The 72,089-nt window shown below is 31.9% G+C and overlaps 3 protein-coding genes across 9 annotated transcripts in view; all 3 read left to right on the top strand.

Annotated features, from left to right (window-relative positions):
- Window positions 1-27,256, top strand: part of Galphaq (G protein alpha q subunit) — a 40,910-nt gene extending 13,654 nt beyond the window's left edge. The window contains exons 2-9 of one of the 6 annotated variants that reach the window (XM_018512474.1): window positions 15,290-15,474; window positions 16,488-16,642; window positions 17,393-17,521; window positions 18,420-18,548; window positions 20,560-20,689; window positions 20,779-20,932; window positions 22,383-22,490; window positions 24,431-27,256. In XM_018512474.1, coding sequence (XP_018367976.1) covers window positions 15,290-15,474; window positions 16,488-16,642; window positions 17,393-17,521; window positions 18,420-18,548; window positions 20,560-20,689; window positions 20,779-20,932; window positions 22,383-22,490; window positions 24,431-24,513 — 1,073 coding nt within the window. In that variant the 3' untranslated portion in view covers window positions 24,514-27,256. Of the gene's footprint in view, window positions 1-15,289; window positions 15,475-16,487; window positions 16,643-17,392; window positions 17,522-18,419; window positions 18,549-20,559; window positions 20,690-20,778; window positions 20,933-21,259; window positions 21,368-22,382; window positions 22,491-23,013; window positions 23,488-24,430 lie in introns of those variants that run through there. The other 5 variants (XM_018512475.1, XM_018512469.1, XM_018512471.1 and 2 more) reach the window with 5 other exon arrangements.
- Window positions 27,257-31,622: 4,366 nt separating this feature from the next.
- On the top strand, window positions 31,623-65,433 carry LOC108764334 (uridine phosphorylase 1). Of its 2 annotated transcripts, none has more exons than XM_018512511.1 (6): window positions 31,623-31,804; window positions 57,785-57,908; window positions 60,683-60,844; window positions 62,070-62,255; window positions 62,872-63,204; window positions 63,576-65,433. In XM_018512511.1, exons 1-6 carry the CDS (start codon window positions 31,770-31,772, stop codon window positions 63,759-63,761), a joined length of 1,026 nt encoding a protein of 341 aa, XP_018368013.1. In that variant the 5' UTR covers window positions 31,623-31,769; the 3' UTR covers window positions 63,762-65,433. The 2 variants fall into 2 exon arrangements, with proteins under 2 accessions (XP_018368013.1, XP_018368012.1); XM_018512510.1 differs by lacking the exon at window positions 31,623-31,804 and adding an exon at window positions 51,356-51,680.
- Window positions 48,426-51,241, top strand: LOC108764335 (uncharacterized). Its single transcript, XM_018512512.1, has 2 exons — window positions 48,426-48,732; window positions 51,163-51,241. Exons 1-2 carry the CDS (start codon window positions 48,469-48,471, stop codon window positions 51,229-51,231), a joined length of 333 nt encoding a protein of 110 aa, XP_018368014.1. The 5' UTR covers window positions 48,426-48,468; the 3' UTR covers window positions 51,232-51,241.
- Window positions 65,434-72,089: the final 6,656 nt, after the last annotated feature.

Raw genomic sequence — 72,089 nt, 5'->3', positions numbered from 1 at the left:
CTTCTTTGTCCAATTTTATTTAATATAAAATACAGTGACTTTATCGCGTCACCTTTTAATCATAAAATGAAGAATCTAAGAGTTCATGTTAGGCCGCAGTCATATATTATATGTACTAGTACTGGTATATATAAAAGTTATATTTTTATCCATTTTTATTCACGGCTTACACATCGCTATTGCACCCCACGACTCATGTAAGAATACTTATGACACTTTGAACTATCGAAGTATCGATATTTTACCTTCGATATTAGCCAACGCACATTAGCCGTATCTATACCTTTTTGGACACGTGCGTTTCGTAGGAAGTTCTCTCTCTCTCTCTCTCTCTCTCTCTCTCTCTCTCTCTCTCTCTCTCTCTCTCTTCCGTTTCTCACTTTTTCTACTCGTTTCAAGATTCCGGCACTGGTTCTATAAATAATCGCCACATATAATGTTACGCTCCGAATAAAAGCCGCCAAATTATTCCACGTGTACGTGGCGAACAATCGCCACGCTAACGATCAACAAATATACGCGAGTTTCCTCTCCTATTCGTGGTGGGCGATAAACACAGATAAGCCGATAAAAAGCCCCGTGAGTTCCTCGGGCCGTGAGCGGGTTTAAAAATAGAGCTCATTGAATCGGTGAAACACCGTCGCTGATTGCGCAATCACGCGATCACTGAAAACACGCGGTCGTTAATCGCGCATTAATCGCTTTTATACAGACGGGATCGCGTAAACATCGAAATGCGTCGAAATACGTGCGTGACTCTGCGCAGAGTATAACTCCACGACTCGTCGGTGCTTCAACCATGTATACGTTATATCCGAAAATATTGGAAAATATATATGTAAGAAAAAAGTTATACAGGTCATCCCAAAATTGACAAGAAAACAGAGAGAGTACACGGTATTATTTCTTTTATTAATATCAGCGTCACTCTTTACTTATCTAACGAAGATATGAGGCTATTACTTTTCAGTATATTAATTTTTACATTTTCAGTATAATAATTTTAATTTTGTTAAGGTAAACCTTCTTATCGCATAAATAAAGAATAATATATTTATTTATTTATATTTATTTTATTTATAAAAAATTTTTTTAAATATCTTGTCGCTCAAAGAGAGCATACTATGTATTAGTACCTTTACATTTTTAAGATGATTAATGAAAGCACACTTCCGATTTTGTACAAGATATTCGGGCTCCCATTTTTCAGTTTTGAAACACCCTGTATAATTTCAGAAAAATTTGCTGACAATTGGTAATATTTTACGTTATTTCTCACAAGCATAAAAACAAAAAAATACAGTTTAACATGAAAGAGAGAAAGAAAATAAAATTGCTTTTTATATAGAAATATTTTCTGCACAACGAAAATAAATCTTATTTATGGATAAAAATTCCATAAATGTACAATGCGCGCTATAATATCAAATACGACAGACGTAAACAACTAGCAACAATTTTTAACATAAAAGAAAGCGTTGGACTGTGATTTATTATGTTTTTTTTGTGTACAGTTTTCCTGTTTATATCACGCACGTTTATCGCCGTCATTATTACAAATTTATGGAAACAATTAGCATGGCAATAATTTAATTTATCTATTCATCATAATTTATTTACATTAAATCCTTATGCGATAAATTAACAAAATACTTCTCTTTCTCCTTGCTTAAAATGACCGCTATTGTCATCTTCGGAAGTATCGACCTTTTCTTTGAACACTTTGCGTAACTTCTTTAAATGCGGAAGGGTTATATAATAATAAATCTACTATTTTTTTTAAAGAAAATTGTACGTATTACAAATAGTAAACGACTACAGAAAGTATTAAACAGTATCGATCATATAATTCCGGTTCCACTATTGAAATTAATTTTAGCAGCGGAAATGTGATTTCAATTACCGTTTTCATCTGCGTGACAATCCTGCAGTATCAATGCGTATTTGTGAAACTTTGTGCGAGTCGTTTAGCCAAAAACTTATTAAACATTTTATAAAAAGGATTTTGCTCCAATTGTTTTAAGAATATCTCACGAAAATATATATACAGGTCATCCCAAAATTGACAAGAAAATAGTAGTAGTACACAGCATCATTTCTTTTATTAATATCAGTCATTTTTTATGTCTATCGAAAATATAAGGCTATTATTTTTCAGTATATTAATTTTCATTCTATTAATTTTATATTATAAATCATGTTACAGAAATCGTATACGGGAATTGTGCGTGTTACAAAAGCACGCAACTACAGAAAGTATTAAACGGCATCGATAATATTCCAGTTCCACCAATGAAATTACTTTTAGTGTAACAGCGGAAATGTGATTTGAATTATTGTTTTCATCTGCGCACACGATGTAATTCAGTATCAATGTGTATTTGTGAAACTTTATACGAGTCGTTCAGCTAAAAATTTATTCAACATTTCACCCCAATTGTTTTGAAGATATGTCATAAAAAATAAGATCTATTATATAGGACTTTTCATAGAAATAGAAAATCAAGTATATTTCTTTTCCTTTATTAAATATCTAATATTGGTTAATATAAACAATAATGTTAATCGAAGTGAGATAATGCTCAAACGTCACGCTTCAGAAGTCAACTTCGAGCACCACACTAGAGTGTAACATATAGGCACTGTAACAGGTTTCAATCGCAAATCAATTCTCTTCAGATATCTCTTGTCATTGAAGAACAGGTCGAAGGGATTCCTTGGAAGTTTCGATATTTTCGATATCAAAAAAGATATGAAAAAATTAAAAATCATTGTTTAAAAATAATTAGCGAAGAATGTCATGAGATTTTCACTGCATTTTCTAGAGGCTCGTGACGCATTATACTCCAACGTGACGTTCCAGGGTTAATTGTAATTTACCCTTCTTACGCAAGGGAAGGAAAGGGTATATCGGGCTCGAGTTGCAGAAAAACTGGTCATTTTATCGATACCTCACCTTTACTTCGAACGCAACATTTTATTTCTCGGGAGCGTCCCTCTTTAATAACTAAAATTGCTTCCCTACGTCAGCGGTGTTATATAGCCATTTATTTTTAATCGGTGCTCATTCAGTCGCGCCTGAACAATGTACCTAACGGCGTTGGCATTCAGTACGGGAAATAATGTCACGATTGTGCGCCAAAGGCCTCGCCGACAAGACTTTTACAGCCGCGCAACTTTTCATGTGCATTGTGTGCGTGCACCGACGACAGACGATATGATGTACTCCTGAGAGAGAAAGAGAGAGGGAGGGGAAGGGCACGAATGCACTGGCGATTTATAAACAATTATTTCTATGGGAAGATATACCGAATTGATCTCTCAATACCAGTGCATTCGCCTCACTGGATTGTCGCGCATGTAAAACAACATATACGGGAACGGATCGTGAATAATTCAAATTGGAATTAATTTTTTAAAGTGTCTGACATCCAGTGTTTTATCCGAAAGAAAAGATTGTTCGGGGGAAGTAAAAGTAAAGTTTGTAAAGCTACTTCTGTTATAAATATTTCCACGTGAAAGACAATTTTATTTGTTTCTTTTACCATAATTTTTATCTTCCTGTTTTTACAACCCTTATAACTTAATTGGTTTACCATTTATTTTCTTTTACATTATAATTTCAAAGAAAAGAGGGACAGACACTAGTTAACAGGAAGTAGCTGAATGGAAATTGTAATAGAAATACAAAAGGATTAAATTGTAATTATCGTAGATTGTCTTTGAGCATTGAGAAATTAAAAGATTCAACATATATATATGTTTATAAGGGTTTAGTTGGTTAATTATTATTCGAAGAGGGATAGTGCGACATCAAAAGACCGTAATTCGATAGCGGCGTTTAATTAAAGTAAAAAATGTGTCAACGCGCGTTTCTAACTACAGGAAACGCCGTTGAACGAGTGTCACTTATCGCGCGATCAGATAATAACTACGGATAATTAATAGCAGTAGTCGTGCGAGAAACAGACATACTCGCAAACAGGGTGTTGCACAATAATGGGACATTCGTAACTGAATTACGTGTTTTCGTAATCATTTTTGGACGAGAAGCCCGAGTGCACGTCAGATTCAATTTTGCAAATTCAATGACACGTATATATGCAGAGAGCGTTCCGAATTACATTTCTGTAACTTTTTCGTATCGATCTTTTGACCACCGGAGAATCAATCTTCTTGTAAAATCATCGTAAAATGAAAGGTTTTAACCTAACTACGCGAAATAGAACTTAAAAGAATATAACATTTTTAAAAAGTATTATTAATACTACTTTGAACCTTATAGTTTTAGAACGTATGTAGACTCTAAAGATATTACAATAGGTTCTAATAACCTAATAAATTGAGCTCCTACATTTTGAGCCTGTAAATGGCAGTTATCGAAAAATTTCCTATCTTTTAGGTTCAAAAGAAGTTTTCTAAATAGAAGCTGTGGATTAAGTAATATATTAAAAGAGGTCCTATTTGATTGTTTAAGAATTAAAACACATTTATAAGGTTTAATTGAGATTGAAAGAGATTCAATGTAGGACTAAAATTTCGATTCAATTGAACGCTGTGTTATTCATATATTGTTATGTAAGTTTATTTTTATTATTTTTCAATTAACTTCCACTATACGTACTGATATCAATTATCGTACGTTGTTATTAGTGTATAATTTACATTTTATAAAGTGTGTATAATTATTGGCGTATAATTGATGTATTTTGTCGTACTGTGATGTAATGTTATTTGCTATTCGTATATGCGTGTATGTGCATGTGTGTATACGCACGTAACGAAAATATTTTGCTTGGACAATATATATTTCTCACTGCTTCTGTTCACGCTAAATCAAGGGCTTTTGAATATTTTATTACGCACGATCCTCGCAAACGGAATAAACTTACGGAGCTCCGTTTAGAGGATACCTCGCGTGATCTGTGTGCTTCGTTAAATTACGTGATTTGTTCTCAAGTCGAAGCTTAACACTTCAGCTATGAAGCTTTGCTATAATCTTGATTATATGCGTCACGCTTTAATTTACATTTTTTTTCTTATATATACATATATATAATATCTATTAACTGATATAATATTCAATTGTGTATATTACATTCGAAATTTTAAATACTCTTAAAGTCAGTAGTTGAGTAGTAGCAGCGCTGAGATATCTTGTTCATCATTATTTTTATATCTATTCACTACATTCCATGCATACATATAGACACAGCACAACGTTCAAATAACACATGAGCAAGAAGTGAGAAATTCAATTACGATAATCACACACGCGTGTATTGTCATTCCGCGGAAAACCGCGTGTAGACAAACCGCATCCGCACGTGTCGCGATATATAATGCGGTCGTTAACAAATTCTCGCGATTGAGTTAAATCATCAAATACTGAAATATTAACGGAAGTTATTGCTTATTGGTAGTTTCGGAAAAAGACCATACGCCGTCTCTTTCAAACGCATTCACTCATCACTATTTTTAATTCTGTCATAGATAATAAATACATTATAATTGATAGTATAGTCGATAATGGATTGTACAGAGAAGACTCAACGAAAAAGTTTAAAGTGAACAAATAACATTTATGAAATTTAGAATCAAGTTTTTCTCAGCAAAATCGACGAATATTACAATAGAATCTGAATATCTTAAAATATTTGAAAATGTTTCGAAAGAATATCGTCTATAGTAATTATCGATTGCTATTCCATTTTAGATTCTATCGTAAATGGTTTGTCGATAATGGATTGTCTACAGAATATCCAAGAAAAAAATGTAAAGTGAACAAGTATCATTGTATATTGGAAAATTAATCTTTTTTTTTTTTTTAGCAAAATCCATGAATATTAGAATCTAAAAATGTAGACGAAATGTCATCCAAAACTATAATTATTCCTTAGATTTTTATTTATCTCATTTTCACACAATCCATTTTTTCGGATGATATCCGAAAGAATTGGAGGAAATTATTCGCGAATCAAAATATTAAATCTAATCCAATTGTTATACTAAATCCGACTGTATACTAAATCTTCTCAGAGTATCCGAAAAATGTATTAGCATTGTAATTTGTGAGCTGTTAAACCGCGGCAGTTGAGCTCTATAATCTGTAACATTGTCAATTCTATTATCAAAGTATATTTTGTACCATATCGATGACGTTTGCTTGCGTCAAACGGATCGAGAAGTTTATAATCTTCGATAAACGCGTTCAGATTTTTCAATTTTTTTTTTCAGTACAACGCTTTATAAAATTGTTAGGTGTAATCCTTTAATTGATTGTAGCACATTTACAATATCGGATATTCGTTGATGCAACACAGAATGTCGTTGTTAAGCGAAGTTAATGAAGTCCGGGCTATTGTAGCACGTGTAACGTTTTACATGAATTGCGTAAATACTTATAACGATTTGCATATTTCACATTTGCGAACGGGCTAATTCAATCGGCCGCTCGCCGATATTGGGGACCGCGAATGTATTTGCAAGTTCGATCGATACATTTAAAATATCAATGCCTGACCAACACGACGTCAAAATTGCTTGCCTCTTATATGGTACGTTGGTCATTTGTTGCTCGAAGTATACAACATGAGAAACAACATTTCATGTTATTGAATTTGTTCTGGTTAATTTATTGATGCATATTTATCATTTTTTTTATTGTGCAACAAATTTTGTGGAAGAACAGCACGCTTTGTTTTTACACGTAATGTAAAGAAATTATTTCGAAATGACATTTCGTGCGAGTTAATTGTGCGGTAAATAAATAAAATAAATAATTTTTCGGGCCGAGTAAAAATGAATCATATGATATGATAATAGCAAAGGAAACTTCTACATTGTTTTAATATTAAATTTTAGATTATACCGACTCGTAATCGTGGAAGCCTCGCCGCTTTACATGAGGAAAACACGAAGGAGGATATCTCTTGTTGGTTAAGGAAATTCGTATGAAACGCGATTTTCGGAGAACCATTCTCGCTGCATTTCGGGTTATTTCCGGAGGAAGATTTCATAAGTCCTATATATCCACACGACATTGTCATGACTATCGCATGGCAGCTAAATTAAAGACATTGATATTTACATTTTCCTCGACATATATTTAATTTATTTTTTAAATAATCTTTCTGTCATTTTTTAATTATATTTTCTACTTTTTAATATACGATAATTACGTGTCGATAATTACAAATGTGCAGACCAGGATTATGCGTTTACGCGTAAAATATCAATAGACTATATAGACGTAAACTATATGTATAAAATGTCATCTATGTAAACTATAATCTATAGGAAGTTCATATTTTGTTAGGTTACAAATTAGAAATAGTGGAAATAATATATAATTCTGCACATGTAAATACTTACAACTGATAACAGGCAATAGATATAATGTATTCTTTTTAGCTGAATTTCTTGCACCGTCCATCTTTTTCCTTTTTCTCTCCAATATAGAGAAAAAAAAGAAAAGATAAACTTTACAAAAAGATTAATTGAAAAGAACAAGTCATATATTAATATTTTTTTATATTAACAATTATAAATTTTACTTATTTTTTTGTTTTTTTTTTAATTTTCAACATGAAAACATTTCGTATAAATATCACGTAAATAATATATAAAAAAACCCGTGTAGACATAATCTTGAAATTTACGGCATAATCTTGCAGACCTAAGTCACATATATTCTGTTTTGAAAAATCAAAATGTTTTTATATATAAAAAAGGTTCTGTATAATAAATGTATACATTGTAAGCTTAATTTGTCTATATGTTTATGTGATTAATTATTTTCATAATTATTTTTATATATTGAAGTAATAAAATATACTAAGAAATCGTACATGTATAATAGAAAGAAGATATTTGAAAATTAAAAAAATACAGCATTGTAACGTATATACGTATATGTATAGAAATGTATGTTGGAATGCAACCAGTAGATTCTCTTCACGTTTCTCGTACGGCTCTCATGAAATTTTTAGTGGTCTCGCGTGTGCAGAATTATTTCCACAAGCCATTCAGACGTTTCCTGTCTTCGGGTACGAACATAACGTGCGATTCGGTATGAGTGCCGCCTAAAGGTGCCGGCAAAGGGTGGCGCGCAAATATCGGGGCGCGGTGGTGCTGCGGCCTGGGAGACGAAAGAGCTCTGCTCTGCCTGCTCTCTCGTTCTAGCCAGCGTGCACTATCTGTCTTCCTCTCTCTCCCTCTCACCCTATCTCTCCACGTCGGCATCTATCGACCCACCCCCGGCGACGGCGGAGCTTCCACCGCCCCGGAAAGCTTCCGCGCTTGGCGCGTACACGTCCGTCGATTCGGGCTTTTCCCTTCGCCCGCCGACGGTATACGTCGAAGAAGAAGGGTGTCGATCGTCGTCATGCCTCCTCGCAGGGCGGAGCGATGCTTCGTCCTTTTATGCGAGGGGCTGTCGAAGCATCCGCCGGAAGAACAACTTAACTAGAATTAAAATAATTGAATAGTCGCCTTACGACGAATTAATCGAATAAATTCGAATACAGGATTTTCAGTTGAGAATGTTCGAGTTAATTTGAATAAGTATTATCAGCATTCGGATCGCTCCTAAATATCGAATTGTATACTGTAGCTTCTAATTGCCTTAAGATTTTATCAGTTTAAAATTAGAAATTGTTAGTGCAACAGAAAAAAATGTGCGAAAGAGGACAATGTTCTTAAACATTAAAGGTTTAACCTGTTTTGAGAAATTAAAATGTTTCATGTATGAAAAAGATTCTTTGTAATTTGGTAAAATAGTAAGAGTGAATATTTACGTAAAAATGTATATGTTATAAATTTAATTTTCCTATATTCATGTGATTAATTTTTCATCATTATTGTTATACTGAAGTAATAAAATGTATACTGAGAAAAAATATACTGAATTTTAATAAATATTTATATATATATATATAATTATAATAAATAAATAAAATATATAATAATAAATATTTACTTAATAAGAATAAATGACAGCTAAATCAAATTAATGATTCTTGTACCAAATAAACACTTATACCTTTATATCTAGTAAATATTTAGTTGGCACTATTCAAGTAAATGATTTATTTAAATTTAGTGTATTAAAAAAGAAACGATAGATGCATAGTGTAAATAAGCGCAATGTTAATCTATCAGCAGTTTGAGAAATGTAATTTTATTTATTCATAAAATGAAGTTTAAAAAATTGATAGTTCCGATAACGATTTAATTCCGACTTAATCCTGTACAATTTGAATCGATAAATCTTTTAAAGTCATATCGCAAGAACATTTGATTATTTGAGCGTCTAAATATACTACCCGGAATACGGGACTGATTTACATAGATTTACATAGATATATATTTACCAGATTTAGCTCTCCAGCAGCCATAGTGTTTCACGCATGGTACAGTTATAAAGAGAATTTGTCTTATTTTATAACGTGCGATACAACTGTGCGTTATATTGTACACAGTTTTCATATTTCAATATAATTATTTTGAAAGAAAAAAAATTATGGGTGCGTTGCGGAATTAATCTCAATTGAGTTGCTTACTCATCTCCACATATTTCTGATCAGTCATGTCCTTGATGATCGTACAAGATGTCTCTCGAATACATACTAGTCGAACTTGTCGAGCGGGGAAGAATACTTTGGTATACCGCAATCATTCCTATAGCAACCTGTTTTCAGAAACGTGCGGCAGCGAGGATATGAGAAGAGGCGTTTTTTTTTTTTTTAAATTAATCATTCAATTTAAATATCATATTCTTCTTGATTCTCGCATTTGTAGATTTATTTTAACACGTATCGTAATTTGCAATTCGAATCGTTGTTTTTTAATTTTTTTCTACGTCTATTTTTATATCATTCCTCAAAGCTCTGTTATATCGGAGAAACTTTCTGGAAGATTACAATTTTAGATTTTATATAAAAATTTGCAATATTTTTATATTAAATACTATTTCTGTTCGAATTTAAAAAGAATTGTTTTAAAGTTAAAATCAGTGTTGGCTGAAATTCCGCGGTTTTCATCACATCAAACGATTTTCGAAAGCACGAAGGTCAAAAAAGCGAATTCGCAATGCATCTGTACTGCCAGCCGATCGGAGTTTCGATAAGCGAAGTCAGCATACTCTTCCACGGAAAATAATTTTATAGTGAGGTTAAGTTTCTCCTCTCTCTTCTCTTTCCCAGTTGAACGAGAGTTCTAGCTTTAGTTACGTCGTTGAAGGAATACCGGAAGAGAGCTTAGGTTGTGCTTTACGCCCACCATCGGTTCTCGTTCATTCATTAACCCGCTTCCTTTTCCTCGCTTTTCCTCTTGGCGTTCAAGAGTCAATTTTGATCGGGATCTCCTGAAATCGCTGCCAATGCCATCCGATGTCTCCACACAATCAGAGAATGTTGTCGCGAGCTAATATTAACCCGTTAATACTCGCGCCGCAAGCACACGTTGCGTGAAACTAAAATAGCATTTATACAGAACGATCGTGAAATCCGATTTCGTTATTATAAATAAACGTCGCAGCATTAACGTAAATCGGTAAAAAATAAAAAATTAAGTTTGTTAATGAAAAAAATTAATTATTCTAACAATTTGATATTTATTTGAATCTTTTTTTCTTTAAATTAAAGAGTAAAATAAAAAAAACAATAGAAAAAAGTTTACAAAATTAATTATTTTCTTAATTTACTTGTATATATCTTTAATATGAAAATACTATAAAAAGTATATAACATAACAGTAAATATATATAAATAAAAAAAAGTAACTAGAAATATAAATAACAAAAATATAGATAAGAAATATAATTTTGTGTATGTGTTACACGATTATTATTAAAAGTAGAAAACTTAAGAAGATAAAGAAAGTTTGCCACTTTCTGGTCAATTTTCTGAGAAAGCGACCGACAGGGAATTATCTAGTTTAATTAACTGTGCACATCTTAATTAACTGTACTGTGATTAATATAATAACTGAGCATGGCTCGCGAGAAAATTAGCGCGCGATGCAGTCACCGGGGTGTAATCATCGTTGACATTGATCGGCGATAGAGCCGTAACTCTACGAAGATATAGACTTCAAAGACAATCTTAAGCACCTAAGCAAACGCACGACAAACGCACTTCCCGTATCATATAATCGCGCTGTTGTTGCACGTGTGAGTTTCGTCATCGCACAATAACTAGCAAGGATTTAAATGAGTTAGCTGAAAAATGCATAATTTTATTGGACCATCAAAATAATTAAATAGGACACTCAAACTGATTATTAGAATGTCAAAACTTTTTGTAACATTGCTCGTCATGCTTCACATTTATACGTAATTAATTTGATTTCAACAAAATTATTTTCAAATCTATATTTATATAGCTAAATTTTCAAATACTTTAGCAAAATTGTTCTTTCCGTGCATCTAACCAGATTCTTCTTAAGAGATTGATATTCCCTGATAGATCTTGAGAAGACCCGACAAATCTAATCAGACTTTAATATAATTTCTAATTTAATATTAGGCTGCCCCGAACTGAAAATTGATAACGTTTCTACAATATATAAGAAATTGAGACTTTTTTATATTCACTGTTATTAAAAGATAACACAAAATAATTTTACGTGGAATAATTGTGAAATTATTATTACGAGATAATACAGAATTATCTAAAATAGTAATTTTACAATTATTATCTTACGTAATGTGTAATTGTCACTTAACATTCAAAGATTCTTTTTCATAAAAATTCACTTTCAAAACAATATACATCCTGAATTTTATGCGATAAGTTAATGATTCTGATATCGTCCGATATCTAGAAAGATAATTGATAAGCAAAGGAAAAATCTCACGGATCTCAATTAATGACTTTCCAATTTTTTAACGCAAAGTTTGTTTTCTTTCATCGTGACGCAAAGAATTGCTCCTAATCATAGACAAAATATATCTATGCTGCCAATCGAGTGCAGAAGGACAGAGGGGATTGATTGAGATGCGTTTTTTCAATTGATAACACACGGCCATCTTCATCGATAAAAGGCGTATCGCGTATGCCCGGTGGCCTTTTTGCATCCTCATTAAGGCGGAGAAAGGCGTGCTTGTGGGCGCGCGAAGCGTCTTTTCTTGGCGACGCGCATAAAAAGCTCTTTTCTCTGCACCCAGTGTATCCCTCGCGTGCATGAAGATCGATTCAGGTTGCGCGCCCAACATTATTACGCAGCCGGAAAGTGTAGCAAACACTCATTCCCTTATCTGACGGAATTGGGAGTGGTTCCTCGAAGTATACCGATACCCGGAACGCGACGCTTCTCGCTTTTTGATCATTTAATTTTAACGATAGATTTTTCGACGAAGCTGAAAACATTTTCAGGGAAGCTATCGATCGAAACTGGTAAATATTTTACACTAAATGTATCGATAATGAAAGAGTTACAGAAATTTGTGATTAAAAGTTTTAGCATCTCGGAGAAAAACGATGAGTATATGGTTCATAATTTATAAGGTCCATTTTAGATACGATTTTTGGAATTTATTGGCTTTCATCTCGTTCTCTTTTATTAAATTCCTTCGATTCTAAAAAACCTCATCCAATTTTTAATGAACAGTTGAGTGTTTTTCACGGAATATATTTTATCATAACAATTTCTACAATTCCTACAATGCAAGTAAAGTTTGAAATTTTAACAAATCCACATTTATGACATTTCTCTCTTTCTATCGATATAAATTTTCTATGTATTTTACAATACTATCCAAAAAGAGTTAAATGCTCCAGTTCGAACTTTACTCATTTCTCAATTTATCTGTCAATTAGGATATTTTATGAGATAATTTATATATACTATATTATATTATACCTATCAGGATATATTTTATGTTATATATTATATATTACTCCATATATACGCATCACGTGTATTGTTCAAAGCAGTTAAAAGGTCATATTGCACTGTTAAATCCATAATGTCAAATTATATCCAATTTAAGTTATTTTTAGTCATTTCATTTCTATAGGTCGCTATTGCTCCTACGCACTATATCATTAATTTGACTAAAACAATAGAGTTAAACAATTTAACTCAAGAAACTGCATTGACTCAAATTTGATTTATTATTTACTATATACATTAATATGGATGATGTTTATTTTGAAACTAACCACAGAAATAGATTTGCATTTTGACATACATATATAGAAGTTAAAAATAAGAAAATGTTATTTAAAATTCAAGAAATTAGGTTGCCATTGCTCCTTTGATATCTAATAGTATATGCCTAATAAATGCCTTATCGTTTATATTATGTTATATTTAAAAGTTATTAAGCGATTAAGTTTCTCCGCCAGTGTTCTATATTTCTGATGATTCATCTTGGAAGCCCGCAATCGTGATTTTTCTCCAAGCTTCAATTTGGAGGAAGAAAACGAAAGATCTCGAATGACACTCCTAATGCAATGCGATATTATTATTACCCCGCCGTTTGGGAGTGATATTCGTAAGTCCCCCCCCCCGCCCCCCCCCCCCCCGCCAGCAACAGCATCAGCGCCAGCACCACCGCCGCCCGGTGCCGCCGTCGCCGCCGCCTGCGCCGCCGCCGCGCCGGCAGCAACCCCTCTCCCTCCACTTGCATCTAGCCGGCATAATCACCCCGCCGTTTCCCAGAAGCGGGCAATCTTCCCGCGACTCGCGAGACGCAAAGTCATAAATGTGTCGAGCTAGAAGCTGATATCAGAATTTGTATATATATTATATGTAGAGAAGAAGGTGCAGATATTATGGCGTCCCATTTACGTTTTATACAATAACTTGATTAATAATAAATATTTAAATTCGCCAAAGCGTGTTGTTCAATCGATTCTAGAACTCAAAAAGTTACGAAACATTTATTTAGATACTTAACATACTGTTTGTAAAAATAGGGATGGTAATGTAGCCTTCCACAAATATAGATTTAAAAAATTAGTTTTGTTTAAAAAATAATATTTGTGTTACAAACAAGAAAGTAAAATATTGCAGAATTGTATGCAAATGTATATGTATATATGTACACATACTTCTTCCGCATAGAATTGTTCAGTACTAAAAATCTATAATATATATATGTAATATAAACTATAGGTTATAACAGTAGAGCTACAATCGATTTATGGAATAATTTGATATGAAAATCTCGAAAAAGAGATCAACAATCAACATGTACAGGAGGCCACATTAGCAAAATGCCATGCTATTGTTTAACTTATTCGCATGTATACAAGTAAAATGTTAAATAACAAACAACACACTCAAGTATACATATATTCGTATAATAGTACGCTTAAATTTAAGAAGAATGGAAAAGTAGGTAATTAAATGTACCTTAATCTATATTAGCCGTAATATCATCTTTTCTTTTATATAGTGGAACTTTTTAAATTTTATATGCGTGTACGCATACATGTTGTTAATTTGCAATATTTTGTTGTGTTATGCCGATTAAATGAAAATAATTAAGCCAGCGGTGCTTGTTTTTCTGCTGGATTGCTTGATTAGATAGTGCAGTCAGCATTGTCAGCACCGCAGCCAATACACTGGCAAAATTCTAATTCAATTAGCAATCCAGTAAGAAAACAAGCAAGCATTATGTGCCGTTGGTTTTAATCTTAATAATGAACAGTATATTGTATTGTTAGATATCAAAGAAATTATGGTAATACAATCTTTTGAGTTAACACATTTTATTATTTTTAACACATTTTATTGTAATATTTTTAACTTACATTTGAATCAAAATGTAAATCAATTCATTTTGTGGCTAACTTTCAAAGTAAATAACGTCCACATTAATGTATGTACTTAGTAAATAATGAACTAAATTCAAGTCAAATTTAATACATTTGCTTGAATTAAATTGTTTAACTCCATTGTTTTATTTAAATTAATGTCATATTGCGTAGGAGCAGTGGCGACCCATAGAAGTAATTAAAAATAACTCAAATTGAGTATAATTTGACGTAATAAGTTTAACAATGTGTCTCTCTATATTTTGGTATCATCTGTCTTCTTTATTATAATAATTTGAAAACGGCACTGACCGAAAAGTTATATACTATATCTAAATAATTTGTTAATTATTTACTATAATTTAATCGCTAGAAATTTTGCGCTTCGTTATCTTATATAAAAGTTTTAAATACGTCCGGTCGGAAATCTCGGCATAGTATCTCGCTCCCCAAAAGAGAAAAACCGTTACTTATTTATTTATTTTAACAGCGAGCTAATGAAGACCGAAACTTTGTCACAGGAACCGGCGAGTCGGGCAAGTCCACCTTCATTAAGCAGATGAGGATTATCCATGGCTCCGGCTACTCGGACGAGGATAAGAGGGGATTTATCAAACTTGTGTACCAAAACATTTTTATGGCGATGCAGTCCATGATCCGGGCGATGGACCTCCTGAAGATCCAGTATGGCGATTCCTCGAATATAGTGCGTATCATTCACAATTTTATCGATTGCTCATAATTAATAGGTCTATGCAAAGAAAATCTTTGAATTTTACAGCAGCAATAAATAAATATCGCAAATTGCATCACACGTATATTTTAACAAAATGAAAAAATTACAAAAAATATATATTAAAGTTTTTTCTGTTATATTTAAAATAATACAAAAGTTTGACGATTTAGAATATAATATCTGGTTAAAATATTATTTCAGTTAAAAGTAGACGTGTTTCAAGATAAAATGAGAAAATTTTCATTTAAACTATAAAATTGTATTGTTAAATATAGATATTGACTTTATTGAACTATTTCATATGTATATAACGTTCATTTTTGTACAGAAAATATAAATTTCTACGGCATTTTCGAAATTGGAGTGACACTAGATGTAAATTTACAGTTTTATTGCAGTGTCTTTATTGAGAAAAATGTTCTCGTTGTTTACCAACAAGAAGTACAAAAAAATGAATTCTGATTCTATCAATCAGAATTTTAGTTATCGTAATTGAATTTCTAATTATATCGTGTGCTTAGAATGTTTAATAAATTTAATTACAAGTATCTGATTTGTACCTTTCTGATTGAATCTCTAATCGAATCAGAATTTTTTCCAATTAGTGTGATATAATTTTTTTCCAGAGCTGGTAAAAATATTACACTTCACATTATAATTTTTGCTTTCTTTAATTAATGTACTGATCCTATCACGTGTTATTTAATTTAACGCGGTTCCGAGATATATATCTGATGTACACATCAGATATACCAAATGCTTTAAATCTGCTATTGCGATCGTATGCAGGTCAGACTTCGCGTTAAAAGGTTAATTAAAGCGTTAACTGTGCTGCACATGAGAAGGTTAACGATAATTTCATATCGCATACTTGATATCGGACATGTTGATATGTCAAACCGGAAACTCATAAATTGTACGTTGTAATTTCGCTTTATCATTTCCCTATAGGTTCATACGTTTTTTCTTCCTCTTCCTTTCAGGAAAAAGCGGAATTGGTGCGGAGCGTCGACTTTGAAACGGTGACGACGTTCGAGAGCCCGTACGTGGGGGCAATCAAGGACCTGTGGGCGGACGCGGGTATACAGGAGTGCTACGATCGTAGACGGGAATACCAGCTCACGGACTCCGCCAAGTAGTAAGTATTTCGACTGTATACTACGCCTTTTTGTCGCGGAACTGATGCTTGTCCACGTGTTTTACCGAGAAATTATCCTCCCGTTCATCCATCTATAACATCCTCAATTTCCTCACCGAAAAAACTTATGTAACAGGACGACTCAACACTAATCTTTCTCTCATTGATTCGTTTTCAACAAATTGAAGATTTTTCTCTTGAGAAAAGCATCAAGACTCGTGACTTCTGCGTTCTTACAAACAAATTTTATCTTATCAATTCGTCTGTACAATTCCGATCAAGCGAAAGGAAACATTAAATTAACAACAAATATTTTTTATCGGGACTGTGTACGATACATATGAAAATACTTTGTATCTTCCGCCTCCAGAACACACACACACGCAAACATATCCAAACAATTCCTTTCCAAAAGGGCTTGGGTCAGTTTTTAATAAAGACTGCCTTTTAACATATAATATATGTAGGAATATATTTCCGTCCATTTTCTCTCTGAAGAAAAAGAGAATGATAGTTGACTTAAGGCCTTTCAATAAGCTCTTCATTTTCAAAGATTTTACTGAGACTTGTCTCTGAATCTTGTCTAAACACGTGTCTACCTCATCCTTCTTGCATTTGCGTTTCGAAGCAATGCTTCTGATATTCACGCGCGCACAGGACACGATTTAATTCTCTCACGGTGACTTTACTTCCTTCCTCTCCTCTTTTCCTCTTTCCTGTACATCACGTATTGAGAACACGATGTTTCAGTTACCTAATGGAGATAGATCGAGTCGCGGCACCAAACTACCTCCCCACAGAACAGGACATTCTTCGTGTGAGAGTGCCCACCACCGGTATAATTGAATATCCCTTTGACTTGGAAGAGATCCGATTTAGGTATGTGGTCGACCGATGAAGATGATGAAAGAAGGAGAGAGCTGCCTGCGCCTGCAAAACCACCTGCATCGGGCCGTTTCTGCATTATTTTTGTCTTCTATAACTTGTTCGTTGCACCTAGGATTCGTTGTTCAATTAAATGTTCACCTATCCCCCGTTCCATGCAATGCTGTTTAAACCTGTGACTTTCTTCTGTTAAATATAAACAAAACTGACGACAAGATTTTTTAATTCACTAAAATCTGTAGTCGCGTTCATTACCATATTAGATGTGATCGAATTGACTTAATTGTATAGATGAAAATGAAAAATTTTTTTGCTTCATAAAGATCAAAAACAAATCTATAGCAGACTATAGTTTCTTTTCTTTGGTAGCTAATGTGTTGATAAAAATTACAACTGCGTAATTACTTTATATGTGATATTTAATTTAATTTTATCTTTTATTTGAAATCTATATATATATATATATATATATATATATATATATATACACGAATACAATTAACTTTATTATTTCATTTTATTTCATTTATTTGTGCATCAATTACAAAATAAAATAAACAAAACAGACAACAGATTTAAGCGAGAAAAGTTAGGTATACAGGTACTATCTTTAGTGTACTATCTTCTGTTTTAAAGAAATCTGCATGATTTCGTGTACAAACTTCATATCTTGAAAACAAAAGTATATCATAAAAGATAAAGTAAATCTCAAGACACGCCATCGACGTTAAAAAAATTCTTTCAGGCTAAACCAATGGACAAGCATGTGTGAGAATTGTTTTATATGACATTTTCTTGTTTTATGATTATTTATATTTAAATATATATATTTTTTAAATGTACCACGCATGGCATGCACTTCCAGACAGCAGCTTTTTGTTTCGTTTTGCAGTTATCTTAGTGATCTAGAGCGTATTGAAAAGCCTGATTTCCTTCCGACCGAGCAAGACATCCTCCGGGCACGAGCTCCCACCACCGGAATTATAGAATATCCATTTGATCTGGACTCCATCGTATTTAGGTACTAATAGTCTTTCAATCCGATTCTATACCTTCGATCGTGCACTCGAGTTTTTCGCAAGATATCTTTATACATAGAAAGCAATGGACTACTTAAACTATTTTCTTTTTCTTATTGAAATGAGTTTGAATTAATTTTTTTGATGAATTTAAAGTAGATTGTTTTCTTAGTACGAATATCGTGTAGTTTTAATTATTCCTAAATTATGATCACTTAGAATAGAAGATCTAGATTAATAAAAAATGTAGAAAAATACATTTTAAGGAATTTAATTTCTGAAAATATAAAAGTATATGTATAATTTATTTCGTATGTCGATCGCTTCAGTAGAACTTTAATTTGATTGTTAATAAAATTATTAAAAATATTTAATGTTATTTGCTACACAAAAATTGGAATATAATTTAACATTCATTTAAATAATTTTATGATATATCCTTTGTTTCATTTTTCTGAGAAAGGAGAAGGATGAACATGAGTTTTTTTATATACATATATACATATATAATTATATATAATATATATGTATATAATTTTATAATTATTTTGAAGAAGCTTTGACGTTTGCATGCCTTTTTACGTGTTTTACGTTTTTATTAGCCTGTTCAATTAAATGGGTATACATAAGCGAATGAACAGCAAACGCAACAATAAATTTATTTAAAACTTTCTTTATTGTGCTGTATCTTATGAGCGGATTAAATTAAACATTAACGAATGTGCTGTTATACATTTATTGTGGCGTGAATAATTTTCTATACAGCATATTTTCAACAGCTTAAATTTACATTCGCTGTTCGTTCGCTATCTTTGTTCAGTGTACAGTTACAATAATGCTACTGCATGCGGTGAACTTTATATTAATATTACTTATAATTATGTAGTTGCGATTGAGAATAATAGATATGTATTCATTTATGAATGTATTAGTATAATTAGATGTTTTGCGGATTTTATATATATATATATATATATATATATATAGTAAATCAAAATGAATTAGGTAAAAAACTACTTATTTATTTTATATAGATCATTAATAAAATTGAGAATTTATAAATTTTTAAAAAATTTGTAATTATAATTTATATATACATATAATAGTCATAGTACATATACATATAATAGTCTATTTTTTAAATTTAATATAACTAATTTAAATTTATATTTTGATTTTAAATCTTCAAGCACAGAGAAACTTTTTTAAAAATAAGTGTCAATTTTGAATCACGTATATAATAAATGAAAAAAGATATAAAAATTTTATATATTTTATTTGCATTTTTATTGCAAACTACAAATTCCTACAAGATCTTGAAAACATATGAAAGATGAAGAGCACAGCACAGTAGTAGACACATAGGTCACAATGGCGACACATTGCATTTGATTCACTGAATTTGTTGAGATTTAAGGACCTACTCGTCTTATGACCCGATTCGTCCTATGTATTTTTTAATATTGAAAAGCGTGTAGAGATCATATTCGATAGACTATATTTTTTGGTAGTTAGGAAAATTATGTAGCTGAATCTTCATATTCTTTTCCTCTTGTGCTGTTTTCGAAAATATTTTAAAATAATCTTTTTCATATATGTACACTGAAAGAAAAGATTGGTTGCTGCAACAATTTAGATAGTAAAATGTGGCATAGCATTTTTAATCGGCTGCAGCAACCAGATTTTGGTTGTAGCAGCAAATTTTTAGTTGCGTTAGCCTATTCGCAATGTCAGTATATGATTTCGATAGGAACGCAATCAAAAATTTGCTGCTACAACCAAAAACTGGTTGCTGCAGTCGATTAAAAATGCTATACCATAATTTTACTATCTAAATTGTTGCAACAACTAATCTTTTCTTTCGGTGTATGTAATAATCTTTTAAAATACATTTATTCCATACATTTCTATATTGATTATTATTAATCATCCTAAATCAAAAATATGAAGATTCGACTATATTTCATTTGCACACTAGTAACAATGCTCAATTTAATAGAATGTTATTTGCAGGATGGTAGACGTCGGTGGGCAGAGGTCGGAAAGAAGAAAGTGGATCCATTGTTTCGAAAACGTCACTTCAATTATATTTTTAGTAGCTCTAAGTGAATATGATCAAATTCTATTTGAATCGGAAAACGAGGTAATTATAATATTTTTTATAAGATATACAGAAATTATCGATAAATTTGAATGATATTACAACTCATTTGTGTGTATGATTCCTTTTAGAATCGAATGGAAGAAAGTAAAGCACTGTTCAAAACGATTATAACATATCCCTGGTTTCAACACTCCTCTGTTATCCTGTTTCTCAACAAGAAAGATCTGTTAGAAGAAAAGATTATGTACTCTCATCTTGTCGACTATTTTCCGGAATATGATGGTAAGTGGTAATATCTTCCTTTTTTATAAATATCCACGGATTATCATTAATCATTCGGTATAAAATGCTAACTGCCTTGTTGTTAATTTAGTCAGACAACATCTTATCTCATACTTGGAAGTAAAAATAAACTCTGAACATAAGATGTTTGTTAAGAGATAAAGATATATTTGAAGTTATATTGTTTTAATACTCTCAAAGAAATTAAAACAAAGTATTAATCGATATTTATTAAATTATTAATTTATCTCAAGATACACAGGCTGAATAAAATGCGATAAAATTATTTATCTCAATATTGGTAAATAAATAAGTTCTATGGTATAGGCCCGAAACAACAAGACGTACCAGCCAGGGAGTTCATCTTAAAGGTGTATCTCAATTGTAATCCCGATCCTGACCGAATGTGCTACTCTCACTTTACGTGTGCGACAGGTCTGTCCGAGTACTGAGTGTATCCTGAGCAGAAAACGTAGAATCCCTAGTTATTTGTCGAACGATTTAATAATATGAAATATTTAATAATATTTCGTGCGATTTTCATGCTCTTTTTTTGTAACTTTGCCGCTCCGATGTTTCTGAATTCGCGTTTATTATTAGTGGTAATCTATTTGCAAGGCTATTTTAATACATACCAAACCTGTATCCACACTTCTGCGCATAATTTATGATAATCAGTAGTACGTATTTTTGATACAAAATTAACTTTTATGTAGATTGAAGCTAGTTAATCTAATAGCAATAATCAGAACACTCGTCACATTCTGTGTTGTAATTTATAATTTTGTCATGTCATTAATTACTGAACATTTAATGCAAATTACGTCGGCATACTAAAATTTAAAAAATATTTATTTAGCAAAAGTTACATTAAACTGAAATTTTTCGACAATAATAAACGATTAATGAAATTTTTATTCGTGATAAAGGACTTTTAGATTTTATTACGAACTACAACGTGTAAGCAATTGTTTCGAATTTGCAAAATTATACTCACTGTTCTTACATAAGCTCTCTAGCTTATTAATGAGGCTTTCGAAAGGCTTCTTTGATGTTCACTACGACTAATTTAATAAGCTGTCCTTGGAGAGTGTATATTGGATTTGAGTGGAGTACAACATTATTACATTAAATTAGATCGATATCCGTCTGCGTTTCGCGTTATATTGTGCATATAAGTAAAACCGATGTTGAGCGATGATATTTCCTGGATGTAGATTCATTCCTATCTTGTAAAATACTTAGAAATCCCATAACACGGAAGACTTACCCAAATTCTAGCTTACATCTTGTCGTATTTACACCTGGCAAAAATCTCAACGATATATATCAATTAATCCTCTCGTTGTTAAATGATCGCTAAAAAAATACTGACTACGCAGTACATAATCGCTTTGTAGATAAAGATAGAAGTAATGCCATGCCCCTTCCTCGCTTGTGTACTTCGCAGGTCGACAGAGAGACGCTCTCGCAGCTAGAGAATTCATTCTAAGGATGTTCGTTGACTTAAATCCGGACAGCGAGAAGATTATTTATTCCCACTTTACGTGTGCCACAGGTAGGCTAGTTTCTTGATAACTCCCGTGTACAAAAATACCATATTTCTTTCGCTTTATAACAGTTCTTCGATGTGTTGTGTCTTGTACAGAGCTTGTATGTTGCCTGCCTCCCGTATAATCAGGTGTGTAATCAAATGTTATAAATGTACCACGGAAAATCAACCTGCATGTATGAAAGGCATCTTTTTTCAAAGAGAGCGAAAGAATAGCACAAATAATGTATTAGTTGTCTTTAACGTAACAATTCTAATCTTTCAAATTTATTTGGTTTAATTTACACTTAATATAAATATTATTTATATAGTATATATAATTTTATAGATATTGTATATATGTATATATTTCTCAGTGTTTACTGATTTATTGAATTATTACGAAATATTAGAAGAAAATAGTACAATAATGTAAATATCGATACATACAGTATCGGGTTGATTTTTCAAAGGTATAGAACGGTGCTGACTAATCTCAATGATGCCTGATTTATATTTTGCATGCTGCGTTCATGGAATTAACCATCAGATACGGAAAACATCAAGCTTGTATTCTGCGCTGTTAAGGATACGATCATGCAAACCGCGCTTAAGGAGTTTAATCTTGCTTAACGCGACTGTATAGATATTATTAATTAGCAGATTCTTGACGATATTATTTAATATTTAGACGCCGAGAATGACGTAGAACATATTGTATATACAATAGATTTATAACAAAACTTAGTATAATTCCAATCAACGAATATTATAAAAGTGGCCAAATAGTAAAGCGATTGCTTGACAGATGTTATTGCATATTTGTCAAATATTATCATATGTTGCTTTTTAATATTTATTCCGGAACTTAAATCTGTGTCATTCTAGGCGATTAGTCAACTGTGAATAATTTTACTTTTGAAAACTTCGAAAATAACTGCCAGCTTTACCGTTGACAACAACAATATACGTGTGTTAAGTAAAAAATATATTATTAAAGCTCTGTAACCCCTAAATAAAAGGAATATAGCAATTGACATTTATTCTAATAATTGCTAAAATTAATCCATTTCTTGCAACATATTGCATTGCTAATGTACCTTTTTAATAAAGGCTTCTTTCAATATTTTTATTTTGTCTGTTATATTGTCACAGAGTCTGGCAAGAATAGAAATTCCATTATTTATGATTAAAATTATATTTATTTACAAACGCTGCTTATATGAAGATATACAATATTTTTATGATGATTGTAAAATTATTATATGTATATATATGTATATTCATAGAAATACTTAAGATAAATTATTTCACACTTTAATGTGTTTATTCTAATATTTTCAATCTATTTTAACAAAACTAATAATGACTTCTATATAACTAAATATGACCTTTTCAATTTTGCATTATTAATCTTTGATTACTTAAGCTTCTTTAAAACAAGTATTGAAAAAGAAATTATGTTTATGATTTCGTTCTCTCGTAATGCTACAAAAAGTATCTTGAAGGAAATTGCATGCTGCATGTGTGTCATGACTGTCCAGAGAGTTTGAAGCTTCTTTGCTTAGGGTAAGTGCCGATCTCTGTTTTACGCTAATTTTTATGTTAATTCTTTCAAAACAGATCTTTAATGAAAAACATCTTTAATGTTAAAAATCCTGAAGTTATTAAGGATCAATAATTTATTTATACAGCATTCACAACAACTAGCAGAGCATGGTGTGATATATTTTACAAATACATAGTCACATCATTAGTTTTAAGTTTAAATATTCTAAGAATATTTAGCGTATCAAAAGTCTCAAAAGGTTTAAATTACAACGATAAATTAGAGAACTGTCATTTGAGAAGAAAGAAAATAATTCATGGCATGTACCAAACAATGCTTGCAACCAATTAATGTTTCTCTTGAACAAGTTTTAAAGATACATTCTGATATTTGAACATGTGACTTTTCTGTTCTACAGATACGGAGAATATCAGATTCGTGTTCGCGGCGGTAAAGGACACCATTCTACAGTCCAATCTGAAGGAGTACAATCTGGTTTAGACGGCGAAGCGCGCTGCAAATCCGAGCGGACTCGACCAGTTTCTCTCGCACCCTGACCAATGTATCAATGCGAGACTGCTACTCCGTTGACTCGCGAGCGTGATCCGTGGAACGACGTGAGGAACGACGAAGAGAGGCGCGAGACAGAAACGAGATAAACTCGTGGTGCCATCGTATACGCACATATATCGACATGCGTTGCGCCACATTGAACTTCGTCGCATCGAAAGTGTTGTACCAGCACAAGTAGCTAAGACGCGTAATACACACACGTAATTATGAAGGACGTAAAAGCGGAGCGAAGTAAGAAGGCGAACAAGGACCTAAAAGCGTCACGAAAGTTACGCGTTCTTTTTCTTAGCGGAGGAAGAGAGATATGAGAAAATCTCTTCACTGTCGATACCAACTCGCGCGAGTCGATTCGGTTCTCTCGTACACAGGTTCCCGTTTTGGGATTTGTTACCTTTCTTTTGTAGATTAGTTCTTAGTCGATATCGCGGGCAAATACGCCCCATTCCCGGGTCGAGGATGCGTCAATATCTGAGGGTCCCGGGCATCGTTGTCTGACTTTTATATATATAGATATATATGTATATGTATATATATGTATAAAAGTGAAGAAACGCTAGCGAACTATATGTCTCACGCGCGTGAGCGTGGCGCACGGCGCGGCTGTGCCGCGTGGATTTTTAACGGCGTGTCCGTCTGTGTTCGTCTCGAGTCCAAGAGATCTCAACAGAGGAGAAGAAACTGAAGAGGCGAAACGGCGAGGCGAACGAAAAAATAAAATAAAATTTAAAAAACCGGCTTTTTAATCGCGAATTAGATTCGATGACACAAGTGAGAGAAGCAATTCTAGTGCCATTTATTAGTGTGGTGTTGTTGTTTTTCTTTTCTTCTTTCCTTTCTGTTTTCTTCTTGTTCTTATTCTTTTTCTTTTTTCTCAAATTACTAAACGCTAAATTATGAGAACATCCTTCATTTAGAGTTACGCGAAAGCCAAAGTGTTTTTGTTTCTTCCTTTTTATCCATGCCAGAAATGACTCAAAGTTCTTTCTGCATGTGATTCGAATCCATTAAAAATTCATCATATAAATATTGTTATATATAATATATAAAAAGAATGATATAGATTAGAGAGCGTGAGAGAGGGAGAGAGAGAGAAAGAGAGAGAAAGCGAAAAAGAGAAAGAGTGAAAGATATCAGCAACCGTGGCGAAGAGGGAGAGAGGAGGAAGAAAGTAAAAATGAATGCGAGAGAGAGAGGGAGAGAGTGTGGGTGTGTGATTTGAGGGAAACTTTGCGGAAGCGAAAGATACTGTGGGGAATTGCGTCTGTTCGATGTGACTTAGGTAATTAAGGCGCGCGGGAGGAGCCCGCAGATGTCTCTCTCTGCCGTCTCCTCTCTCTGCCGGCTGTGCGTGCGGGTTGTGCGAGGAAAAACTCCAGAATAAAAAGTTCTAATTCGCAAGAACAAATTCCTCGAGAACGAGAAATTCTATCTTGTATAGATAAATTTCTAAAAACAATACATAGTCCCGATAATATTTACAGGAACGAGTAATCTCGTCTCGATTTGTGAAGACAATTTCTTTAAAAACGGGGAATTTCTTATAAATCGAGTCATATTGTTTTTTCGAGGATGAATTTCTTAAGCATGATGAAAAAAGGAGGAGTTTATCGCGATTCTCCCTTCGTCGGGTCCTCGCCCTTCCGACGCAACGGCACAGCCACCGCGCGCAGCCAAGATCATGGGTCCCCTCTCCTCTGGAAGAGAGGGGCTTCATGCCTCTCGCTCGCCCCGTATCCACATTATACTGTGTACGTACGTATGAACTCACTGCCTGCGCTCGGTCATATGTTGGCTAGCGCGCTGCCCGTTGCTCGTACTCTCCGATGGTTCGGTATCTTCTCGAAGCCGCGATTTTCGCCATTTTTCTTCCTTCCCCAATGACACGGGGAAAAGTAAATGAACGAGGAACAAGAGAGGAGATGGTTGATAAAACAAATTAACGTTAAATTTGAGAAATTTAAGAAGAAGCTTTGCAAATTAATGAAATAAAGTAATAAGAAATTCGATAGAGAAAAATTCAAAAGGAAGAGGCAAGAGGTGAGATCGAGATAAGCTTTAATTTTTTTTTCTATTAGAAGATATGAAAAGAACGGAATAGTTAATAACACAGGAAAGAAATAAAATTTCACGAATACGCATGTTGGTGGAAGAGAACGAAAAATTCTCCTCTTTTCGCTTCGCTCGATTTTAAAAGCAAGATCTTTCTAGCATTATCACGAAAAGAGATTTACGATGACGCGTAGAAACCACAAGGAGAAATGACAAGCCGGACCTTGCCAGTTTTTTCGAAGGTGAAAACGCGAGAGGTGATTGAACTCTGCTCACGGTAACGCGACATGTAACGAGATAATTTCCCCGAGTCAAAAGCACTAGGCGTAATCGCGATGAATAGCAAGAGCCGCGCGCGAACCCGGAGAGTACGTCGCGCTGTTAGAGATGATCCTCTCTACGTGACATCGGCCGCGTCTGGGCGGTTTCCCGTTCGGACACAATGCGTGCAGCGGCCCGAACGTCACTAGACTCCGCCGGTGTCGCGCACGCACATACATCGGGCAGTATGTGTCATATACCTTAGTTGTGTCACACCCACCTTGGTTGGAACACTGAGTTTATATGAAAAAAAAAGTATATATATAAATACATTGGATAATATATTATATATTAAGCGGATACAACAAATAATATTGAATAATAACATTAATAATTATAATAATAATTATAATAATTATAATGATAAAATAATAATAATAGTAATAATAATTAATAATAGTAATACTGCTTGGTTTTCATTGAGAGCGCGTGACTAAACGGATGATGGCAGAGAGGGAGGGAGAGATAACGCGTGTGCAGGACACGAAGTGCAAAACGATGCTAGTGAGAAATATTAATGAGTGAATGAGAGAAAAAGAATGTGTGTATATGCGTATGTGCATTATTGTGGTGCGTCTGTGCATATGTATGCGTATTTGTGCAATTGCGTGAGCGTACGCTCATGTAAGAAAAAAGGATAGAGGGGTTGGTGAAAGAGAGAGAGAGAAGAGGCAAGACGGAAAGAAGGCGAGGGAGTGATTTTCATTGTGCGTGCGTGAGAGACACTTTATCAAGAAATAAACATAAAAGGAGATCGGTTGCAACTACTAGGCTTTGTACAACCCTAATCGAGAAACAGGCGAGAAAACGACGTGCAAGAGTCTCCAAGGGGCTGTTAGGTTCATTTGTAAATCATCTCTCGTCAGGAGGTGTAAACCACCCTTCTGGGAGCGTAAAATATGTTGGGTATTCTTTCTCTGTGTATAAAATTGTAAACACCTATCAAACCCAAAATCAATGTTTCTAACTTATTTATAATAAATAATATACATTAATGATAAAAATAAACACAGTTTGTGACAGTAGTATCGACGAGTGTGATGAAAGAAGTCATCCCTCAATTGCAACAATGATCCCTCTTCCGTCCCGCATATTTTCAACGCCAATATCTTATGTGTTGTTTCATTCCGTTTATCTATATTTCTTTAGCCTATATTTCTACAATGTGTTTTTTGTTTCCTGTTTTTTGTTTTTGCTATTTTTTTACATCTTGTCTTTTTGCTTCTTATCCGGTTTTTTGTTTTATGTCACTTGAGATAAAAGTTAACGAGCTTCGAAAGAAACAAGAAATACATAACAAAAAATACAATTATCGAAAACGGTTGCAAAGGAAAAAAAAGCAAAAGGAAAAAGCAAGAAGCAGGAAACAAAGAGCACATATTGTAGAATAGGCTTTTAATCTCTAACAAAAATATGATAGAAAAAACAAGACACATTCGTAAAATAATAAAAATTTTCGAACTCACGAAATTCCTAAAATTTTTGAAATTCTAAATAATGTAACCTTGGTGATTATATTCTGCTGATATTTTATCGATGTCGAATTTAATAGTTTTTTCAAATTTTTGAAGTTTGAAAATCTCCAAGTTTTAAAATCTAAGAAATATGATTCTTAAAATGTTTGTTGATATATGAAAATAGATGTAGAGGATGTAGAGGAATGTGTTTATAAGACAAAATTTTCATATTAATAATGTATAGGTTTTATTATATTTTTCAAAATATATATTATAAACTTATAATGTTATTGATTGCATTTACACGTATATTCTATTATAAAAAAAATTTTGTATAATAATTATTTTGAATATAAAAGAAGAAATACGAAAGATTTCCGACTTTTTTTATAATATAACATATAATGCTCATAACGAAGAATATAGGAGGCATAATAGAAATGTAATAGCAGAAAATTTCTTATATGGAACATATTACATTGGCTGAAAAGTCCCGGGATTTTTAATAAAAACAAGCGTTTTTTGGGCAAAGTTATATTTATTCCTCAACATAGTTGCCTCTGAGGGCGATACACTTGGTATAGCGATTTTCCAACATTTCGATGCCCTTTCTGTAGTACGAAACGTCCAAGCCTTCGAAATACGCCTCGGTTTCCGCGATGACTTCCTCATTCGATCTGAATCTCTTTCCCTGGAGCCACCGTTTGAGGTTTGGGAACAGATAATAGTCGCTGGGGGCCAAGTCTGGAGAATACGGTGAGTGAGCAACCAATTCGAATCGTAATTGGTCCAATTTGGCCATCGCTTTCAAGGTCGTGTGTGACGGTGCGTTATCGTGATGGTACAGAACTTTTTTCTTCGCCATATGGGGCCGTTTTTTCTTTATTTCGTCGTTCAGTTTGTCCAATAACGCTGCATAATACTCTCCCGTAACTGTTCTTCCCTTCTGCAGGTAATCGATGAAGATTATGCCATGCGCATCCCAAAAAACGGAGGCCAGAATCTTCCCGGCCGAGCGTTGGTCTTTTGGCCGCTTTGGTCGGCTTTCGTGGCTTTCCAGCCACTCTGCAGACTGCTTATTGGACTCAGGCGTATGGTAATGGACCCACGTTTCATCCATCGTCACAAAACGTCGAAAAAAGTCTGCTCGATTACGCTGTAACAACGCCAAACCGGCCGTTGAATCATCAACGCGTTGCTGTTTTTGGTCGACGGTCAGCAAACGCGGCACCCATCGCGACGATAGCTTTTTCATCTCCAAAAGATCGTGCAAAATGTATCCCGCCCGTTCTTTTGAGATGCCCACAGCCTCAGCTAACTCGCGCAACTTCACTGTACGATCACTCAAAACGATTCGATGCACTTGCTTTACGATTTCCGCATTCGTAGCCTCTTTTGGCCTTCCAGAGCGAGGTGCGTCTTCGGTGCTTGTACGACCCATTTTAAATTCACTAAACCACCGGTAAACTGTTGTTCTCGAAGGAGCAGATGTGGAATAACATTTCTGCAACCATCGCAATGATTGGTCAGAAGTTTTTCCCATCAAAAAGCAATGTTTGATCAAGATGCGATATTCCTGTTTTTCCATTTTTTTTACGAAGGCGAAAGTCACTCAAACGACTGTAGCTTGTAAACGAATGGACGAAATGTCATGAAACTTCATACATAAACTAGTGACAGATGAGCCTCTCGAAATGAGTCATGTTCATTTTCTAGTGACGCCACCTATTGAAAAATCCCGGGACTTTTCAGCCTATGTAGTATTATGTAACAACATTCCGTAATCAGATAACGTATCTGTTAACAGACATGAATTATCTCTCTTGCCAAAAATATAATATTCTTCGAACGTTTTTAAACATGTAACTTTAAGTTCTCACTTAATACTGCAAAGAATCAAATTTAAATAAAATGTCTGTATGAGAGCCTCCGTAGTTGTCAGTGTGCAAAAAAAAAATATATTTATAAGCCATAAAGCAATAAGATGTAATTCGCAAACAAGTGAAATGTACTTAACTTCGTTGGTAAATACATTTTACTTGTTTACGAATTATATCTTATCATCTTATATTAATATAAATATATTATTTACAAGTTAACAGAGGCTCATATAATTATTTTACTCATATTTAATTTATTCTTGGAACCGCAAAACTATTTTTATTTTTATTTTATCTAAAAGGAACGATGACATAACACAATTTCAATGTTTATAAAGTAATTACGTATACAATAAATCAATTATTATGTTTGAATAATATTGAATGTAATATTTTGCAAAAAAATAATTTTAAAAATCTCTGTATTATTTAGTTAAAATTTACAATTATATATGAATCATTTTGAAAAATTTTTTAATTACAGTAATTATTTCGTGATGAGAGGAATATTTTTTTATCGAGTGTTCATCAAGCATATTAAAGTAGAAAAATATAAACTAGTGCATTCGTATTCCTATCAACTTTATGTAATTAGGTAAATTGCCCTTTAAAAAGTTTATTGATAAATTTAATTAATTTAAATTATTTATTTATTGATAAATTTATTTAAATATTGAACTGCGATTTTCGCAAAATAGGCCACACGGAGATCTTTACCGCGTTTGTCGAACAGCTGAGAGGGTAGAGAATTAAAAGAAGGGAGCAGCTGCACGTGGAGTGCGCATGCACCAGGAGGGGTGAGTATGCCACCACCTGGACAGCGCTTTTGATCCATGTGCGAGAGAAGGATAGCGTGAATCGAAGAGGAAGACAAATTGTGTGAGTGAGAAAAGAATACATGATTGAGAGAGAAACAGATAGATATAAAACAGGACAGAGAGAGCAAAATGGTGAGAAAAAGAAGGAAATTGTGCAAGCTAAAGAAGAACAATTTGCAATGGAGGAAAAGAGAAAGAAAGGAGCAAGAAAGTATGAGAAATAAGGAGAGAAAGAGAAAGACACGGCGTACGTGGAAGAAAAGGACAGAGGTAGGGGGAAGGAAGGAGTGACAATGTGGATCAGAGAAGGGCAGAGAATGTCGGTGGGGGGAAAATTGCGAGATAATAAGAGAAGGACAGAGCGTGGTGGCGGCAAAGAGATAAAGCGAAACGGAAGGAGAGAGATGAGAGAGAGAGAGAGAGAGAGAGAGAGAGAGAGAGAGAGAGACCAAGTACGGAACAAGCACGAAAGAGAGAGAGAAAGGGTGAGGGAGAGGAACAAGAGAGCGGGGGAAACGCGCCAGTGGAGTCGCGGCGCGTTTCCGCGCGGCTATAGTCCTGCGGAAGATCATCGAGAGGACTACACCCTTGCCGCAGTGTGGCGAGGATCAACCCGTATCCGCATATCGCACAACGCGCGCTGCTCCGAAGCGGAGAGGATGAGTCTCATGCTGGACGAGGAGGAGCTCGACGAGTGAGTTCTTGTTCGTGTTCGATAAGGGTCGGAAGGAATTTAATTGGCACCGCCAGGCTCGATGATTCGCTTTGAGGGGTAGTGCTGTCGCACACACGCGCTCGCGTTCCTCGAGGGCGCGCGAAAAAGGGCTGGGCTGGTCACCCGAGTCGATTGCATAGCCGCCCTTTCGCGAGTGCTCCAACGAAAATCGCCACCGCGTTCGCGCTGCAGCTTCAACGGATTTTTTTTAACCAATCGTGAATCTGTATATCAAATTGATTAAATGTGTGTTTTTAACGGCGGGAACATCGAGGATAATCGATTCTAATTTCCCGTGGTCGATACTTTTTATATTAAATCTGTCAAAAACTTTGCTCGCAAATTAAACGCTTCTCTTCGGCCAATTTCTACCAATGTAGATTAACTTTAATCTCGAGTTAATTTACTCTTTATAAGTTTATACGCTAGAGACTGGCTCCTTTTGCAAAGAAACGTTTAGTTTGCGAGCAAAGTTTTGAACAAGCTTTATATCGGCACGGTTTTTCAACGTAATAGTCTCGTAGCGATAATAGTCTCCCATTATTTACTTTGATACGTAAAAGATATCTTTTTTATCTCTTTTTAATTTTTAAAATTAGAAGAAGATAAAAAATAAATTAAATCGAGATTAATGTTTATCTACATTAGTAGGAATGAACATTCATCGTATCTTATTAAATGAAAAAAGAAGAAATAAAACAGAATCAAAATTGGTTTTCTATCATGAAGAAACGTTTAGTTTGTGATTAAAGTTTCGAACAAGCTTGTTTTATATCGTCATGTTTATTCAACGTCATAGTCGCAACGATAATAATCTCCCATTATTTTATTTTGACATGTAAATTAAAGATATACCCTCTTTATTTTTGCAAAATGCAGAGAATAGTGCTTCTAAGTTTTGCCAGATATTTCTTGAGGAATTTGATTTTGTGTGACAGTCGCGGTCGAGAAATGTGTCTCGTTGTGTCGTGACGTCTAATAGCGTTTTTCATTGGCAGAACTAGTGCGCACTCAGTGCACTTTAAAGCCGTTGTACAAAAATCGACGATAAAGATATAATCGTTTAATAACAATATATAAACGAATTAAACCATGAAATATTCGATACATTTTATTGTGCTATTTGATAAAATAAATTTTGAGCATTTTATCAATTGAGATATCTCACTTTTATATTTTTTTTAGAACAGTGTACAACAGCTTTAATGTGCACTGAGTGCGCACTAGTTTTGCCAATGAAAAACGATATAATGCTTTGGAGATTGATGTGTATTCTACGAGCATGCGAAATATTAATATATATATATATTGATCAGACTAAAAGAAAGTCTGTAAATATTAGGCGACAATAAAAGCTTTTACACACACTTGAATTTAATACATATTTTATTTAAGTATTATTGACAGATCAGAGATATTATCATTAACAAGAAAATAGTACATGTTCGTAAAATAAATGATATACTTATAGTATAACAACTCTAAATACGTACAATAGAATATTAACATGCTATTATTTAAACGTATTTACAATTATAATTTGAAATTTACTGCACCGATGAGACTAAATCTAATTAAATGAGAGAAAGCCTATTTTTCGATCGAAGCAGATCTTGATGCTTAAATATTTCTGTGTAAATTTATATATTATCTGGTTCTGCAAACCGCGCGCCGAGGTATTTTCGGTCTTGAAACGTAATGAAGAGAATCAGAATATTAATATTATATAATAAATTGATAAACAATTAAATAATTTTTTTATGCTAATAAACATCATTTTCTAAGAACATTAATCCTCCATTGACAAGGTGGACTTTAAGATATGTCCAGCAAGGTGGGGTCGAGCCAATCCCGTGCTTATTTTTCATGTAATTAATGTACAAAATGAGTGAAAGAAGTAAACAATAACTTGAAACTGTATCCCCTGTTTATTTATAGATAAAAATATAGTTTTATACATTTATACTTTATAAATTTGTACTTCAAATTAAAACATACACAAAAAAATGCTTTGACTAGTACTACATAAATAAATTGCTTCAGTCTCGAAATATTCCAGGGTGGTCCACTTAAATCGAACATCTTGAATATTTCGTTTATTTTTGATAATACGAAAAAATGTTTCAAATAAAAATGGAACGGTGTCGAGAGGCACATGTTTTAGTCACGTTGTTTTTTTTCTAAGTGGAGGCGCTAAAAAGATATGAAGGTCACTTCCACTTTTTTAAATGGAATTATGTAATTTTTTTTAGATAACATGATATTTTATACTTTATTATGACAAAAAATTTATTTAAGGAGATGTTCAAATTGATGCCCTTGTACATGAAACCAAAACAATGTTCAAATTATGAATTTCAAATGAGATGTTTCACATTCCATAACATGTATTGTATGTATTGTATACAGTGTAGATAAACAGTTCGCAGTTTAGTATTTCCTCAGACTTTCGCTATATCAGATTTGAAGTATAAGTCATTATACGCTAAGACATTTAGTGAACGAATTGAAAATAGATTAGCCAAGACTACATAAACGTAAGATAAACAATGCATATGCAATATAAAGTAAATGAACCGTGGGGTCATTTTACTCCACCTTATCAACGGAGAGTTAATAATCTGAACATTAGTATCTTAAGCCTGAGAATAATTTGTTGCTAAAAATATTGCCTCAGGTGGGATTCGAACTCGGATCTTTCGTATTCCATGCGAGCGTCCTCATTAAATGTATTGTATTCTTCTCTTTCTTCCGTTTTATATTACGTTCTTTGTCTCTCATCATGTCTCCTGTATTAATTAAAACTGAGAAGCGGATGTAATTACAGGTTTACAATGGAAAAGATTCATCGGAGTACATGGGCCTATATAAGATAAAGCCGTTAGAGAAATGAATTTTATTCGTTTTTTTTAAATTTCTCAAAATTATACAAAAAATCTCAAAAAATTATTTAGTACAGATTAACAAATTCTTTCTTAATACTAAAACAATACGATTTTTTTTTTGTAATTCTTAAATAGCAATTTTAGATACGAAAATGAATACCACATTTTAAATTAATATTTCGCGATAAAATTACATTAAGATTATCAACTCCCTTAATCGTGTGTTTACAAAGTATAATTATTCTGAATGAACAGCCACAATTGCAAAAATTAATAGTCGCTCATTTAAGAAAAGTGAATTTAAAACAGTCATAATTTCTTTTCTTTGGATACACCTTGTATATACATCGTGCCATACGTTCCATCGGAATCGTGTTTCAACAATCAGACCAGCGGCCTTCGTTAGAATCAGTCAAGTGCATTTTATGTTGCTAAACGATTTACAGTAGGCGATTTCTCTCTGTCTCTCTCTCTCTCTCCATCTTTCAAAGCAGGTGTCATTCACAAACGTGTCTAATTAGGGCAACTGCAACTGTGTCACACGCAGTGTCCGTTGAACAGTTTTCCGCTAAATCAACTTGATCTACTTATATAAGAGGAAATCAGCTCTAACAATGCAAAAACTGTGTGAAAAATAAACTGAAGTTTATAAATTGTATAAATTACATTACCTATATCATATATTAATAAATATTATTATTTACAAGAAAATAATATGTATTCGTGAAAATAAATAATATACTTGTAATGTAACGATTTTGTAATATCAAATTATTAACAAATGTAACTATAGGATGTCTTGAAATTAATTAAAAAATACAATTTTGTTATCTATTTCCGAATCTTTCTCTCAAACTTTTGCTTAAATTAAATTAAATTAAATTTCTTTAAGAGATTTACATTATGTAAGTTAAAAGAAAATTTGTATAACAAATTATTACTTTATTTTTAATCGTAAAATTTTCTTTCTGTAAATTAAATATATGAACTAAATAAGCAACAAACATATTGACGAATTTCTGATGCGTATCGTACTTCACAGTTTAAATTACCTGAGATGTGAATTGCCTAGAGAGAAGAACATTAGGAAACACTTCCGCGGATGACGATGCGCAAATAAAACACCGAATGAAACGCATGAATACGTGTACGTTGACTTGCACGCTTTCCGTTGGTAACCGAGTGGACGATCGATGCAACTCTATTAATAAGAACGTAGAAGCAGATCGTGCCCCTTTCTATATTCTACGTATTAGCTACGTTCCCTTGCGAATCAACCCTTAGAGTAGGGTCCAAGGCTCTAGAATTGTTTCTTTTCTTTTTATCACTGTACGTCGCATGGTATATCACGTGTATGCTAATCTCTCGTAACAAAAATTGTTTAGTTTACTTTTCTAGTCTGGGGAATATATATTTTTCTAGGAGTCCAGCAAATATACATTTAGACAGGGAACTAACACTCGTTATACCTAAGGTAAATACATTCTTTGATGAAGAGATGTCAGTTTTACTACAAACAGATATGTACCATTTTTCAGAGATGAATTCAGACGCTATTTGCACAACAAATTGGTCTCTTTATTTCTTCAGCTTTGAGTTAGTTGAAATTGGAACAGATAGTAATGTAAACATCATCACTAATGGATTATAAAGCATTGTTATTTTATATGATAAAATCAAACTATTTTTTCAAAGGGCTGAAACTCAAGGAAAACCTTCCTTTGCTTTATTTGTTACCTATTTATTTCCTTCTCATGTAAATCAAATAAAATTAGTTTAACACTGACATAGTTATATACTTCACACATGAATAAATATAAGATATTTATAAAATATAAATATAATGATGTGAAAATATAAAACATGAAAATTTTCATATATATTGCACAGCCAAAGAGCATATTCTAAGTTTTTATTTATATATCTTTAACAAATCTTGTTAACAAGATCTTAAAAAATTCTTCTTTCTTCTGTATTTGAAAAAATATATTTTCACTTTTTCTAACTTTATTTGGGATAAGTAAACATCTTCAGATAGCTTTAATATATCTGTCTGCAATAATTTTTCAAAACATTGTACGTAAAATATTCCCAATAATTAATACAAGATAGAATCAAAATCAATCGCAATCTCGCTTTAACAGTTGGAACAGTTATTGTTCGCTATTTCGCAACTCGATAATTCCACACCACGTAGACGTAATGATCGTCTATTTATTGGTGTTTTTCGATACTCGTTATTCCAAGGTCTTCTTATATCTACTTTCGTGTTCGCCGTGTCCATTAATATAATATATAGCGAAGTAGATCGACAATGCGAGGAAACGCAATGAATAATAAATTAAATAGTCAAATACGAATCATCCGTGAACACGAATGTGAGAAACGTGACGGACTATTCACAAGCAAAAAACGTTTTAACCTTGTGTGTGTGCTTAAATGCAAATAATGCGGCTCGAATATTTCCACAAAAAAAGGGACGGTATTTTACGAAGAAGCTATAAAACTAGGTCGTAGCTTTTTGTATATGCTTCAGTATCCCCGACCTCGAGAGGAATGTATAACATTGTCACGAGTTTTCCCTGTTTTTTATTTTATCTACACGGATTATGCGCAATGTATTGTGACACTATACTCGTTTTACAACATTATTCACAATGTTATTATGCTACATACTTTCTAAACCACAAAGCTCAACATTTTTTAATTTAATTGACCATTTGAATATACAATAAACTATATTGTTTATTTATTAATTTATTATTCTTATTTTGTATTATATATATATATATATTATTAATGTATAATTTTGAGGGAAAGAAAGAGAAATGGACTGGATATTAATATTTATTTCTTATTTTGATCATATGAGGCTTCTTTAATGCATTAATAAAAATAAAAGTATATTTTGTTTCTTGTTATTTATATTTTAAAATTTACTGCTCTATTAATATCATTCAATTTTTCACAATTTTCCGCGCATTTAATATTACTTCAATTATAATTTAATATTTAATTACAACTAAATCTCCACGTATGTGATATCTTACATTTGTGCTTTTCCATCCACATAAAAGATCTTCGTTTTATCATCAGAAATCCATTGAAGTCTCACAATAAGTTAATCTTTACTTGAACAATTTTTTTTTGAAATCAAAAGAAAAGAGTCGGATTATGCTATAGAAAAGATTATACTTAATAATTTTATGGCTGATTCTTGAAGTATCATTGAACGATATCTTAATAATTCTCGCTTTTATTTTCAACAACAAAAGTCTTTCCCAATTCGAATCCAGATTTCGCAGCATTACCTTTATTCATAATTTCTTCATAATTTTTCATGTTTTTGTTCATAATTCTGTTTATAAACTTTCTGTTTCATATATTCAGAATTATAAACCGTATACATGTAAAAATTATTTTTTTTTTGTGTAAAAATGATTATTTTAAAAACTCTTTATATTATTAACTAAAGTGGAACTCTTTGTCTCTTAAAAATGAACCGGAAACTCCAATCAGAATTATTAAATGTTAATCTGAAGGTGCTAACTTTACGCCATCAACGTGTAATTTCATTGTATTCATATTTCATTGTTCTGATTCATAACGTAAACGTAAACTAACATCATATACGTTTTTCGAACTTGAAAAGTATTCAAAATGTGATGAGAAATTGTAAGAAAACTATTGGACTAATTGATTTCATTTTTTTTTATTTTAAAGGTGGATTCTTAAGGAGCATAAAACGTGTACATGAACTAAAAAATAATCAAAAACATGGCGGCTGCACATAGTGGCATAGAACGTGTTTTTTTTTATCAGGTCAAACGGTGAGCATGATTCAGCTTGAATACTTATCTAAAACGAAAATTCTTTATTTTTTAAAACCATAGTTCTCATGTGACCAGAGGAATTTAAGAAAAAAAAAACATACGGAAATGGTCATAATTTGAAGAAAAGTCGTAATTTTCACAAAAAAAAATTGTCTATCTTTTATTGCTATTCGAAAATGATTAAATTTATTCAAAAAAGCTCTTGTGACACGATAGTGAATCTAATTTAGAATATCAAAAATAGTTAATCGGACGAACGGTGAGGCAGTTATCATGCCCACCGTTCTGAAAAATGCTATTTCGAGAAAAACGCGTTTAAAGTTTTGTAAGAGTTTTTAAATAGGATAAAATAAAAAATATCAAATGGGCTCAATAACACACTACAGACCCTTGACACAAATAATACAATAGTTTTCCCTCTCTTCTTTTCTTTTATTTCGATGACAATACACCCTACCGGTAACTGGCTAGAATTCTGACCTGCAGAGCGACCTGACTAGTTTCGTTAAAGCAGCTTCCTCAATAATTCGAATATCGAGCTTGTTCTGGTCTTAAAATGTTTCTAAGGTATGTACCTTTTAAAATAAGCAAAAAAAAAAGAAATCAATTTTTTGAAGCTGAGAAACGTATATGACCCCTTAATGTGAGTCGCCACTGCTCCTATTAAATATATCGTTATTTTTAACTAAAATGATAATTAAATTTGACACTATATAATGTTAAATTGACACTGCATAGTGTCAAATATAACCATTGTTTTAGTAAAAAATAACGATATTATTGAGTAGGAGCAGTGGCGGCTCACATTAAGTTAATTTGACCCTATAAAATTTAACAGTGTACTCGGTTTACGTGTGTTACCACTGGAATCTTAAACGTTCTACCTTTCGTGGTATCCTGAATATAATTTTCTCTTCGTATATTTAAAATTTTCAAACATACCACACCCTCCAAATTTTTCAGTCGTAATTACAGGTGGTACGTGATAATGATCCATCCTGGAGAACGAAACATTTTTCGAATACGTCATTATCTTCCGATCACCGTAAACTGCAGAATCAATCTGAAGTCAGGATATAGTCATATACAGTATAATCACAAAACTCGTACGTACAGAATTCGCTAATGAAAATTTTTCGACTTTCATACGTTCATTTCTCAACGACAAATAAAAGATTATATGTGTTTATAATAAGTAATAAATAAAATTATAAGTAAAGGACTAGATATATAGGGAAGTAGGAGTCAACGCGATAATAGTAATGCGCTAGTATAATAATATAGACATATATATATTAATACATCTCTTCAATTTCGTACGCGTTTCGACTTATTTCAAGTCATTTTCAACGAAATAAATCAACTAAATGTTACACTCTCATGCAATCTGTTCTTATATCTTGGTGCCGACCATCCGCCTTACTGCAATGTTTCCTTTTTGTTCTATCAAGGTTAGATAATCTGATAAAACAAAGAAACCTCCACGAGGTAGGCTATAATAACATTATGATTTAAGCAATAACGGTCGATGATATTTTTATATTTGTAGAGAAATAAGTACGGATAATCACTCACCAAATTGCAAACAAATTTATACACTCATATCCAGTAATCAACGCAATATACATTACATAATATTAATAAATAATAAGCAACATTCTTCGTCAAAAAGTCAAGAATATGATTATCGTAATTATTATGTCAGTTATGTACAAATCGTCTCGTTTTGCGAGAATGGTTGACGTGTCGGTTATTCAGATAATAATAATGCTACGTGTCAGATAATAATAATGTTACATTGATACGTAACTACCGAGGAGCAGTCATATTTTTAGTCATAAACAAATTTTGCACTAAATTTTCGAGAACCAAAGTATAAGCATGATCAAGAAATTCTGTATCCGTTTGCAAGTTTAAGTTATAATTATTGGTAATATGATGAAAAAAAACCGAATTTGTGTGTGTGTGTGTGTGTGTGTGTGTGTATGTGTGTATGTGTGTGTGGCGCGCAGGTAATCACAGTAACATCATGGGAACATTTGCAATTGTGTTTCGCGCAATCCGCATTCAAATTATCGATAATCATTAATGATTAAGCTCACCTTTCATGTTAGATTACGTAATATAAAATAAACTTGGTGAACTTTGATTGTATTGCTGGTAGGATCAATAATTTCCGAAGCTTTTCAGTGATACCGCTAGTAATAGCTTATTCGTTGCGGACGTCAATTATGTAATCAAACATTTATGTATTTATGTGGAGATAGTATTTACTTGATGCATCGTGTAATTTTCGAGACGAATCAAAACGGAGATAAATTTAGAATGGCCTCGAAATTAAATAGCGAGTTAACCTTTTTCTGTTTATAACATTTTAATTTTCAGGTTTTTCGGAACGTACATAATGTCACATAACGTAAGAATTATGTGTGTAGAACATAAAACAGATTCGATTAAGATCAAAGAGATTGGAGATACCGAAACATACAATTTATGTCAGAACGGATCTCTTGCCTTTGCCTTCATACAAAATATTTCGATTACGATCGGTGAGGTTCTAATTTCACTGTAGGGAAAGCACATGGAATATTCAAACATTTATATTTGAATATAAAACAGAGGACGTGCGGGACTATTATTCAAATTTGAGGAACTGTTTTTAGAACATTTTATTTCTTAATTAAATAATTAAACAGTTGATCGTGTTAAAAAGTTACAATGCAGAAGTAATGTATGTCTAATGATTTCAATTTACATTTCTTGTTTGGTTGTATTTTTGTAAACAGAAATTTTAAAAATAAAGCTTTAATATTAGATTAGATCCTGACCTGAATTTTAGTATCTATGTTTTTAATTTTGAATGTCGATTTCCTTTTGACGCAAAAAGAAGGGAAAGCGCTTTTATTATGCCATAGAGAATAGTAATAAATTTTATATATCTCTGAGTTCGAGGAAACATTCATGTGCGATCTCATAATTTAACGCGTATGACCGGTGCTACTTTAAGCTCGTATACGAAAATGAGGTCAGTGGTCAGGAGCAACATGATAACACGTTCTCTGCATAATACCAACACATTGGTCGATTAAAAGCGATCGAATTACAGGACTCGAATATTCTACACGCTGTAATCAAACACATTTCCGTTTGTTTATGCGGCTCAAATCATGGGATACTCTTGTACTGACCATGTACTTATTCTCTCGTCCCTGATATGTGCATTTATCTCCTTGTTGAAATTATAAATTAAAATTCAATAAATCTCCCTTTCATATAAATCTAGATTATAGTAAACAATACAGAACGTACGGTTAATAACGCGGAAGTGATATGATGAACTCAATGTATATGTTAGTAGCTCTTTGTATGGATTAAATTCAGTTAATCATACGTATATTGAAAATTGTTCGCACAAGCTCCATAATTCCGTGTTTCTACCTATGATATGGATTATATAATACGCGTTAAATTTAAGAAATATTATGAAGATAAGAAAATAAGCATATAATCCCAGAAATCAAATTTAGTTTTGTCTCTGAAATAAAATGTATTCTTGTATACATATATTGGATTTATAATTATACGTTAACGTATGCTTTTGAGAAGACGTATTATTGAAAATTATTATTATACGGGATGTCCCGTAAGTTTTGGCCAATCGCTCTTGTGTAGATAGAGCAGATTAAACTGAGTCTTCTACCATTTTGTAATTTTCGCAATAGTTAACAAGATATTAATTACTAAAAATTGCCAAATATTGGTCTTGAATAATTTTTTAAACTCAAATACTATCAACTTTACAGAAAAACTGCAAGAGGCAAAAATCATTTGTTTCCTTCTCATACTACTCTAAGAATTTTTTCAGAATTTTTGATCAACTTTTTAATACCGCATTTTCTTATTTTTCAATCCTCTCGGAAGATGTTAAAAAGTCGATCTAACCTTAACCTAACCTAATCTAACCTAAAAAAAATGTAAGTAAAAGAAATAGTAGTTTTTTGTTATTTTAATCTCTTGGAACACTTCAAAAATTGAGCACGGATAAATTGATTACTAGACATTGGATTTTTATGCAGATATTTTTTACATATATATGCACAAAATATGTAAATATGCACAATATATACAAATAAATATGCATTTTTAGAATACTTTTTTAATAAGACAAATTCCTATTTTTATATTATTTTCAATCTGCTTTCTAAAAAAATATGAAATTGCATTCTGATATCTATTGATCACAGATCTAATCTCAGATAATGTTGATAGAATTAAATAATTTCATTTTGGATCTGTCAATCCAGGAGTGACTTCCATCTAGAATGAAGTGTCCTTACACATTGAATTGTATGAATATATCTCGCTAAAGAAGACTCAAAAAAGAGTCGAAACGTTCGAAATTTATACTTATTAGTAAGGAAAATATACAATAAATACACTCTATTAACCGCGTTATACTCTCACATTATTATTACATTATTATTATTAAATAATTTCAACGGATAATGTCTTCGAATTTGATGTACATTATAATGTATCAAAGGGGTTAATTTTCGAAGTGTTTCTTAAACATTACGAACTTTTTAATAATTATTAGGAGTATGATTTAGTTTTGAGGATTTTGCAAAAGATGGCATTAATATCAGTGTTGCCAAAGACATTCCAATCACAGTTATTATTTCTTAATGCTTTAATATTACTCCATGATATTTAGTCGTTTACTAACGATAGACGCAATAAATAACGTATTTTTATACCATTTAAAAAATGGAACTTCCTAAAGAGCATTTTCGACATGCGTTGCTTTTGTTTTTTAATAAAAAAAAAACAATGACTGAAGGTCATAGAACTCTGATAGAAATTTATGGTGATGTTGCTCCATCAATTAAGACGCGCGCGCGCGTGTGAATATTTGTTCTGTCGATTTTACCAAAAGTGGTGATTTTAATGTCAACGACAAAAGCTGAAAATGCAGATTTGCAAGCATTATTGAACGAAAATCCAATACAATCCAATACATCACGTCAGAACTTACCGGAGAATTAAATGTTGATCGTACAACAGTTACTATAAACGTTTACGTGATATGTTGTTTAAATAAATCAGTTTTTAAGAAAAAAATCCTCAAAACTAAATTACACTTCTAATATATCGTATACAGGAAATCAAAATCTACAAAAAACACTATTCCTTTTACTTACATCTTTTTAAGCAAAAATCCTCTCTTAGAGAATATTAAAAAAGGCCCATGTTTGCTCAAAAGATATAAGTAGAGGAAATATTATTTAAAAAATATAAATTTTAACTTCCTGAGTACAACAAAGTTATCAAATATTCGTGGCGTTTGCGAAACATCTCAAAAATTAAGAAGAATATTGAAATTAGATAAATACCATATTAGTGCTCAATTTTTGAAGTGTTCCCCAAATACCACAAACGTTTTAATAATTTTATCGTATCCGCAGAAAGTCAAAATCTATAAAAAAGCATTATTCCCTTAATTACACCTTTTTAAATATCGAACTCTTTTCAAAATTTTCCTTTTTCTTAGTATGGTAGTTTCACACATCATAAAACCGTGCGAAGTAATGATTGTTCCATTATCAGTTTTGAAGCTAATGAGACATGTTTCATTATGCCGTGTTGACATTTATAATGCGGATCACTCTGCACGTTCTCGCATATTGCATTATATACGTTTCACGATAATCATCATTATGCGATCGCAGTTGTTTGCATTAGGTCTGAATTTACAAATGCGAGGCTGCATTTACACGTGTCCATGACTATGACTGATAACGTAGATTCGCATACACATCGTTGAGTTCTAAAGTTTGAAACGGCGAGATATCGACGACTCCTATCAGATATCAGTTGCGAGGCGACGGATATTACTACAGCATCGCGGTGTCGCTGCCTGCTGTTGGGAACAATATAGCTTATTCAATTCATATTCATCGATTAAATTCAAAATGGATGAACGCCGTAAAAGCGCTTGGCGGTTGTATATACGTCATGCACGCGATAGGAAGCGAAATTAAAAGCTTGGGCAAAAAGACGACAACATGATCGCTTGTATAACGGAATTCCGCTTCTATAGAGAAGAAAAACAAGTTTGAAATAAGTAGAACAACAGGCGAAAAATCAACATAAAGCGAAGTTTACACGCGTTTGTAATTAAATTGAAAATCATTCGGTCGCATTGATTGAATTGATTTCGTAGAACGGTAAATGCATTTGTTTCAACGAATTCTCTGAGGCTTGAAAAATAAATTTATAAAATAAATATTGTAAACAAATAAATATATTAGTAATTTGGATAACTATATAGACATCACCGAAGCTTTATACGCGCTATTTGCTTTTTTAATTTTTACTTTTTTATTTTTTATTTTTACTAGGTATATATGATCAAAAGGAATTTGTGAGCAGCATTTCTTATTCAATATTAATCACGATAAAATTAATCGCTTCCTTTCCTTTGAGGAACTAATAGAAAAGTAAAAGGATATCAAAAGGATATGTATAACATATTTTTATTACACAATTTATTGGTATCTCAATAATATATGTATATACATATATATACAGTGAGTGCAAAAAATATTCGTACAAAGAAAATATTTTTTTAAAAAAACTTTATTTTTAAAAAGAAATATTATCCAACGAGAAATGAATGATGTCGAATCGATATAAATACGATGATTTCAACATCAATTTGACGTCGATTCGACGTTTAATTGACGATCATTTCTTGTTGGATATATAATTAACAATTTATTCATAAAGAATAAAATAGACTGTATGTTTTTTAAAATTATATATACCAAAAAGATGCGTATCAATGATATAAAATATATCATCTGAAAAATAAGCGAAAATTATAAATTGTATTGTTTGAATGCTCAAAAAGTATTTGTACAGATGAGAAATTTAGCTTCTAAAATCAGAAATACATGCGAAGATCATTTGTTTACGTTAGAACAGAACGTATTCATTATATATATATATACAATTGCTAATTAATATTTATTTTCTACAAATAAGACTTTTAATAACAAATTTCCGAGCAAATTTCCTTATACGAATACTTGCTCTCACTATACGTATATATAGAATTTCAGATCGATATGTTTTTACTCAGCCAAAGATGTATTTCTACCAAATTGAGCAAACTAAATTTGATACGCTAATTCGTGAGTAATTGTCATAACATTCCGTATCTTTATTTTTACACTATTATTATTATACTATTAATTCCTCATTACATAAAACTGTAATATGCGATTATAACTGCTCATGAATTGAACTCAACAAGAAAATTAATCGGCTTCACAGAAATGTTATTTCGATAATATATTAGATATGAATAACGACTTATATATATTAGATATGAATAACATCATGTCTTTCTTCTAAATAGATTCTAAAATAAATTTTCTTAAATAAAATTATAAAAAATAAACGATATATTTTTTTTGTCAGAATCCTATATCTATTAATTTTATCATCCAGTTAGATTACGCTGTGATATCGCAGCATTTTTTATTATCTCAATATTTTTTCTTAATAAAGAAATTAAAGGTGACTACGTTTCCAGATTGAAATCTTTATGATTGTTGCTTTATAATCTATATGTAATTGGATGCTTTCCATTTAGTGACACAAGTCGACATAAGTCGCTCCTTCTTTGTTACTTATTGAATTTGATGCCAAGAAAGACAGAACGATGTTTGTGTTAACATGTGTCACTAAATAAAAAGTATCTATTGATTAAAACGTGTAACGATCTATTATTATAAAAATGTATTCTTTTAGATAATCCTAATAGATGTCTGCTTGACGTATATTACTTTATCAGATATGCGATAAATGTGCATTTCATAATATCGTCTGATCGATCTTTCAAAAGAATTAGTTTTGATCAGAGTTGAGAAGATTATCAGATCAATCTTTCAAAAGAATTAGCTCCTATCAGAGTTCTTTTGAATCTTCTTATTCACATAAATTTTATTGTTTATAACTCGTTGTAAATTGTATATAAATACTAAATATAAATAAAAATTTCACTGTAAGAGTGCATCTTTACTGTTATTTATCGTTTATTTTTAAAAAGATTTAAAAAAAAAGAGAAAAGATGATAACTTCACTAAAAAAATTTCTGGTTAAAAATGGACGAACCAGAAAATTCTTATTATATCAATCAGAATTCTGGTTATCTCAACTAGGATTCTAATAAATTTAATCGGAAAAATCTGATTTGTCCATTTTTAACCAGAATTCCAATTAATGCAATCAAATTCTTTTTCAGTACTTTATTGAATTAAATTTATTTTATATGTAATCCCGGTAAAAAATTTTTCATGGATGAATATATGTAAATATAAACATACATAAACACGCATAAATATTCATAAACATGTATAATTATATCTAAAATATGTCCATACGTGTTCATACAACCTTCTTTCTTTTGTAAAATTACTTTTTAGTGTAATAGAAATAATAATAGTAACGTGAAAACATTAAAAATAATTAAAAAGATAATTTTCTCACTATTTGTTTTAGAAAAAATCAAGTTTAAAGAAATGTAAAATAATTACTTATACATAATTATATATAAAATTATGTATAATTATGTATGAGCAATTTTTTTACATTTTTCCAAATTTGTTTTTTTCTAAAACAAATAATGTGAAAATTATCTCTTTAATTATTTTTAATATTTCCACATTACTATTATTATTTCTATTAAGCTGATAAGTAATTTTATAAAAGAAAGAAGGATGTACGAAATATGTATGAATATATTTTATATATAATTATACATATTTATGAATATTTATGCATGTTATGTATGTTTATACATATTTATACATATTCATGCATGAAAAATGTTTTACCGCGTGTTATAATGAAATAATATAATAAAATTATAATATTATAATTTTATTATAATGAAATGTTAAATTCAATTGAAGATTCTGGTTTTGCTATTTACATTCCTTCTGCAGAAGTTTAGTTTGCAAAGAATTTTTTTTCTTTTAATCGTTAATTATAATCTTGTATGTGTTAATCGTTTATATCATGAGCTATCGGTTAGTTCATTAAACTATACTATATCTATTAATATTTAATTGAACTATACCAAAAATAAATAAATATCAAATGTGTATGAATATTTTAAGCTTATGCTATCTTAAGACATTTTCTGCTTGCCAAAAGACGATTCAAACGCAGTGGTGCACTTGACGTAGCAAGTACAGCATTGGTTGGCACCGGTCTAAAAGTAACGACGATTTAGCATCATTTCGGGGTTACGAAGATTGTCGAGCGACTAACACTCCTATCTGTTGCTCCGATTCATCACGCTTGTAATGATTTGCACGAATAATGACTCGTGAACTATGAAAATCAGTATATGATGTTAATATTTTTATTTGGCGCAAAGTGATCGTGATTGTGACAAAATAAACAACTGATCTTCGAAAGTATGGAAGATATAAGCATTTTCCGAAATCGTGACGTGAGATCGATTCTGATACTATACCAGTGCCAAGAACATAAAATTTGTGATTCTTCGTGATTCGATACAAATACAACAAAACCCGGAAATAAAAGTGATCAACGTATATTATTAGAAATACAATTAAACAACCAGAGAGATACATATACTTGTTGGACACTGCAGTGATGGAACTTTTCGCTGATTTTATATTAAAAAGAAAAATTAATTTATCGAAGGTTTTATCACGAAAAATTAATGTGATATCACATTTCGTTTCTATTGCATAAAAAAATGATGGTAGTGTTTTTATAAAGAAATAACAAGATTTTATTAGTTATATATCATTATAAAGGAAAAGAAAATATCATTATAACAGAAATGTATCTTATCTCGGCAATATAAAATTTTGCGCGTTTAATGGTTCGAAAACGCACGGCGGAAATTAAAGTGGTTCACCAGAGCGTTATTAAGAAAGCGTGCCGGTCCATCGAGATGACATTTATTTATCGATATCCCGCGGGAAGCTTTGGAACAATTTTTAAACGAATTGCTCGTGGAAGTTTTGCGAAAGCAACTTACCCTCATGATTTTCCACGGAGAAGTACGCCCAAGTGTAAAAAAGAAATGGATATACCAACGGAAATAAAAGCACCCCGAACTATGTTTCCTCGGAGCAGGCAGGTGTGTGAAATTGTAGATCGAGGGGATTAGTTACGTAACGTCTCCGGTGACCCTTTTAGTCGCGCAAAAATAACTCCAATTTCTCAGTCTGGCAAAAAGGGAAACAGCGAATTTCATTTCGCACTGCTATTTCGCACTGCGATTCTAACTCGTGAAACGCGAAAAATTCGATAAGTGCAATTCTATCCGAGATCAAGACCTTAAAATGATGAACGCTTCTACAGCTACAAAATTTAGAGTTCACGGATATACTTTCCGATTTGCTACATCAAAATATCAAGTTTTAAAAATATTCTTTTATTATAATAAGTTTATATAATAAATTTATGTATATTGTGTATAATATATCATTATATAATATATAAATATAATTATATAATAAATATTCATTACATATATATAATAATTTTTAGATTCTGCTTCAAAAAATACAAATTAATAGTTCTAAAAAATTTCGGTAGGGCAGACTGGGGATAATTGTACCAATTTTTAGAAAGATACATATATTTCTATATTTATAACACATATATTTATTTCTTATAATGCACATGACGCAACAACCAACTATTTAGATTTATACTATTTGCAAAAATGTGTAATTTTAGGCTATTTATGAGTAAAATATCAAAATCTTAATTAAGTACATCTTGCTCCAATTTGGAACAAAATGAAACATAGCTAGGGAAAGTTGTAACATGTTCTAAAAATAAATTATTTGTTATGAAACATAAATTCACTGCTTTAAAAACACAAATTCAATGCTTTAAAAATAAATTATCTGTTCTAAAACAGAAATTATCTTCTTATATTATTTTTGTTTTTAAAAAACAGTAAATTTGCTATTAAAAATGAATTTGTGTTTTAGAGCAGAGAATTTGTTTCAAAGCAGTGAATTTGTTTTTAAAACAATAAATTTGTGTTTCAGAATAGATAATTTGTTTTTAAAGCAGAGAATTTGTGTTTGTAAAGCAGTGAATAATATCTATTACAATAAGAAATACTTACAACGTATTCGCACGAATTGCCATAGAGCATAACAATGTGACCTTGGCGCGTGCTTGCATCGTCAACTTAAAATATTTCGGTTCATAAAGCAGAGCGACTCCTTTTTTCTTGTCAGATCTTTATTTTTACGCGAAAGCGTATCGATTCAGTGTATTTTTATTAAAATTTGTGGTGAACGGGCTCTTCTTAACATTTACCGTTAATTGTAATAGCGATACGGTTAAAAGTACCGACTTTTAACCAAAAACCGATCTTGTCAAAATTTACAATATATATGAATATATTTGAAATCACTTAAAAATATTTAAAAAAGACATGCTTGATAAAACGTATTTTAGAATAAATTGAAAATATGATAAAAAGCCTTTTATTTGAAAGTTTAAAGCAAAAAAGTATAAAATCGTAAATTTACACTTATGTAGCTTGTCTGAGCACAGTACATATAACTTTTTTTACATACGGCGCACACGCGATTGATGGCATGAAGCAGATGCAGACCTCGATACCAATTAATTATTTTTGTTCTGCATATGATTATCTTATCTCTTATCATTTAAAAAATATACGCATTGTTACAACTTACCTCCGTTGCAACTGTCCCTAGTCTCTCCTACCCATAGTCTGTTTAAAGCAGTGTCTACAATAAGATTTTTAAGGTGTAAAACTTAAGTTTCAAGTTTCAAATCGTAAAAAATTGAGACCAATTATAGTCGAATCCCAGTAAAAAAATTTTCATGCATGAATACGTATATAAATATATATAATATTCATAAACGTATATAATCATCTATGAAATATGTTTATATGTGTTCATCTTTCTTTTGTAAAATTACTTTTTAGTGTAATAGAAATAATAATAGTAATGTGGAAACATTAAAAATAATTAAAAGGATAATTTTCATACTGTTAGAAAAATATCAAGTTCGAAAAAATGTAAAAAAAATTACTTATGTATAATTATATCTAAAATTATGCATAATTGTGTATGAACAGTTTTTTATACATTTTCCCAAACTTGTTTCTTTCTGAAACGAACAATGCGAAAATTATCCCTTCAATTATTTTTAATGTTTTCACATTACTATTATTATTTCTATTACACTAAAAAGTAATTTTACAAAAGAAAAAGAGACGTATGAACATGTGTTAGGTGTTAAACGTAATTCCTGTCGTTTTTCGTCCCCAGAATTGATTTGTTTCGAAGGGAAATACCTTAATCAAAGTATTATTAATAAAGTATTATTAATTAGTAATAAAGTAGAAAATGGAGGAAATTACTTTGATAAAGGTATTCATTCATCTTCCCTTTCCCTAGATCTTCGTATACGTTTCTTTTTTTTTTTTCAAGAATAGAGGTCCTGGTCTTCAGAAAATCGATTCGAAATCTCTCATCCCTACCCTATACCTGCATTTTGCTACCGATAGTTGTGTGAACTGGCACGACACGGACGTCTGCATTGGCGGCCTGCAACTTGCACTTGCACCAGTCAGTGACCGGTTACGCGTGTATCCGTGTTTGAAGAGAACGTGACCGGCGATTGGCCACAAATGGCAGCGACGTAGTGGGGTGAGAATGAGGCATGGTACTTGTCTCGGGTGACATATAAAGATCCCGTCGCAATCGCCGACAACTATTTTCTGATATTGTCGATCGGCTCGACACGAAACGTGCGACTTATATCGTGCTATCTGATATCGTTAACGGACCGCTACCCTCGGAGGTAAAAATCAGAATCGACCAGTTCCGCAAAATCTTCTGTCCGCGCGACGATCTACTGATTTTCAAGGTGGTGCAATTTGTGATTTGAAAAATAAATCAGGATGCCGACGTGCGCCTGCCAGGACAGAACTCTGGACGAGTCGGAGGAGCACGTTTGTTCGCTAAAGCCACCTATGGAGCAGGACAAGGTCATGGAATCCAAAGAATGCGTCAATCCGGTTAGGTAGGGACGCGTTTTTACAGACAATGAAAACTAGAAGGTCTTACCTTGCACTTGCCCGTCAAGAATCAGACGAACCCTGAGAACGAACCAGAAGAGTCTGATTATATCAATTGGAATTCCAATTATCTCAACTATACTGAAAGAAAAGATTGGCTGAAGCAAATTAGATGGTAAAGTATGGTATAGTCTTTTTAATTAACTGCTGCAACAATTAAAAATGCTACGCCATATTCAGCCAATCTTTTCTTTCACTGTAGAATTAGTGGATTCAACCAGAAAATTCTGGTTCATTCATTTTTAGAATTTCAATTAATCCAACTAGACATTTTTCTTATTGTTAGTGAAAAAATTTAGATTTTATTTAAATTTTTATGAAACAAGCAAAAATTAACTATTTCGTTGAATAAAAATTTTAAGTAAATACATTTAAAATTAATAAATCAATTTATAATTAAGAATTTTATACTACATACTTTTATACATATTATGTATTTCGGCTTTAGTTTAGGATTGTATTTCAAGACCAAAAAATAATCGGCGTGCAGTTTATATTCTGGAAATTGCAAAATTCATGCAAAAATATTATTAAACCGCATATTTTTCTTCTTCACTTATTTGTGTTTATACTAACTCAATTATATAGTGATATACAATGGCTTACGAAACTGATAAAATATACACAACAATTACTTAACGATTGATTTGAAGAAGACAATTGAGACGGAAACAGAGTCTCAAAAAAATTTTATAATAATTCAAGTTCAGTTTCGTAAGTCATTGTATATAAATTATTTTTTCAAATTAATGGATTAACTCTTTTTTGCACAATGTTATTCAATTACGGATTGTTTAAAATTAATTTTATATATGATGTGAATTTATGTTTGATGATTGACAAAAGAGCGAGTTTTCATGTAAGAATTAATTTTAAAAATTAAATATTAAAAGCTATAATACTGTTTTACACAAAGTGTTATTGTCAAAAGATCGATATTAAAAATTACAGTACAATTGTGAATATGAATTGCTGACGTGTTTGTGATTTGTTATTTTATTTCATTGAGTAAATTAAATTTACGTAAACGAAAATGTTTATTGATATATCGTAGTGTAATCAATTTCAACTTGTCAAAATACAAAATCTATGAAAACTAGCATGCAATAAATGCACAAATAGATTGATGTTTGAAAAGCTGCTTTTTCCATTTCATTCCATTAAATCCATTTTACGATATACGGAGTTAGATTATTATGTTTGTTCTGCGTAAAGTTGGCAGACGGGAATACGGGGAGATCAAGTAGTACCGCAGTTAGACGAGGCATTTTCTTTTTACGGGAAACTGGCAGCTAGATCTCAACAAACAGACTTGACTGACCACGAGAATCGATTTTTCTCACGAGATTGGTCGTGAATACTGTCAAGAGACTCGTGACTTGACGAAAAAATACACCCTCATTTTTTGCTTGCCAAGTTCAATTTCAGTCATAACTCTACATTTCGTTTCAGAAAAAAATAGACTGTAAACGTCAGGCAAACGATAAATTCCGTTTATATTTTGAAAGTAATATAAAATAAATTGGAAATTGTACTATAGAACAAATCTCTCTTGCAGTTCTGTTGTAGATTATTATTATCGCGAATATGAAATTTTTTTCATGAGAAAATGGGGTATTTGCGCTTTTGAATTTCAACGAATTGACGTGCATTAATTCGCTGGCGTTGGTAATAAAGGATTATGTGCACAAACATTGGTTCATTTCTATATGTTTCTTTTACGTATATTAATTATTGAAAATGGAATAATTTCTCTTGTACGTTTATATGCCATATTAATTCTATTATAGAATATTCCAATATTAATACGCAATAGCTCGTAACGTCGACAGTGGCATTTTACGTAATTATAAATAAATTGTTGCGCAATTAATTTATTAATATTATGTATGTAAATAATACACCATGGTGTTAATAAAATTATTGTTCTGATAGCAACAGTTTATTTAAATTACGCTAATCGAAAAACACCAAGTCAAGAGAAAGTCAAAATGACTTTATTTTTATTTTAACGTCATGAAAGTCAAAGTGATGATTTTTTGTTAAAATTTGATTGTTTATTGACGTTAAGAATCAAATTAAAGTTATTTTGCTTTTTTGGTGTTTCTTGAATATTAATTTACTTATTCAATAGGAAAAAAGCAGAAATATACAGGGTGCCCCAAAATTTACGAATCAAAATTTCGCAGCAAGAAAGTTTCCAACAAAATAAAGTATAAACATATTTGCCATTTGTTGTCCGAACAGTAGTTAAAAGTAAAAAACTAAGTAATTTTAGACTAATTTTAGATTAATTATGATTAAACGACTAATTTTAAGCATTCAATTTTAAACTGCTAATTTTTTACTAATTATGGTAATTTTAAATTAATTACGATTAAACGACCGTTTGTTTGTAAGTCGCACATAGATAATGCATGTCAAACAAACACTGTTAATGTGCGGTAATTTACGAATAAATGGCCGTTTAACCGTAATCTGTGACTGTATATAATTACATAGTTTTTAATCTTTATTCAAAAAATTATATTATAAAATTGAAACGACAAATGACAAATACTTTTATACAAGTTAAAAAATTATTTAACATTTTTTTGCTATATTTTGTTATATTTTAATTTACAAACTTCGGGACACTCTGATATATAATCTTATCTATAACCATCCATTAATTGCCTTAATATACTAAAAGATGCATTCTTTTTCACATTTATCATAGAATACACTATATAAAGTAGAAAAACTCGATTATCCTTTTCTTCAGTATGAGCGAAATAAGAAATTATTGCGAGATACGCGAAGAAGAGGTACCAGAACGATAATACTATATCTGACGATGAAACGAAGATGCATGATTGTGTCTTGCGATGGTAACAACGGAAATATGGCGAGCACAACTCCGTGGTATAGACAACAGACTCTGTAACTTCACATTCCCTATATTATTCGCGTGTGAGCATAGTTTCTGTCGAGCTTGCGTGAAGAGAATAATGAAAAGCCCGTCGCAAAGTCATACAAAAGACAGATAACGCCAAATGAGGAACCTTGGATAGTTTTCCTCGAGCGAAGATATGGGTGGTAGAAACAAGATTTTTTTTTAAAGATTAAAATATATCAAATTAATAATGATAAGCAACAAATAGTTGAAGTTATGATCAATAAATAATTGATTAGAGGTTTGGCACTTAGGGGTTTAGAATTCTTTGATTTTTATCGATGAGAGGTATAAAAGAAATAAAGAATTCGAATAAATCTCTTTATCTGCTAATAGATTGGCGAACCAGTTACAGCTGCGAATAAAAAGATGCAGCTAGGTAGATATCAGTTTATATAACTGGTTTTCTTCTTTAATTTTTACATAATAGCGGATAAAAGGGATGATGATTTGGAGAAACGTGTGATGATTTGTGATCGGATTACTTATTCCCGGGCAAAAATGTTTTCAAAGATTAATGTTAATTCAAAGATTAAAATCAAGTTGATAAACATAAGCAATAGACGGTTGAAGCTATGGTTAGTGAAAAAAAAATTAGATTTAGGGGCTTGTCTGGACCTTTCTTCTTCGATTTGTATTTGATAACGAAATATATATATATATATATATATACATCTGTTTCTCTCTTCTGATTTTTATCTAATAACAGATAAGGAAGATGATTTCTTGTTCGGATGATTCCAAGTACGTTCGAAGATACAAAAGATAATGTTTATTCGTCATTACAACTTTCTAATCAACGACAGTAAATCAAGAATGAACCCTAAATTTGTAATTTTACTTCAATCCAATCCAATTAAATTGAATTCCATAATTTAAATTGATTGGAAAGAAAGTATTGCTGCATCTGTAATATCTATTAAAAGTTTAATCAGTTTTGAAAGTCTTTTATTTACTTTATTAAGTAACTCGGTCTCAACATCAGAACTTATTTCTCAGATAATTTCAGCTGAACTTTACTTTATCAGAAACGTAATCCGAGACTTGATTAGTAGAATTAGTTAACTGTCACATCGTTAAGAATCAAAGACCTTTTTTAAATTTTCATGGAGACATGAATTAATAATTATTTCATATTCATCAATGTATATTTGAAGGAGCGAGAAGTAATAGCTTCTGAATAGCTTGCATACATAGTGAGACATTTAGATGGAAATTGGTGAACATCTTCACACTGGTTATGTATGCAAAATTTCTCAGGAGGACAACGTGGACAGTGTTACAAGTTATATACACGATGTGAGGAATATACTGATAAGAAGATCAAACACTGTAATATACCTTTTCCTATGATAATATATCCCTCATCAAATATTGAACGTATCTCTCATAAATTTTTTTTCGGAGGCCTTTCTTTGTTCATCTATAAGTAACGAAAAAGGTTTGAACGTTCTCATTTAAATACCACACGCAATAAAAGTCGACACATATGATAAAAATCAAATTAAAGAATAATTAAAGACTAAATAGGAAAGAAGAGCTGATAAGAACAACACAGATGTTAATACGTAATAATCACAAAAAAAAATATTAATTTATATAAACGCAGTAAATTATATAAACACATGCGAGTACTTAGTAATTTACTAATTGACTTTTATTAGCCTTTCTTTCTTATTTATTCTAGATTTATTCTTACAGCCTTTTATTTTTATTATTGTTAAAGGATAATGACTAAAACTGTATTGTGGCAAATCGTATAAGCATTTACAGTCTCTTCGGACCCAGATATAAGTAACAGATGTCAAAGTATAACAAATGTGACTCGTGAATATTGTCCATTAGATTAGCGATCATCATAGTTAAACGGATTAATAAACGCTTGTGATTTCACATTCATAAATCGAAGCTATCAATAACAAGGCAGAAATTAAAGAAGTATACTGTATACATTTACGTTGCCGAGCAGTATCATACACCCAGGAACAATGGGCGAACCTGAACTATCGGTGGGTATTTTCTTCCATAGAAAACTCTTCCAGGTAGTCTGGAAAAGTAAACAATCCAGCGAGCTTTAAGACGAGCACTTTGCTATTCTGCTCAGCTCCATCTTGACCTATTTCTGTATTTGAAATATAATATCTTTATAGATATTACTTCTGACAATCCATATTCCATAACCTTCATATTTTTACTCCTAAATCTGCATGTCAAAGTATAAATATTGAACCATTTCATCGAATCATTTTCCACAAATATTGAACTGTTACACATCTCAGAGGATTTCTTTCCTATGATCACGTTGTACATTCCGATTGCCGAAGGGTCAAAAACGAAATACATTTATTCGGCCATCGAACGGAAATGACTTAATTACGATGCGCGAATCCGTCGACAGTCGGAACTGATTAGGCTTACGAGTACAATAACGAAGTCAATTTTCGACGTTGATGCGATTGCCCGTTCTATCGTTTGCCGTAGAATCAAATTCATGACGTCGTGATGTCAAAGGCCATCACCGCAATTTAATCGGAACTCGCTTGTGCTTCGCAATCTAAAGATAATCCAAAAACTATGCAAACGCTGAGATTTACAATATAAAGGCATTTATCGTCTTCAATGGTTTAATCGTTATCTTTAATAGTATTGCAAAGAAACAGTAGATGTATTACCGTAATGTATTATACAAAAAAATTACCGATTTTTAATTAATTTACAATGTTATACATTTAAATGTTAATATTCTTGCTTAAATATACACTAAATATATATATCAGAAATAAGATAATATATAATTTAAATATTATTCAAACATCATAATTAATAATTCTGAATACTAATTATCTTGTGTAAACTGTAAACTCGGATAATTGTATATTTTATAAACAAGGGGAATTTATTATATTCATAGTACGTATATTGTTGAAACGTTAATCAAATATTTTGCTGTGGTTGCAGTATTATGATACATGTTATCTATTTCGCGATGAAGTTATTCAATTATTGTATTAAATATTTTATTGCATTCATGACCATGTAAAAGGTTTTTAATAGATATTTAAGATACCCTCTATCATAAAATAAAAAGTCAAACCGGTTTTCCATGTTTTATAGGTACAGCGATGGCTCCGTACGATTACGAAATCCCAATATCGAACTCATGGATCAGGACATATTGTATCATCTCGCACTCGGCAGCGGTTCCCACGATCTGGTTGAGATGTTTGGTGATGTCAAGGTAAATCGAAGAAATTCCTATTATATTTGTACAAAGATCTGAAGTACATTTAGGTAAAGATCTTCATTGAAATAATTGGACAAACTTTGTTGACGTATTTTTTAAGCAATTTTACGTCAACTTCTATTTAGCAAAAATTTAGTTGGTTGCCATTACATTTTGCATTTAAAAAAAATTTTTAATGCTCAGTGATATTTAATATATCTTATAACTAACCCCAGTATTAGTGGTCTATTAAAGTAAGATCCCATAAAAATTTCTAAATGCATAATATTTATTTCTATTAAAAGTCTAAAATTTAATATACAAAAGACTTATTTTTAATCACTTTTAATTTAAAGCTCAATTATATTTCCTGCAAACACAAAGTTACATGTAACGTACATTCATTTGCATACATTTTAAAATGTTTTACTTTTTTGTTAATTTTGTAACCAAATACTGTTTTCTAAACAAAACTAATATTTTAAGGCTATTTTTACGGAAGGCCACATTATCACCCATTTTTTCTTTGATATTTCGTAACTTTGAGTCCAGAATCGGTTCAACAAAATTTTAACGAATGTAATTGTCGAGTTTTAAACTTAAATATTGATTATTAACAAAGTATTATGTAAAATATAACTGGGGTGCCATAATACCATCTTCTCTTCTACTATACGGCACTTTGAAGAGTATTTGATGTTATTTATCAAGATAAGTTGGCTGATAAAGTAATAGTCGGCTGATAGTGTAATAGACACGTGCGTAATCTTGAACAACAAAAAGCGATGCTCGTGCATTAGTTACACTTATTTTATTAGTTAACATTCGTATATTGCAAAACGTATTATGATAAAGATATGTGAACAAATATGTTATTATTAAAAATTAATTAATTAATTAAATAAATTTTATAAACGCATAGCTCTATTAAATTAAACATTTATATATACTTTCATGTTAGATATTATGAAACTCGAATGACATAATTATCAGAAGTATTACGTCGTTATCATAGTTTCACCATTTTTTTCTCGTTAACGTTGTAGTGTGTTTTAATCAGCGGCGTTATTTCTTCCTTTTTCTCATTATCTCACATCAATGACATAATAAATGGTAAATATTAAATGCAACTTCTTTTGATCAAATATAAATCACGCAATAATTATACATAGAGAGAAAAGTATTTGATATTTGTGATTATATTTGCATTAAAAAATTATGAAGAAGATCCATTATTATTACTATATCATTGTTATTACTGCTATAATATTAATAATAGTTATAATTAATAATAATAATAAAATATTAATAATTATTATTATTTTTCAAAATATAGAACTGATATTAAAATAAAAATTATATTTTTTATATGTGTTGTCCATAACAAATATGCTACTGGCAATCCTAGGACATATGACAATCAACCCGGAACACACACGGGATTGATTGTCACATTCTCGCAGCTTCATTTAAAATTAAGTAACTTATTTTTACGATATGATGAATTCACGAGTAATATTCTGTTTAATATACCTAAAGGATATAAGTATATTATAACGTATATATAATATTTCAAAAAAATCACTAATCAAGAACTGTGACAACCGGCCTCAGTCTTCCCTACTTTTCGAAGATCCCTTTCAGTTATACCGTTGGAAAATCTGTGTTAAATTTAACACATTTCTTGTGTTCCAAATGGTCCACTCAAATTTATTTTATGAACCACTTATGTGTTAATTTAGTAAAAGATGAATATGTTAGAAGATAACACAAATAATTATTTTTAAAGAATAAATACAAAAAAATTAATATTGACACAGTTTGTACGTGACACAGCATGTTTTTTTCAGTAAAATAAACATTTATGATATCCGTTTATTAAACCTGTTAAATTAATATATTTTATTCATTTATTTTAGAATTTTTGTTTTAAAACACATTATTTTTATGTTATTTATTCATTTATTCATAAATTCTTATTATTTTGAACTAAAAGGTGCTAAATATCAATTTAAGCCCAACTATTTAAATAACATAATCACATTATTTTAAATTAGTATTTGAATATGTTAAAAATTCAACACAAAATTTTAACGAGGACTTGAATGGACCATTTTTAACACAAATACGAAACGTTTTTTACCGTGTATAATTTTGTCTTTTGATTATTAAAATAAGTCTAATTTGTCTTCTTTTCAACATGTACATTTAAACTTATCGCGTATAAACAGCAAAATGGTATGACGTAAGATGTTATATCACTTATTAATATTGGACTTTTGGCTTCCCGCGAGGTCCAAGAGGCAATTGCACGTGATGTTCTCGCCGGATATTTATTACATTTGTCAATAATCGATTAATCAACACATCCTTGCTTCCTGCACTTGACGTACGATCTGAATTAGAAATGGAAAGACGCACCACTCATGACCGCGCAAAGCTATCGATGTCACGCGATACGTTCGTGATGTCAGCCAACATCAATAAATCGCAGAATATACTTCAATGACGTGCGATTACACCATCGGCTATCGTTCGTTTATTTTTACTATCGTAACCGATGATCTTTGACATTTAAGATGAATCAAGACGTTTGAAGAATTCGGGTCACATCACTTTAACGATGAACTCGCCTTGCTGTCTCTCTTTGTTGATTGTATTGTTTCTCTATTTGAACCATTTATTAATTCTAACTATTATTTTAAAGATTATTATTTTAACAATTGACCTATTTTCTCTTCTTTTCGTGCCAAACCACTTGATATAATTGCGCACTTTTCTCGTTACAGTTCGTCTGCATGGGCGGAACACCGAAAAGGATGGAACATTTCGCTAACTACATCATGCAGGAGATAGGTCACAAGCTACCAGCTGGAACGACCCTCCTCGATATCACCAAAAATTCCTATCGCTATTCAATGTACAAAGTCGGCCCGGTTCTCTCTATCAGCGTGAGTCTTTCATGAGTACCTATGCTTCGAACGTTTCTCCAACGTGAAACATTTTTTCCCTTCGACGATAATTTTATTTGTCGTTAATTATCGAGAAAACGACGGAAGTCAAGTATGACGACGGCCAAGTGGTTCTTTAAACACCTCATACTATGTTACTGCGATTGGAATGTGGAATAGACTGTATACTGAAAAGTCTACAGCCATGTTTCGAGCAAATTTACTTTTGCATAATTAAGTCGTAGGTACCTGTTTAACAGTGTTAATGAGACGAACGTGTTTACGATACACTTGAAAGTTGTTATCCTTTCAAGTCGTAACTAATTTCGCATAATTCGAATACATTGATCATTTTTTTGTATTAAGACGGAAATTATAATATTAAATAATTTGTATAATTGCATAAACATCAATATTTAAAAAATAATATCAATTTCAAAATTAATTAACTTGATAGGAGTTTTTAAAGATTTTGAAAATAATAAAATAATATCGCACGTCATTGCAGTATATTACATTAAATTTTATTTCTTAATAGAATATTAAAAAATTAAAAGTATATATTATATATATAGAGACTGATATATAAAGACTGATTTTATATAAGTAATATCTTTAAGTACATCTTTAAAAAAAATAATGTCAATAATTCAAAGAAGAAAACAAATTCCTGCAGAGTATCGTGATAATAAATGACGCTATAATTAATAAGAGAGCACAATGTTTCTTCAAAAAGAAAATGTTGCAACATTCTAATCGCTAGGTTGAACGTGGCGCCGACGTAGTGAAATAGACAATTCATTCCTAGCAGGCAAACAAATTCGCTAACATTCCACACTAATTACGTTCAGCACCTGCTTTGCTCCGCTGTACTCTACTTACGTTGTTTACACGCCTGGACGATTAAATCGTTTTTCGCTTCGCGCGAATTACACACGCGGTGTGCCGAGCAAGCTGAGCGGAATTCGGGAATTATGTTATTTGGTTGCTGAAAGTAATTATCATTTATTGAAATCTTGGCAGGAATATCTCGGGGTCTTTATAAACGAACGAATCTGATATCACAGTACAAATTTTGTAGTACAAGACATGTATGTCGAAATAATAATCGGTTTCGTTTTCTTTAGTTGTACTTATGATAAATATACTATCAAATTTTATGAAAAAGAAAACTTAATAAAAAGAATCACGACTATTTATAAATAAAATATTTATATTTGTTTAGCATGGAATGGGTATACCTTCAGTAAGCATTCTGCTCCATGAAGTTATCAAGCTGATGTACCATGCAAAAGTAAAGGATCCAATTTTCATCAGGATTGGCACTTGCGGTGGTATCGGCCATGAAGGTGGTACGGTAATCATCTCGGAAGAAGCTCTCGATGAAATGATGAAACCTTATATGGAATTGGTTAGTGGTTTTATAAAATCCATATATATAATAAAAAATTTGATAAGTTTAAAGCTTGTTATATTATTCTATTTTTTCTAACTAATTAATTAAATTTTGTCTGCAGACTATGATTTACGATTATGATTTACAATATAAAAGAATTCGGAGAATTAACACTAGAAGTATTAAAGTCTGTGGTTTGTAGTTTTTTATAAAAATTATTCAAGGAGGGTAGAACATTTTTCGTGATTATTCGGAGATCTTTTTATTTCTACATTTTCTTATGTATTTTTCTTCATGGTTACCAAAAATTATTATAATAGTGACAATTATTATGATAAATAACAATTATCATTGTTATGATAATTTTTAGTCCCTTGGATATAATTATAGCTACACACAGGGGAAAATTAGTACATTGAAATAAAGTTAATAAAATTTTTATTAACATCATTATAAAAAATATATATATTTTTCAATCACTTAAAAACTAATTCAGAATTGAATCAACAACATGTACATACACTGGACTTGCGAATACCAATTAAGGAAATATCGGAGCAAACATCAATTAGAGTTAAATAGTAAAAATTAATTGTCAATAGTTTTAGTATTAAATGATAGTGCGTTGCAGATGGTACTCGGAAAATTGGTGCGCCGACCAGCCAAACTCGACCGACAGCTAGCTCGCGATCTAAAGGGCTTGGCCCATCGCGATGATCCTTACGACACCGTGATCGGCAAAACTATGTGCTCAAACGACTTCTACGAGGGCCAAGGCCGCCTGGACGGTGCATTCTGCGAATTCACCGAGGCCGACAAAATGGAATACCTCATGAAGTTACAGAAGGCTGGCGTGGTGAACATCGAGATGGAGAGCCTCTGCTTTGCCGCTTTAACGCACCACGCTGGCATCCAGTCCGCCGTGGTGTGCGTGACGCTGTTGGACCGACTCAAAGGCGACCAGGTATTATATATATATAATTTATGTATTTTCGACATTAAGCTCTACGTACGCTCGCGAAGAATCCTATATATATGTCTTGAACGAGTTTTGCGTCACGAACAGCGAACTTTCGCGAGTTAATTTGCATTCTCATTTATATGCACTTTGCAAAACTGCATATAACAATTTCACAACGAAGTAAATGCGTACTGTATATTGTTCGTCGGACACAAAATTATAAATCAACAAAATATAGTAGTTACATTACAACTTGCTAATTTATTCAGACTGTTATCTATAATTCAATATATATGCGAACAATCAACGTCGAATGTTTAATTTTTCTGAATTAATCGAAAACCACCTCTAAATGATCTTCATAATTTGTAAAGGTTCTGGCGCCCAAAGAAGTGTTGGAAGAATGGCAGATGCGACCGCAGAAGCTGATCGCACGCTATATCACCACGTACCTTCAGCGCAAGGGTCGCCTCTCCCTCGAGGGCTCACATGGTTCCATGTACGTGAAGAGTCCGCGCCGATTCAAACTGGTGCAGCAGGAATCTGAGAATTATGATTAAATGATTCTCAAACAAATCTAAATGTGCAGCCGCGAAGATCTCCCAAGATGCAATCGGAGACGTCGCCGTCGGCTCGACTATCGGATGTACTTATGCCGCTCAAGCCGCTGTATCCGTTTATTTGCTCGCGAAAAGTTGATTTATTCGCGAAGAAAGTCGCGTGATAACAGAGTATTAAAGTACAGAAGAGACGAAGGATTTGAGCATAGGAATGGATTTGAACAATTCACATATCATGCACCACAATACGATATTTTAGGCATCTCTTGACAAATGCAATTATCGCAAACGTTTTATTTCTGTGCATAATATCCAAATTGTTCAAATCTGCTTCTTCGTTAATTAAATCTTCCTTTAGATAGATTCCTACTCGAAATATTTAAGAAAAAAAATTTTGTGGATGAGAATACTTCCTAGAACGGTTGACTTGTAATAGTTAAATTACGCAGTCTTGTCTTGCATTTTAGACTGCGTTCCGTTATTCACTGCGAGTATCGAAAATCTATAATTCACATGTACCAGATTTTCAATAGCCACAGTGAGTAATGAAACGCAGCTTTACTGTGCGTATGCCAATTTTGTTAAATATTCAATTGAACTTCAAATTAGATTTATTTTATCAACGAGCTCCCCGTATCCTGCGTTCTGTAGATTATTAATAATAATCGTAATTAAGAGCCATACAGTTCCTCGCATTGCGAGAAAGCACGCCGCCGTTGCGCACACCACGAGAACGCGTTAATTCCTGAGACCTCCAAAAATTAATCAATACCGAAGCGACCGCCAAAGTTGTACTGCTCGTTTCGTGCGGTGATCCAAGTACAAAATGTGCAGAAACTTACTACGAACTGCGCTCGAAAACAGTGCACATTTTTCACGACCACATATCTTTCGAGGCCGGATTGCATCAGTCTTGATCAACGTGATCTTTCATCGTAATTAAAAAATTGTCTTTCGATCTGTAACATTATATGCAATTGAATCGTTAACTTAAATTCTTGCTATTTAAAACATCAATAAAAACTACTCGATACACCTAAAATGTACAGAATTATGATCGCTGTTATACAATAAGGAAATTATTTGGAGGGCGTTAGTCAAAATGGTGCAATCGGAATCGCGTAGTTCTGTAGAGATTTAATTTTAGGATTTTTTCGCAGACAAGAACGCTGTAACACGCGTTTATTACGTTATTCGCCGATAATGCACGATGTTTGGACGATTTTTTTTCTTTTACTCATTAAACGAGCGACGATGATTCTCTCGTAAATCTTCAGGGATTTGTGTTGAGAAATTAGATGAAATCCGCTAACGGACCTATTTCGCGGTTTATTATGAGGTGCGTGTTGCGTCGAGAGCAGTTTCGAGAGAACTTGTAAATTTAGCTACGCGTGTCCGCCGGCCTGTGACGTATGCACCCGGCGACATGGAATCTATGTATTAGCACTTTTAGCAGTTGGGTAGGAAAGCACATTCCATATATAAAAGAATTATACATATAAATATAGTCAAACAACTAGCGCGTTTTCGTTCGACTGTTACTCGTAACGTGGGTGAAGACTATGTACACATACACACAATATGCATATAGATGTCGGGAACACATTCGCAAAAATGCCCTAAACTGCACAGAGATTGGATTAGGAATTACAATAAAAATAACGTTTCAACAGATTGTCTAACAAATTATATTCTCCTCGTATGCGTTCCGGAATATTGAAACTCAGGTGCCTAAGAAAAAGAAGAAAAAAATTATTAATAAATAATATCTTAATCCTTTCTCGGTTTCCTGCTGTGACCAATATACGTTATGATACAGCTAAAATTAGAATGACCGATTTGTCACAAACAATGTAATTGTTAACTGCAATAACGTATATATTTGATACTTTTCTGTACGTATTGGTCAAGATTGATCAGTAAATACAACATTCGTGATTTTTAATGTTAAATATTACAATTTTGCTTAAAAATTTTAATAAAACGAGGAAGATTTTCAAATTTTTCTATTACAAGAAAAAGAAGCTATGCGAGCTTAATAGCCATTAATTATTTGTCATATTTCCAGAACAGTGGATAAATTTCTGAGACATAAAATTATAACGAATATTTTCGTATACACTAAACAAAAATACTAAATTTGTTAATATAAATATTTGAATAATTATAAGTAAATATTTACTAAATAAATGTAAATATATATTTATTTGCTACAAAAATTATTAATTTAATTTAACTATCATTTTTTTATTAAGTAAATACATATTTTCTGTAAGTAAACGTTTACTTAGTACCTACTATTTAAAGAAATATTAAGATTTAATAATTTTTTCAGTGTAAATATTTAAAATTCATGTGTTGTTATGCATAATTAAATTAAAACGAAAGATATATTAATCGCGAAACAAACATTATAAATACAAATGTAATTATTGCAAACAAATTATTAATTATAAACTACGAAATATGATCTCTATAACAAGACAAACGTACGACGATAACTCTCTCTTAGGTTCAAAATACAAATTTCTAATTATCCCGTAACAATTTATGCTTTACAACGAAGTGTAAGATATTATTAAAAATATGAAGATTCAAGTACAGAATATAAAATACAAAGCAATATTTTGCACTTCTTCATGATTTCGTGTCAATCATAACGCGAGACTGCGTATTAACGAAAAATACTGCCTAGTCCTGAGCGCCCACGTTACGTCCTGTTCGTTATTATAATTAATATTCCGTTATCTAGTAGATAGCAAAGTTGTATAGTTGTGCGATACATCTTTATTATAATGATATTAAGATGGTTGTTAGCCGGTGCGCACAATTTGCCTTCGTCGTTCACATTCATTGCGGCGCGAGGAGTTGCGAATACGTAATATCAATCGTACTAATAGTGAATAATTATGAAATAGTGTGGAATTTTCCTATTTTATATTTTCTTAAATTTCGGCATGTTGATGCCAAACGAACAAATTTGGCAATACTTTCACTTTTTACTTACCGTGTTTTTTTCTTTGACTTACCTGCAACATGTGCTTTGAGATTTACTTTCGATTATTTTTATTGTCCAAAATAAAATTTACAAAATGTTCCGAGAAAGTTGTGCACGAATGACAGAGTATTCACTTTTATTATCTTCACGCGTAAATCTTGTTCAAGTTCGTGTTCTATGAATTTTTAGAATTGAATTCAGAACAACAATGGTTCACTTTTTCGTAGTTTACTTTTTCGAAAAAAAATTAATCTTTTATTATATAATTGAAAAAATTAATTAAATTTCTCTTTAGAAAATAATATAATCATCGTTCAATCCTTTATTTTTGTCAATGCATAATTTTTCACCTTTTCACTAAGTTTTATAATATTCCCGTTAAAAATGTAAAAATGAAAATGAGATAAAATCTGTGCAAAACTGTTCTTTGTTATTTGAAAGTTAAGATTTTTGAGAGAGACGTTCGCATTATAATGAAATTATAATGAAATTTTCACAAAAACATAAACATTTTTACTGTTTAAAATTCAGATATACATTTCGTAGTAAGTTTTTAAAGAAGAATCCTTTAGGAATAAAGTCTATTATTAAATTTTTCGTGTTCTTTAAAAAACAAATTGATCACTTGAACGATCACGTGAAATCCTTTACTTTAATAATTAAAGAGATGGATAATTACAAATTTATGGTAAAAAACCATCTTAAAGCACGTTTCTTAAAAAAAGTCTCGAATCTTTTGAGAATAAACGCTATTTTTTTCATGATCCTTAAAAAACAAAATTAATCACACCGTCTAATCCTTTCATTAATTATAAATGAATAATTAGGAATTTATAGCAAAAAACCATCTTAAAGTACGTTATTCAAGGACGAATCGAATCTTTTGGAAATGAAGTCTTACTACTAATACGTATCATTTTTGGGACAACCGGTATATTTTCACCAAATCTAGCTATTGCTTTTCGCGTTTCTTTTCGTTCCACGAACAACGACATATCTGTGATGCGTACTTATAACGTGTACGAGGAGTATTAACAAAATGTACCTAACATTGATACGTAAAATGTATGTATATTCGTGTGGCGATCTTATCTATTTTCCTCGCGAGTGCGTAATGGCTATTTCTCTACTTACAATGTTATAAATTACTCTGTAAAACTCTTCGTTGTTACCCCTCCCTCCCTTGCATATAACTATATATACACTATTGATCTATTATGTCTCGTCGAGAGATATCGGCCGGACGTTCTACATTGTAAATTTGTTAATACTCAGCTATCTAATCGTATTGTCACTGTAAACCGTTATTTATATACTAACCCACAAGACATCTAACGTGTCCTTTTAAAAACTAATTCCTGGCACATGGGTTACATAAAAGAAAGAAAAAAAGAAAGAAAAAAAAATACTATTGTTGATTGTACGTTATAAAAGGACAATAAAAAAATATTATGTACTTGACAGTCTTAATTTGTATTTCTTTCCTGAAGAAGATAATCGGATTCAACTAGAAAATTGCTTATTATATCTACCTGAAAGTGTGGTAAAGACGTGACGCAGGCTGAGGATGCAAAGATAATGCACATTTATGAAATAATGCACAAACAAACTTGCGTCTGGTGATGAATATCATATTTCGTAAATGTTAGGATAACGGAAGTGGTGCATTACGGAAGGACTTTGACAATTCGATCGCTTGTCTCTTTGACAGACTTATGGTGGACGTTTGAAGATCAGTTTTCACTTTAAGTGTCGATCGATGATTCGGCTTCTAGCTTCGTCCCTCGTGGAAAATCCGCATATCAAGTCCACAGAAATGGATAGACGCGATATATTCCAAGAAAAGTCATATTTAATCTCTTAATATCAAGAAAACTATAAAAACAATTCAGAATTCAATATATTAGACAGGCATTAATTGATTTCTCCATCATCTTACTTCAAAAAAAAGAAAAGGAAACATATATAATATATATTGACGTATTAAATTATAATTTCTGAAGAAAAATTAAATTATCTCTTAAAATTTGCTTCGCTCTTTATTCTTATTTCCTATTTTTTTATTCATAGTTTCTAAAAAAAAGAACGTTTTAATTTTGGAATAATCAAGAAATAAAATACTTAATTTAGTAATAAAATTAGTATTCATCTCAGAATAATACATTTGGAGATCGAAAAATAATAATGACGATTTTCTTGTTATCGCTAAGAATAAAAAGACGGAGATGCATTGTTATTTCTTGATTTATCCTCGCACGGTGATCGGGAGTGTCGAGTGGAAGGACGAGAATATGAAGAGCGATTTTATTATACTGGAATTTCAACTCCTTACACAGATCATTGTTAATATACAGTTAGGTGTAGGTATCGACATTGAATATCGAGTATAGAGCGCACTACTTCGTCACCGCGCCATGGCAGTGACGGTAATAGTAACGACGGATAGCGTGATGATAATCATATAGCAATAATGATGACATCAATGTTCAGACGTAACGATCTCACTATGCTAATTGGGTCTCGCTTAAAATGTTTTTAAAATGCCTGTGGGGAGATTCATGCATCCGCCTCGTTCGCGTTCGTCTCGTAAGTGTGACGCCGTCGATCGTTGCCGCTGTTACTCTTTTAGAGCACTTCCGTTTACGACAGAAAACGATAATCAACTAAACAGGCTCTCTAAATTCTTTAGAATGGAATCTCACTCTAAGGTATTCATAGTTCGTCCCTATTTCAAGATCGTAATGTTTCAAGACGCTGATACAGTCCTCTGATTGGTTCGTGACTGTACTTAAAACAGTCTTAAATACAAGAATCGACTATAAATAATCTTGAAAAAGAGCGACTCAATTTTCAATTTTTAAAAGAGAGATTTCACTCTAAAAGAGAGGGTATTAACGGACGCATTCGGAAACAAAGCACGTTGGAGTGTCATCGAACCGGTCGACAATTCGTATAAAAAAATGTCTTATTCTTACAGAAAGTTCTCTTTTTGAGTCCTCCTCTCGAATGATAAATGTCGCCCGGTTCCACGTCTCATAATGCGCAGTAACGGAAGTTATATCGCGCGGGCTCGCAGCACCTCGTGCAACGTACAGTTAGGTGTTATATTCGGTTCCTTATATATGTCTCTACACGCGCGCATAGGCCATAACTGCTTCCTTTTATTGCCGTCGCCGTTCACCAGGAACGTAAGTATATAAAACCGCACCAGCTGTGCGAGCCCGCGTTCGGTTTTGCAAAATTAAATTTTCGCTGTATCCAATGACCTACATATCGATTTATGTAGAATGTTAAGATTTTCTTTTTAGTTCATTGTTCCTCTGATAATCCCTTGTAATATTACATAGATATTCATCTTTCAACCGTTATTACATAACAAGTGACGGAAATATAGAATTGATAGTTTACATAATGACAATGATATATATATTATCCAATTTTATATCATAATAGATAATGAATTATTCTATTCTAGAGATACTCCATTTATTCTCTATTCATCGTGGCGTCAGCATCGCGTCGAACGCGCCTAAGAAACGGGACAAAATTGTTGAATACATTTGTCTTAAACTACGATGATGATGATGATAATAATAATAACGCGTATCTACTATACGAATATCTTTAACTGTTGTTATATCAAATGTATCGAGTACACTGGAACAATATCTAAACTTAATCAGCCTCTTTATAATCAACAGCTATAAAACTCATCCTGATGTATCATAAATTTTACCTTAGCTATATATTATAATTATATGTAATTATATCGTAAAAGTACTGTGAATGCGAGTCACTCGAGTCCCACCGGATAGACTCAATTCGACATAACGATACATTTATAAATCGTACTCTTACATCTATGTTACGTGAAGCCTTTAAACAAACAAGAGTCGGACAAGTACGGTTCATCCTTGTCAGATTTTCATGGATGCCATTAAAGTGATAATGGTTGTTTAGTTTTCCGCGAACGAAGATTATTTATCTTTTAAAGTAACTAGACTGTTAATAATTAGAGCCAATTTCATTTCCATGTAGATTAATAATTCAATTATAAACTTTTTATCTTTTGAGAATAAAAATTATTTTCCTTTAAAAGTTAATGTTTTAGATCTAAAAATTCTTTATAAAACCTTTAATATTACAAACCACTTTTCAAAGTAAATTTCATCTTGCGTTACAGTGAGCTTTGAAATTACAAAAGCGAGAAGAAGGATGTCATTCTAAATTCATTTCTCAGATTACAGAAAAATTATCGTGGTTCTAGCACGGATAAGCTTACTGTAAATCGTTTGAGGCAAACCTGCACTCTGCAAACCTGCTCGTTTATAGGCTTCGTATAAGTGAGAATCAAATTCGTAATTAGTACAATATTCACTTGAATTAATCTTATGGCTTACATGCCTACGCATACTATCACAATTTGCCTAAAGAAGAAAAAAAACGTATCACTCTTATCTACGTAACCGAAGTTCTGCCATCACCCATCACTGCAACGTGAGAATGCGCTCTCTGCCATTTAGGAAAGGAACAAAAAGCGATGAGAATCGCGTTAATTTCCGATTTTAAGCCTTACCGATGTTGAAGCAATTCGTTTAAATCACATTGCTCGGAAATTAACATCGTTCACAAGAATAAAACAAGTCAATCGATTGGAGGAGAACAGAGCGAGAATACGAGATCGAGTCTCTCTATTGAAACTTGAGCATAGCAAACGACTCGTCTTAGCCTGTATCGCTGAAGTAATCGAAGGCTTCAGCGAAACAATGGCCAAGCACATTCATTTCAGAATCTAAAAAAATTAATCTGAATTTTGTCAAATTTAATTTCTATTAATTAATTCCGATTAATACTAAAACGTATATAGATAACATTAATTTCCTCTAATTCTAAAAAGAGTTCGTCCACTGCATTGAATCTTTCAATAGTAAAAGCATCGCTCTCAACAAATTTCCTACATAAGTGTCTCTCAAAAACTCTTTATGAGCTTAAACCATATGATCCCACGGTTCCATCTTGAAGATATTGAGCGGGCATTGATGAGATTCTCGGAGAAACATCTTGGAATCCATCCATTGTGATTCCATTTTCAGCGATATTACGTTACGTTCCAGATGTCATATCTAGGGTGTCAAAGTGGAACAGTGGGACAAAATGGAGCAAAACAGAAAAAGATACATGAACATCGTTTTGTCTCGCAAGAGAAATTTGTCCTACTTTTTGGCACACGTTCCCTTATCTTCCATATCGTGACTTAGGGCCGCTTATTATGATAGTGGCATAAATCAAATCCTGAAAATCTTGTTAAAGTGATTTAGAGTGAATACCGT

Source organism: Trachymyrmex cornetzi, unplaced genomic scaffold (assembly GCF_001594075.2).
Source record: "Trachymyrmex cornetzi isolate Tcor2-1 unplaced genomic scaffold, Tcor1.1 scaffold412, whole genome shotgun sequence".
NCBI classification, from domain to species: Eukaryota; Metazoa; Arthropoda; class Insecta; order Hymenoptera; family Formicidae; genus Trachymyrmex; species Trachymyrmex cornetzi.
This window is presented reverse-complemented; position numbering and strand designations above follow the sequence as displayed.

Coding starts and splice junctions, on each gene's coding strand:
- LOC108764335 (XM_018512512.1), top strand. CDS start 48,469: ATGGTTCGAAAACGCACGGCGGAAATTAAAGTGGTTCACCAGAGCGTT. Junction 48,733..51,162: donor TGTTTCCTCGGAGCAGGCAG/GTGTGTGAAATT, acceptor TGCTACCGATAG/TTGTGTGAACTGGCACGACA.
- LOC108764334 (XM_018512510.1), top strand. CDS start 51,559: ATGCCGACGTGCGCCTGCCAGGACAGAACTCTGGACGAGTCGGAGGAG. Junction 60,845..62,069: donor GCCCGGTTCTCTCTATCAGC/GTGAGTCTTTCA, acceptor ATATTTGTTTAG/CATGGAATGGGTATACCTTC. Junction 63,205..63,575: donor ACCGACTCAAAGGCGACCAG/GTATTATATATA, acceptor TAATTTGTAAAG/GTTCTGGCGCCCAAAGAAGT.